This window comes from Pseudopodoces humilis, chromosome 4 (genome assembly GCF_049639895.1).
Source record: "Pseudopodoces humilis isolate 2021_Gansu_Grassland_sample_001 chromosome 4, ASM4963989v1, whole genome shotgun sequence".
Taxonomy (NCBI): domain Eukaryota; kingdom Metazoa; phylum Chordata; class Aves; order Passeriformes; family Paridae; genus Pseudopodoces; species Pseudopodoces humilis.
Genome location: NC_142203.1, coordinates 55214769 through 55285344, shown reverse-complemented (window position 1 = coordinate 55285344; position 70576 = coordinate 55214769). Strand labels below are relative to the sequence as shown.

The 70576-nt window shown below is 40.8% G+C and overlaps 4 protein-coding genes across 4 annotated transcripts; all 4 read left to right on the top strand.

The window, feature by feature from the left end:
• The first annotated feature begins 287 nt into the window (after window positions 1–287).
• Window positions 288–20457, top strand: SLC30A5 (solute carrier family 30 member 5). The gene is made up of 16 exons (XM_005530079.3): window positions 288–495; window positions 691–813; window positions 3213–3279; window positions 4517–4602; window positions 5993–6080; window positions 7817–7904; window positions 9498–9574; window positions 10720–10890; window positions 11525–11813; window positions 12187–12395; window positions 13443–13600; window positions 14239–14368; window positions 14746–14971; window positions 16317–16543; window positions 18438–18566; window positions 19140–20457. Exons 1-16 carry the CDS (start codon window positions 422–424, stop codon window positions 19308–19310), a joined length of 2313 nt encoding a protein of 770 aa, XP_005530136.1. The 5' UTR covers window positions 288–421; the 3' UTR covers window positions 19311–20457.
• A 9295-nt stretch (window positions 20458–29752) lies between these two features.
• Window positions 29753–37289, top strand: CENPH (centromere protein H). Its single transcript, XM_014258842.2, has 9 exons — window positions 29753–30021; window positions 30113–30168; window positions 31357–31405; window positions 31778–31852; window positions 32555–32611; window positions 33485–33548; window positions 33831–33882; window positions 35024–35184; window positions 36421–37289. Exons 1-9 carry the CDS (start codon window positions 29774–29776, stop codon window positions 36511–36513), a joined length of 855 nt encoding a protein of 284 aa, XP_014114317.2. The 5' UTR covers window positions 29753–29773; the 3' UTR covers window positions 36514–37289.
• Window positions 37290–37448: 159 nt separating this feature from the next.
• Window positions 37449–44591, top strand: KGD4 (alpha-ketoglutarate dehydrogenase subunit 4). The gene is made up of 4 exons (XM_005530078.3): window positions 37449–37509; window positions 38539–38602; window positions 42886–43088; window positions 44316–44591. The coding sequence occupies exons 1-4, from the start codon at window positions 37471–37473 to the stop codon at window positions 44331–44333; spliced, it is 324 nt and encodes a 107-aa protein (XP_005530135.1). The 5' UTR covers window positions 37449–37470; the 3' UTR covers window positions 44334–44591.
• Window positions 44592–45728: 1137 nt separating this feature from the next.
• Window positions 45729–68449, top strand: CDK7 (cyclin dependent kinase 7). The gene is made up of 13 exons (XM_005530077.3): window positions 45729–45775; window positions 46533–46656; window positions 46861–46920; window positions 49898–49931; window positions 51751–51818; window positions 53569–53637; window positions 54968–55078; window positions 55345–55463; window positions 56486–56585; window positions 62620–62706; window positions 64412–64561; window positions 66187–66334; window positions 68279–68449. Exons 1-13 carry the CDS (start codon window positions 45729–45731, stop codon window positions 68302–68304), a joined length of 1143 nt encoding a protein of 380 aa, XP_005530134.2. The 3' UTR covers window positions 68305–68449.
• Window positions 68450–70576: the final 2127 nt, after the last annotated feature.

Genomic DNA, 70576 nt, shown 5'->3' with positions numbered 1-70576 from the left:
TGATACATGGCTGGAAGAGAGCAGCTAGCTCACAATATGGACATATCGTATCTTCCGCCTCAATTTTCCCATCAGTTTCAACTGGAAATTTGAAGCCTTCGGCAGACAAGGTTTACTACCGCAGAGCTTTCTGCCATAATAACACAAACTAATTTGCATAAAGAAAAGAAAAAAAAAAATTCACTATCCCCGCCCTGAGGGGAGGGAGCCGCGCCCCTCGCAGTCCCGGCTCCGCCCAGCGGCGCCTGCGCACTGCTGCCGCGCACGCGCGGTGGGGGGAGCTCTGTCTCACGTACTTCCCGTTCCCTCGGTTCCCGCCCCGCCGCACTGCCCGCGGGCGATGCGGTGCTCCCGGCGCAGGACAGGCGGGCCGCGCCTGAGCTCCTGAGCACTCGCAGCCGTTCCCTGCATCCGTCCCGCCATGGAGCAGCCGTACGGCGGGCAGGCCCTAGCCGGCGGCGGCGCGCTGGGGCCTGTGGATGTGCCCAGCGCCCGGTAACGGCGGCGGGGGGGAGCGGCCGCCCTGCTGGCTCCGGCAGGCGGCCTGTCGCCGTCTCTTCTTCAGGAGGGGCAGCGGGCATCGCCTCGCGGCCTCCCGGGGGCGGGGGGGCCGGCGGCCTTCGCTGAGGCGTTGGGGCCGGGCCCGGGCGGCGGCGTGGCAGGTGCGAACCGGCCTCTCTCCTTCTACAGGCTGACGCGGTACATCGTGCTGCTGTGCTTCGCCAAGGTCTTGAAAGCCGTGGGGCTTTTTGAATCCTATGATCTCCTGAAAGTGGTCCACCTCGTGCAGTTTATCTTCATAGTGCAGCTGGGGTGAGTGTGCAGGGGGTGGAGCCTTGTCCCCCACGCGTAATACTTCGCGAGTTCTTTGACAGCGTCAAGCTTATAACCCTGCATTATGTTGTTATAGTTTGTTCCGAGGGGAGAAAGAATAATAGTGAATCGAGGAAGTGCTCTGTTCATAGCAGTGTTTTTGCTTCACATCTCTGTTCACTGTGATGTCATTATCTTGGAACGTGACAAGCTGGAAGTGACCCGTAAGGTCCATTGAGTCCAGTTCTCTCCTCCTCACACAACTACCTGAAACTGAAACATATGATCAAGAGTGTTGTTCAGATACTCTCTGAGCTTTGACAGGCTTGGAGCTGTGACAGTCCTGGGGAGCCAGTTACAGTGGCTGGCCACCCTCTTAGTGACGAACCTTTCCATAATGCACAGTGTGAGTTTACCCTGATGCAGTGTCATTCCATCTTATGCCCTGTCACTGGTCACCAGAGGTCAACATCTGATCCTCCCCTGCCTCTCCACTGAAGAAGGTGCCATGAGGTACCCCTCAGCCTTCCGTAAGCTGAGCAAATCAAGCAACCTCAGATGCTCCTCTTGCCCTTGAGACCTTACACCATCTTGGCTGCCTTGCCCAGACACAGTCTAACAGTTTGATGTTCTTCTGATGCAGAGGCACCCAAAACTGCACACAGGACCTGAGCTGAGGCCGCATCAGTGCATTGCAAAGCAGGACAGTCACCTTCCTTGAGCAGCTGGTGATGCTGTGCTTGAATGCAGATGCACTCCAGGACACAGCTGACCCTTTTCGTTGACCCATATTCAACTGTCTAGGAACCCAGACTTTCAGATTTCTTTCTGTGGGGCTTTCATTCTGTTTGGTCTTTCATTCTCTGCTTTGTGCATACAAGCAGGGTTACCCCACCACAGATGGAGAATCCAGCACTTGTTCTTTTCGTAACATTGGCAGCTGTCCAACTCTCTAGCCTTTCCACATGTCTCTGTAAGTCCTCTCTACCCTTGAGAAACTTCAGTGTTTTTCCAACTTCAAAGCTGGGCCTGTTCCTGGCAGTGCTGTTGGTAATGGTGTGACTGTTGAGCCAGCTGGCAATCCTGGGAGAAGAATCGGGAGGAAAACAAAATAAAAAACTCATGGGTTGAGATAAGAAGAGTTTAATAATTAAAATTAATAAGCTAATAAATTATTAAGTTAATAAGCAAAATATAGTAATAAAAGGAAGGTAGAGAGAGAACCCAGTAAAAACAAGTGATGCACAATGCAATTGCTCCAAACACATTAACGATACCCAGCTCATCCCCAAACTGCAATCAGCCCCCATCTGGGTAGGTCCCCCAGTTTGGATATATACCATAAGTATATGGTATTTATGGTATGGGGCATCCCTTTGTCCTGTTCAGGCCAGGTTCCCTGGCCATACTGCCTCCCAGCTTTTTGTGCACCTGCTTGCTGCCAGAGCATGGGAAGCTGAAAAGTCCTTAATTTCAGATAAGTTGCACTAAGGAACAGCCAGAAGTATTATCAACATTGTTCTTGCACTGAATCCAAAACAGCACTGCACTAGCAGTAGTACTGGAGTAGTGGCTACTGAGAAAAATTTATCTCAGTCCAAGCTGAAACCAGGATACCCAGGCATATCCAAATTTTGCTAACAAGGGTGTAGAAGACAAACTTTCTTCTTCATAGTTTGTATTCCTGAAGTTCTTGTGGGATTCAGATGCTATTTTTCCCAGATTGAGGGCTGAGGTATGAAAACTGATAACAAATACACAGAAACAATCTTTGCAGGCAAGATCCTGCTTCACGTTTACCTGATGTGATGTGGAAGAGCATTTATCTAATAAACCTGACAGAGCTGGAACATTTGGAATTTCATTTTTTCCTTTTATTTCATATTCATGTACATTTATAGACTTCTCTTTTGCATGTTCCCAAGCACCATAGTTTCTTTTTTGCCCATCACTTTTGATCCCACTTGAAGAAGTTGTGTTCTGTGTCTTCTATTCCTACAGGACTGTGAAGTCAGCATTCTATATATGAGTAAGCCTTTCTGTATACCTATCTTGCTAATAAAAATCAGAGTATTATTTAACTTCAAAACTTCTGAGATCAGTTATTTTGATTTTTATAAATCACAAGTCAACTTACCATTAGTCATTCTCTCAATAACTGGCATTTGAAGTTGACCAGAACTGAAGTTCATTTGTCATCACTTTAGTGCTGGTATCTGACACTGGTAATGCAGCAGGGAAAATAAAACCAGTGACTGTTGTCACTGTGGCCCGTTAATGGATGAAATGTAGAGGAATCAATTTTGTAAACTGAGCCAGATACGAGAAACCTATTTGTTTAGATCTGGTTTGAATAAAAAGCTGACTAATAAATTGAGAAAACTTTCCCCTTTTGACAGGTCTGCTTTTTTTATGGTTTTGTTTCAAAAACCATTTTCTTCTGGAAAAGTGGTAACCAAGCATCAGGTGAGTTGACATATGTAAGAGTGACTTGCATCCTTGTAAATATTCTTGGCTGTATGGCTCTTGCCAAAATTGAAAGGCAAACAAAGATTACTTCACTTAGAAGATATGGTTACATGTTCTAGAGGTATGCAACTAACTCAGTGTCTTGTGGGCTAAAACATTCAGTGTGTTTAGCTTTTGTCAGCTTCTTTTGAGAAGAGAAAAGGCCGGTCCTTATCACCAAGCAAGCATCTACTGTAAGGAGTGGATTTTCAAATAGAGCTTAGTCTACTTAGCTGACTTGGACAGTTAGACAGGCAGTTTCTGGACTGCCAGAATGTCAGAATGCTCCAGTCTTGTCCTTCAGAAGAGTCCCTTCTGCATGGGCCTAATCTAACTGTTCATCAGACCTTCGTGAGTTTCCAGTATCCCAAGGAGTTTAGAGTAGGGCCAGGTTGGAACCTGCTGATTTTTAAAAAATAAATTCTTTTCACCTGCTTAATACTCATCTTGGGTTTATGTAGTTGTGTGCACAAAAGCTTGATCCAGTGCATGCGCTAAGTAGACAGAATCTGAAGGATAGCCTTGAAGTGTTCTTGTGTCAACTGGTTTCATGATTAGATGTGTGTGTCAGAATTTAAAAAATGTGAACAGGAATAAATGGCGTCTTAGATTTGAGTTCAGAAAAATCTGTCCATATATGGTTTTACTTTTGCTAAAAAATTTCAAATTCTGGATTTTGAAGATTTTGTTTGTTACTTCATCTTGTTTAGCATATTTCTAGAATTAATTTATTCTAAAACTTGCATCTGAAGTTAATGTGTTGAATATCTGAATTACAGCCTGCTTCCTGAACAATATAACACACACATAAATATTTGTAGGCATAAGGTCTTAGCCTTAATTTCTGTGTTTTATCTAGTTCTTTTTATGTTTATCTGATAGAGACAACAGATTACAAAATAGGTAAATGTACTTAATTTTTTTTTTCAGCCATTTTTGTGGAAGAGAACTCAGACAATGTTACAGAATCTAGTACTGTAGTAGAAAAAAATTCTGGTTCATAGTATATCCAAAAAAATCTTAGTTGCCTGGCAAAGTATCTGAGATAATCATACTTTAAATTACAATTATAGAACTTGCAAAGCACATGATTTCCTCTCAATTTCTACAGCTTTTGGACTAAAACAATGCTAGTAATAGAGTGTTTATTTTGAAACTCTGGAGAAAATGATAATGAAATACCTTTCTTTTGTAGTGGATCAAAATTTTTAAGCATGCTGTTGTTGGATGTATCATTTCACTCTTGTGGTTTTTTGGCCTTACTCTTTGTGGACCACTGAGGTAAATACATATCTTCTTTTGTGATCCTTCCCTGTCTTGCTCCTTTGTTTTTTGTTTTCTGTCTGTCAGGTAATGCTGCTAGCCACTTGATGTATATCAAAAAACTTACTGAAACCTTATGAATTTTCTTGTGAAAACTTTAGTGTTTGTTTGGAAAAGTATATGTAATTTCTGTTGAACTGGTTATTTTCTTCTACCAGAAGAACCACTACTTTTATGAGATGCTAGTGAAATTCTTGATAGTGCTTGGACATTTGATGTGAATGATACATCAAGGTAACTTAGTGCAGTTTTTGTCACTTCCCTGCTCTCATTAATGTAATGCCTACTGTTTATTTACCTGTTTTGAGTCCTTGGCTTGATGGGTAATGGTAGCAGCTGATATTTCTTTGACAGAAATCAATTTGACTAGAATCAATTTCTGCACTTGTTGCAGAGTCCTTCTTTATCTGGTTGGCTATATGCTCTGTGTTGAAATTGGGTAACATTAGTGCATATACAGGTAATTCCATTTGTGCTGTGTGTTAGTACTAATGACTGAGTAACTATTAAAGAGGAGGTAGACTAATGAAGATTATTATATTGGAAAGCATTTTTCATTGGAGAAAGGAATGTAAAGCCTTAAATTATATATTTTATGAAAGTGAATTTTTATCATCTACACAGGAGAAGGCTTACCTCAGAGTAAATATACTGTGATTAATTATATTAATGTAGTTAATACTCTCATGTCTTTATGGATGCTGGCAGTCTTCCCAAACAGAACCTGTTATACAGGTCCTAGCATGTTGTGTTGCTTTGCAGAGGATCGCAAAAGCATTTGGTAATCATTGTACTTCCATGTTCTGGTCAGGAAAGCTGGCAATATAGCTATGTTTGTTAGCCTTTGCTGTCTGAAGGAGGTAGCATGTAAGCCAGAATTTTTTATTTTCAGCAATTAAGAGGTTTTGAGGTGGCAGAAACTACTAATCATCAGCACCTTAATGAACAGGATGCAGTAGTGCAGAACTGGACATCTTTTTTTCTCTGGGAGCACAAGCTGGTTTAGAGGAGGTATTGTAGTGGGAATAATAACTCCATCTTGAGCAAGTTGGTATCCTGTCGTGTTGCTAGAAGAAAATACAGTTTAAAGTTATCTATAAATGAATAATTTTAATCTGTTCCTTGAATTAGGAGCCTACTGTTTTGCAGCATGTATAGTTGTCTGCAGCTAGATCTATTGCTGGTGAAGGCAAATTGATTTGTGTTTTTCCTTTTGAATTATTTAAACCTGTTGTTGTAATCACAGGATAAATCATTGTTGTGTCATTAATTTTAGCTGAAATAGTGTACATCATGGTTGTGAGGTAAACGCATTGTAAATGGAGTATTTATTTAAATTTTTTTATAGGACATTGTTACTGTTTGAGCACAGTGATGTGGTTGTGCTGTCACTCCTTAGTGTCTTGTTCACAAGCTCAGGCGGAGGACCAGCAAAGGTATTTAAAAACCTATTTTACTTCAGGTAAAATACTGAATCCTATAAGTTCAAGTACTCCTTTCCCTGGAACAAACTGTGTTTTGGATCCACATTCACAGAAAATGTGTTTTTTTACTTTAATTAGTGGTGAAATTGTAAGATGTATGACTTGAAACAGTAAAAATGGCATTGAGAGAGAAACAGTAGGTGAAGGTGTTGGATATCCATGGCAGATACCTGAGAAGTTTTTCTGTTTATAGGAAGGAAAGAACCTTGAGAATTATTTTTGCACTTTATCATTCTTTAAAAGTCTATTAAAGTCTGTTCCTGACGTTAGACATTGAAGTCCGGCAGTACAGTCTCCAGCTCCTGGCCTAGAATCTTCGAGGTGTTTAGCTTTTCACATACATTGTTTCCTTCTGCCAGAAAGTTCTCTAAGTACTTTTATGTCTGCATGGTCCTGTGTGTGCTGAATACTTAGGCCCTTTCATTTAATTGAAGACCTATACTTGAGGCATGTTCCATCTCAGGTCTCATTGCACATACTTTTCCAAGGTGTTCTCTAAATGTGCCAATCAGCCCTAAATGGAATGAACTTACCCAATACCTAGCAGTCTTGAGCACTTTCACTCAAAAACAGTGACAGGTGAAGGAAAACGTCTCCTGTTATAATGCCTCCTCAGGCTAGAAGGGAAGTCTCACTTTGGTGCTATCTGAGGCTGGGAGTTCTGAAATCTGTGTCTCATAACTGCACAGAGTCCCCTAAGCACTTTCAGGCAGCCATAAAGTCACTGTCATCTGTACTGATGGTCTATGCTCATTGCCTGCAAATTGAGAAGCTTAGGGCATCCAGCATGAAGATCACGCTGAAGAAGACAAATTACTTTCTGCAGCCGATTACCAAAAGGATAGATAAAGAGCTTCAGAGAGATTCTTTGTCAGTCTGTATCTTAGTGGACCTTTGGCAGTTAATCTGAATATTTTAAGGCAGCAGAAACAAGGGGGCATCAATGCTGTCTGCTGAATGTTTCAGCTTTATTAAATGAACTGGTCAGGTGACTTTCTGCAGAAAAATGTGTGCAGAAAAAGACCTATCAAGAAAAGACCTATCAAGAATGTGATAGGTCTATTTGGCTTTAAAAGATAAATTGTAATAGTATTTTTCAGACATAGAGCTCAGTATCTATCTAATATGATGAATACCAAAAATTTCAGTGGTTTAAGTCTGGGTGGTGAAAACTGTGGGAGCTGGGATTTCATATCTACCTCTGTCCTTTCCCCACAAAAGCACTTCAGAGCTGTTCTTTCTCATAGTCTTTTCATAGTTCTTTAGCCTTTAGCTCCCCTAAGACAAAATTCAACAGTTTGTACAGATTTTGTTTGTAGCTCATGGATTCTACATAATATTAAATCATCAGGCTGAAGTAGCAGTGCATTTTGGCAGGCAGAAGAAGAAAGTACTCACGCTTAGTTCGTTAGATACCAGCATCTCACTTGCTACAGTGATGATATGTCATGAGTTATCTGGTAAGTGTGAAAACCAGAAAAAATGTGAAACTATATTGTCAAGGTCGCTTTCTTAGAAATAATAGAGGTTGCTTTCATGATTTTCTTACTGAAGTATGCTTACATTTATCTGGAAGCAGGGAAGGAAGGGGCCAATGTCCTGGATTTTTTTACAGTAATCTGTTGTAGCAGTTTAGAAATATTTTGGGTTTGTTGTTGTTTATTGTTTGTTTGGGTTTTTTCTTACAGACAAGAGGTGCTGCATTTTTCATCATAGCTATCATTTGCTTACTACTTTTTGATAATGACGACCTCATGGCTAAAATAGCAGAACATCGTATCCTTTCTTGTTATGTGAAAGAGGAAGTAACTCTTAGTACTGGAGAAGAGAAAATGTGAAATTGAATGTACTGAATTAAATTAGAGGTGATTTTGAAGTAAGTTTTTAATTGATCATCTCATCATAGTGTACTGACAAATGTAAGATGGGCAGTAAAAACAAACAAGCTGAAAGTAAACTTTGCAAAGGAAGAATAAAAATATGGAATTGCAGATGCAAATGGTGTCTTCTGGAACTTTATTGATTAATTTACTTAGCTTTCAGTGAGTAGAATTGTTAAACAGAATCATAGAATGGCCTGGGTTGGAAGGCACCTTAAGATGATCGAATCCAACTGTTTACCCAGCACTGCCAAGTCCACCACTAAGTCATGTCCCTACATCTGTATGTCTTTTAAGAACCACCAGGTATGTTCTTTGGGCAGCCTGTTTCAATGCTTGCTAATCCTTTCTGAATAAATTCTTCCTAATACTCAGGTGACTCAATACCTGATGCAACTTAAGGCCATTTCTTCTAGTCCTGTCAGAAAAAAATCTGACCCCCACTTGGGTTCAGCATCCTGTGAGATAGTTGTAGAGTGTGATAAGGTCTGCCCTGAGCTTTCTTTTCTCCAGACTAAACACCCCCACCTCCATCAAATGCTCCTTGTAAGTGCTTCCCAGTTCTGTTGCCCTTCTGTGAACACACCTCAGTACCGCAGTGTCTTCTTGTACTTAGGGGCCCAAAACTGAGCACAGCATTCGAAGTGTGGCCTCACCAGTGCCCAGGACAGGGGGACAATCCCTGCCCTGCTCCTGCTGGCCACACTATTGCTGAGCCAGGCCAGGATGCCATTGGCCTTCTTGGCCACCTGGGCACAGCCTGGCTCACGTTCAGCTGCTGTCACCAGCACCCCCAGGTCCTTTCCAGCCACTCTGCCCCAGCCTGTGGTGCTGCCTGGGGTTGTTGTGACCCAAGGGCAGGACCCAGCTCTGGCCCTTGCTGAACCTCCCACCATTGGCCTCAGCCCATAATCCAGCCTGTCCAGATCCCTCTGCAGAGCCTTCCTACCCTCCAGCAGATCTGCACTCCCACCCAGCTTGGTGTCATCTCTGAACTGACTGAGGGTGCACCTGATCCCCTCATTCAGATCACTGATAAAGATATTAAACAGAATTAAACCCCAGTACTGAGTTGTGGGGAACAGCACGGGTGACTGAACACTATCTGGATGGAACTTCACTCTGGGCCCAGACATCCAGGCAGTTTCTTACCCAGTGAACAATGTATCTGCTCAAGCCAGGAGCAGCTGGTTTCCCTGGGAAGGTCATGTGGGAAATGGTGTCCAGGGCATCCATGCAGCCCTGGAGTCCATGCATCCACAGTTTTTCCTTCATTGACAAGGCAGATCACTCTGTCATGTTGAAGATCAGGTCTGTCAGGATGTGCTTTTCATAAGCCCATGCTGAGGGCTGGGCCTGATCCCCTGGTTGTCCTGCACAGGGTGTCCAACACTTGCTTACCTCTGCTTCCTGTGTTCTGCTACCTTTGCCTGTTCTTGGTTAAAAAAAAAAAAATCTAATGAAACTCTTCCTTAATTTTTTTATTTAGCTGAAGGGCATCATGACAGTGCTCTTACTCATGTTCTGTATACAATCATTGCTTTCCTGGGTGTTGCAGATCACAAGGTAAATAACATGTATTTTAGAATCTTTGTCTAAATTTTGTAGGTAAGAATTTAACCAGTTCAGAGCTAATCCAAGCCTGAATCAAAATCATGAGGTTGAACATCCCCACCCCATATTGGAACTGAACTAACACTGTAATTTTTGCACACTGATGGGAGTATGAGGAGCTTCAATACAACAAGCCAAACCATACAATATTCAACCTCTATAGCTGATAAGGACTTCGCTGTAATGCACAGCCTAACAAGTCTCATTAAAATTACCATGAAATATTCTGTCATCAGTATTTTGGGTGTTTATAACACTTTGCCTACAAATCACTTCTTAATCACTTTTGGGGCCTGTGTTTTGTTTCTGCATCTTTAGCTTTCCCCAGTCTTTCCTTTGCATCAGACTTGTATTTGAAGACACAGATTCTGATACTTCTCACTAAGAGAGTCCCATTGTAATTGGTGGTATGAATCACTAAATATCATGACCTGACTGTACAGGGTTGACCTGGCTGATTGAGTTGTGTTAGCTTAGTCTTGCTAAAGTGGCTTCATTGAGGCATAAAACAGGAAAAACTATGGAGCAACTGAAAAAGTATTAATATAAAAATAAATCAAATATTAGAAAGACTGTTTAATGGTGCAAGAAAGCAAGTGTGATCTAAGGGAGATGAGATGCTGTGTATCTTGTAATTTGTTTAAAGAACAATTTTGAAAAAGTATATTGTGAAGAAATAGGGTGCGTTCAAAGGTAAGTGGATGAAAAAGTTACGAAAGGTGTAGAGGACAAGATGATATGAATCTTTGGGGTTTTACGTATGCTTTCAACACAATAATGGAAGATGGAAAAACTTTGGGTGATTTTTCTTCCTCAAATGCTGTTTGCTACCATTTTGCTCCTGGTGTATGCCAATTAACACTATTGAGAGTTTTAGAGTTCAACTTACATTAGGCTGTTGTGAATAGTGCTAAGGCACAGCCATGTATGCTATGTTACTGTTTTTAGCTACAGTAAAAATTACAGGAAATATCCTGGTTTGGGCTTTTGTTTCCAGGTTAAGGAAAGCACATTAATATTTTCTCCTTGTGTCACTGTGTTTGGAGTGAGGTTTTTGATACTTAAGAAAAGCTAATGGAATCCCTTTATGTCTCGAGGGTGGAGTACTGCTTCTGGTATTGGCATTGTGCTGCAAGGTTGGTTTTCATATGGCATCCCGAAAACTATCTGTAGATGTAGGTGGAGCCAAGCGTCTTCAAGCTTTGTCTCATCTTGTTTCCGTCCTTCTCTTGTGCCCGTGGGTTATTGTTCTCTCTCTGACAACAGAGGTAAGATAGTAAGTACAAAGATAAATCTTTTTTTGTAATGCTTGTGAATTCCAGTTTAAATCTTTCCTTTAAAATATCTTTAAAATTACCAATATTGCTGTCTTTATTTTTGTAGTAAGCTTTGTTTGAAATTTTCCCATTATGCTTTTCTTCTATATTTGTTTTTTATCTGTGTGATACTTTAATTTCCTCTTTTGTGTGAAAACTGTATTTCATTCTTCTAGCTCAGATATTATATCTTGGGTTCATCTGCTAATATTGCACAAGCGTTAATGGCTATATAAATACAGTGCTTTTTCATCCCTAAGAAGTAGATAATTTATTTTCATTTTAAAAAATGTTCTTTATGCTTGTGTGCATAGGGAGAGTAGGCCATTGCAACCATGGCATTGTTTATGGAATTCCTTTTACAAACATGAAACTATTTAAAATAAAGTACCTTAGTGCATTTTAGATACATGTCACAGTTTATATCTCAAATGATGTGTTTATATGGTAAATTGAATGTATAAAAGTATTTATGTTTTATGGATTAATGAAAATGCTTGTAATTCTACAAGTGAACAATTTAATGCTATAAATACAATCACTCTCCTGGTGAGCAGCCCTGTTTGAAATATATTTTTTGTTGCAGAGTAAAGTAGAGTCTTGGTCTTCTCTCATCATGCCTTTCATAACAGTCATCTTTTTTGTTGTGATCCTGGATTTCTACGTGGAGTCCATATGCTCTGTGAAGATGGAAGCTTCCACATGTGCTCGATACGGATCCTTTCTTATTTTCATTAGCGCACTGCTTTTTGGAAACTTTTGGACGCATCCAATAACAGACCAGCTTCGAGCTATGAACAAACCACCACACCATGAAAGCACAGAGCATGTTCTTTCTGGAGGGGTGGTAGTGAGTGCTGTCTTCTTTGTTTTGTGTACGTATTGTTGTCTCAACTGTGGTAAATCTGTGGTCTGTGTGATTGGGAAGCCAATCAGAAAACTGAGGTGTTTTGGATGCTTTCTGAGCTCTTTTGGATGAGCTTTTATGGATTTCTTTGAATAAGGCAGCCTGTAGCTTTTTGCTCTTTTACTGACTGTATATAGGAAAAAAAAATGGAGTTTGATCTGTTGTGGAAGTGATGATCTAATTTTACATAGCAATGAAATCCAATAATAAACCTCAAGATTAAGTTGACATCAGTTTGCTGCCTGAAAATTCCATGTAAACTTTGATTGCTGATTGAACACATTATAAAATAGCTGTGAAGCTTAGAAACGGCAACAAAAACTTCAATACTTTCCTTGCAGCTGCCAATATCCTGTCCTCCCCCTCCAGGAAAGGGCAGAAGGGTACCCTTATTGGCTATTCCCCTGAAGGCACTCCTCTCTATAACTTCATGGGTGATGCATTACAGCAAAGCTCCCAGTCATTGCCCCGGTTTATTAAGGAGTCACTGAAACAAATCCTTGAGGAGTATGATTCTCGGCAGATCTTCTATTTCTTGTGCCTAAATCTGGTAAGTGTATGTATTTTTTACATCAAACCCGATCACAACAGTGCATATACAATACAGAAAGAATAGTTACTCTTTAAAAGATTCCCATAATTGATTGGTTTGAAAGTGACCTTTGACAGAGCAATTTAAGTAGTCGTCACTGGTTTGTTGTCACAGTGCAGCATTAGTTCTGTGTGTGAGGGTTGCACCAGCAACTGAACACTTTTATGATAGTATGTTTAACACTGAGATACCTCAATGTTGCCAGCAAATAAGGTGAAACTGATAAGGCCTCAGAGAAACTGATAAGGATGGGGACAACAAAATAGAAGGTGCGGGGTTGATTAGTATTGGAGCAGGCTAGTTTTATTTTTAGCTTCTCTCTTTCTTTAATAAGAAAATATGATGCAGTTAGCAAAATTTATAGAATCTCATTTGCAAAGATCTCTGGGAAAATAGGGGGAGAAACTTGAAGTATCTGTGTTAATTGTAAGGAATTCCATTATGAAATATGAATATATGAAATAGGAAAAAAGATTTTAGGTAAATGGATTAATAATAATAAAATGTACAGGGTAAATGTATGTATTAAAAATGTTTCCTTGTGTACCTTTCTCAGAGCCAATTCCTAAGATTTAAACAGTCATTCATTACTTCATTTCTTCATTTGCTGGTGAAGAAAATGTTGATATAACAGATTTATAGATAGTATTACATTATTTACACCAATAACGTATCAGATCAGAGCTCTTAGATATTTAATGACAAAATGCTTAGAATTTTGTCTGCAGAATGTCAGTTTAAAATTCAAAACCAAAAAATTACTCCTTTAAAGAGTTGGTTTTTTATGTGTGAGACTTCAAGGAGAGTAGGTTCAAAAATGTCTCTTTCTAGACTTGGAATACATCATGTATTTCATTGGAGGAGAGAAAAAATGGTCTAGAAATACTTAGAACAATACCTTTGAAAAATGTTGAGTGTTTTATGAAAAGAATACCCTTCTATCTACCAAAACATTAATACACAAGTTAATATTTAAGGAAAAATTCAAACTCTATTTTGTTTTAGGCTTTCACTTTTGTGGAGCTTTTTTATGGAGTATGGACCAATAGCCTTGGTCTTATTTCTGATGGATTTCACATGCTTTTTGATTGTTCTGCATTAGTGATGGGGCTTTTCGCAGCTCTGATGACAAGGTGGAAAGCAACTCGCATATTTTCGTATGGGTATGTATCTTGGGTTTTTTAAGGATTATTTGAAACTTAACTCTTCTTGCTCAACGAAGTGTCAAAAGAAGTGCTTTTCGAAGTGTCCTGGTATGTATAGAATATTTTACTAATGCATGCTTCTGTGGGTTTTTTGCTATGTCTCTATGTATGTGCCTACACTATTCTCTTCTTACCTATGCAAAAAATGTGTCTGAAATACAATTTTCATTTACCCCTAAAAGTAAAACTTTTATCACTGTGAATATTCTTTAGAAATTACCTCATGCTAGACATTTATGTCAAACAAAAATCTATGTTAAAAAGTCAGTGTTCATATGAAGATTTAGATACAGCTGATATAATGAAACTTTATATGTTTGCATAGCAGTTCAGCAGTTTGAAGCCCTGAATGAGCAGTATAAGAGACTACTTCTGTAGCGTTTTATTATAATGGAGTTTGGACAGTTGGAAACTGGGAACCTCTTGATCAGAAAAAAATAACTCAGAAATTGAGGCATGATTATGTGATATTAAGGAAAAAAATCACAGCAATCTTAATGCTGTATTGAAAGAATTGTAACTTTATTTATTACAACTTTGACATTTGTTCAGAGTACCCACTCTTCACTCTCAAAAGTAAATATATTTACTTTCAGGTATGGACGCGTAGAAATTCTCTCTGGATTTATTAATGGCCTCTTTCTGATGGTGATTGCTTTCTTTGTCTTCATGGAATCAGTGGCGAGACTGGTAGATCCTCCAGACATAGATACAAACATGCTAACCGTAAGTTTTGTCCTTCTGTTTCAGTGTAGTTTTGCAGTTAATCATTAATTTATGTTTATCTCCGGGGTGATAGTCCTTCCAGTACCTGAAGGGAGCCTTAAGGAGAGCTGGAGAGGAATTTTTTGCCAGGGCATTTAGTGGGGAAATGGCTTCAAACTGAAGGGTAGGTATAGATTAGATATTAGGAAGGAATTCTTTATTGCAGTGGTGGTACTGTAAAGGTGGTAAGGCACTGGAACAGGTTGCCCAGGGAAATTGTGGGCTTCCAGAATTTTCCTTAATTCAGTGCATGGCATCTTTGGTTACCATGTTCAGGAAAATAAGTTTGAATACCTGTGAGGATGCAGTGAAGTTAAAGACTTTTCTCCCTCTCACAGCCAGTCTCTGTTGGAGGGCTGATTGTAAACCTTGTTGGTATCTGTGCCTTCAGCCATGCGCATTCCCACGGGGCTTCTCGGGGAGGCTGTCCCACACATGATCACAGCCATTCTCACCATGGCCACAGCCACAGTCATGGGCACGGGCATTCTCACAGTGACCATGGGCACAGCCATGGACATTCCCATGGATCTTCTGGAGGAGGCATGAACACCAATATGAGAGGCAAGTACAGACTGTTGACTCATAAGCGATGTATGCAATTTCTAGGATCTTCAGAATCAGACCTATGCATTATTATGCCTCAATCTAAAAATGCTTTTAAGGAGTCATCTGACAGGTATTAAATGTGCTATACAGGAATTGCTCAAACCATTTATGAATTTAACTTGGAAGAAAGAAACGCGAAATGTTTCTGTGCTGAGGTGTGTAACACATAAGGAACAATAAAAAGCAGTAATCTGTAGTACTGACTAACAATAAAGGTCACTGTAAACCATACTTAAAAAGCTTTAAGTGCTTGTTTCTAAATTCAAACTGGAAATGAAAGTACAAGGTCTCTATCTATAAAGATGGTACCATGCTTCTAGGAATTGTGTGACAACTGGTTGTAAAACACTGGGAAGGGGAAAAGAAGCAGGAGAACAAACACAGACCAAGAACAGAATATGCTTTTATTTGTGATTCAGAAGATAAAGTGGTAAAGAAAAACTTTCAAATCTGAAATCGTAAGCTAACTAAGAAGGGCATTGTGTATGAAAGTTCAGCATAGAATTTTTTTCCTAATAATTAGAAAGTAGTTAATTACCAACTGTCTGGCTTTTAAAAAAAAACCAACCCTTTAGAAGAAGTGTTTTCTGTGTAAGCTTGTCAGAATATGGTGAATAGTCTCATGTTTCACAGGTTACTTTATGTCTTAACTCATTTGGTTTTCCTGGTTATTCATTATGTCTGTAATTTTTTTAAGTCTGCCTATACTCAGGTTTCAATATTCTTTAAAATCATGACACTTAACTAGCACTAATCTTACTGATGGTTGGAGGGTATTTTTTATGCCTATTTAGTGTACATTGAGAATGAGCCCACAATTAAAGCAGTAGAAAATATCAAATTCATAGCAGTAGCACCAAGACAATTCTCTTGTAAAACTGGAGTAGAACTGGCATACAAAAAAACAACCAGTGCATTTATGTGTGTCCACATTAGCAAGCCAGTGCATGTACGCTGATCTTCCAACTCTGTTAGGGATCAATGAGTCCTTATATACAGAGTTAAATGATTATGCTATATTGTACAAATCCCACTAACAATTTAAAGATTATTCACATGTACTTTAGTCTGTGGATGTCTACCTAGATCATTGCCTCCTACATGAAAAATTGTTTTTTACATTAATTTGCAATTCAACATTAGAAGAGCTAAATATTTAGTGTATTTTGTCCCAGCTTAGGTAGACAGTCGTCTCTGTTTAGCTTGAGGATATTTAGTAAGCCTTACTAAGTTTCTGCTATTGAATATATATACACATTTTAGACAGAACTGTTAATCACTCTGTTTGTTTTGATTTTAGGTGTGTTTCTGCATGTATTAGCAGACACTTTGGGCAGTGTTGGTGTTATCGTATCCACAATATTTATTCAGCAATTTGGATGGCTCATAGCTGATCCGCTCTGCTCTCTCTTTATTGCTACATTGATTTTTCTTAGTGTTATCCCACTATTGAAAGATGCCTGTCAAGTGCTTTTGTTGAGAATACCTCCAGAACAAGAGAAAGATCTGCATGGTGCTTTAGAAAAGGTACAATTATAAATGGTTTTATGTTCAAAAATACAAAGCTGTAATCGTTTTTTATGATTAGTGAATTCGAGCAGTTCAGTCAGACAGCTTCTGTTGTCTTAGACAACTTCATGTCTCAAGTTGTTTAAAACCTGTTTTGCAGAGAAGTGACAAGATAACTAGTTCTAACTATAAAAGTTGGTTTGCAGCTAAAAAGACTTCCACTGTTTTTTGCTTTTATGAGTATCCCATAATTTCAGATAAGTATGGTAACACTTTGATGAACGTAGTACTCTGTGGTACATTACTCTGAGAAAGTAATATGGCAGTTGCCCACACCTGCAGCCTTTATAGACTTGGTATGAACATTCAGGCTACAGCATTGTGTCATAAGTTTGTAATTTCAAGTTTTCTGATTTATCCATATTATGAAGGTATACTGGTTCACAGTGGGTGGGATAGCAAAAATTAAGCTGTTTTTTCTAATTACTTTCTCATTCTAGATTGTTGTCTTCCTGTCTGGTGCAGTATGGCATCTGCCTTAAAACTGTACCTAGTCTTTGTTGTTGCCTCATTTTAAGTTCCTGCCCAGAATCATAATGTGGACCTCAGTGCAGAGAACTCCTCCCTGTAAAAGAATGAGTTAAAAGTTTTTTGAGGAAGGCATCACCTAGAGGCTTCAAGGAAGACTATCCTTACAGTGTCCTGTCAGTTATTAGATGGGAAAATGTGTTCTTGTCTGCATGAAAAAAAAAAAAAAGAACAAATGGGAATTGTCTGAGAGATGAATGTAGTGAAAGTGACATGCAGACTGTGGTTTCACTTTTTGATGAGGGAAGACAGTAATTCTGAGAGAGTGGGGAAAAAAAAGTACTTTCTGAGAACAATCAAAGACCAATTGATGAAAAGATAATAGGAAAAACATTTTTTAAATTACATCACAATAAAAAAATATGCTTGCTGTAGGTTGACTGCGTCCAGCAGCCACTTGCTCGCTCCCCTCCTTTGCCACCACCACTGCCAGTGGGATGGGAGCATAAGCAATAAAACTATGGGAGCAATATAACAGGTGAAGGAAGAGTGGTGGAAATATTTTTTAAAAAGCAGTGTACCACGTCCCACAAGCAGACTGATACCCAGGCAGTCCCCAGACAACAGCCACCTTGGAAGCCAAAATCCACCCCTTCATCCTCTACCCCAGTTTTTACTGCTGAGCAAGGTGTTACATGGCATGCAGGATTCCTTGGACAGCTTTGGTCAGCTGCCCTGGCTGTGTCACCTCCCTGCTTCTTGCCCATCCCCAGCCTACCTACCAGGGCAGGGGCAAAATGGGAAAAATAGAAAGCCTTGAAACTGCCTGATAGAAAAGAGAAAGCCTGAACAGTTCAGCAATAGCCAAATCATTGGCGCATTATCAAAATGGTTTTAGGCAGAAATCCAAACCACAGTGCCTTTTCAGATGCTCTGAGAAACCATCACAGCCAACCTAGAGCAAAGACCAGAAAAAAAATATATCTTATGGAAAAGAAGTTATGTCTCTGAATAAAGTTCAGCTATGATAACTAAGTATAGCTGCTAAACGGTGAGGTAACAAATTCCCTGGTAGGTGCCAGAGCAGTATTCTGATTACTCTATCCATTTATATTCCAGTGATCTGTTCATTAAATCTGGGGATTTTTTTCCTCATCCTGTTTAGCATTGTTCTTCTAGGGTTTTCATTTAGTTTGACTTTTACCTTCTAGAATTTTACAGTAGTAGCAAGGTAACCTTTCAATACAAGATATTTCTGAATATAGCTTAGTTGGAAAGCTGCTGTGCTACAGTTTTGTTTCCTTGTGAAATACTATCCACCAATAGCCACGTACATGCACAAGTTTAAAATTACTTTATTTTTGCTAATGAAATTTCTTCACAGATTCAGAAAATAGAGGGAGTTATATCCTACAGAGATCCTCATTTTTGGTGTCACTCTGCAACTGTTGTGGCAGGCACAATACACGTGCAAGTAGTATCAGATGTCATGGAACAGAGAATTGTACAGCAGGTAAAGTGCAAGGTTTTTTGACTCTTAATTTCCTACTCCCTTTTGGTCACAGACTGAAGTTTCAAGCTGACATGTATGATTTTTTTGTAGCTGTTTGTTACTGTCTCAGAGCTGGTCTCTAATGTTGTACTGCCCCTTTTGCCTGCTAGTCATGTAATTAATCATGTAGAGTTGTTTGCTAGAACATCTGCCAGAACACTGACTGAAAGTGGCACTACATCAGATCTGAGAAAAAAAAGGGAGGTGTAAAAACCTTATTCCCTGCAAAACAGGGAATAAGTAGTAGGGATATCTGGATGCTAATCACATGTCTATAACTGGATAACCACTACCTATCTGCTATGGGTTTCTCTTTTCCTTAAAAAGACACATTTCCTTATGCAAGACAATGAGAATCATCCAGCGTGCAAAGGTTGTAAAGCCATACCCTCTTAAGCTACTCTTTGCTCTCCAGATAATTCTTCACAATGATATGTGGAGGTTTCTTACAGCATTGCAGAGCCAGCATACTTCAAGTTACTGTGAGGTACATGTGAAGTGCAATACTAATGTTAACTGTACCATTCTGTTCAGGTCACAGCAATTCTGAAAGATGCTGGTGTAAACAACTTAACTGTCCAAGTGGAGAAGGAAGCTTATTTTCAACACATGTCTGGACTCAGTACAGGATTTCAGGATGTCCTTGCAATGACTCAGCAGCTAGAATCCATGAAATACTACAAAGATGGTACTTACATCATGTGATACAAAGTTGAATTTGCCAAAGGAGATGTAAATGGTCAAGCTGTTGGATTCCACATTTGTATTTTTGCCAGGAGATCTTGCACATACATGTACAGAAACAAATGTACTATATATTTGAATTTTTGTAAGTGTACTATCTTTGTTAATCGGATTGAGATGCTTTTATAAAGGAAATAAGGACTTGAGTATTTGCTGTAAATGTGAAAATAATCCAAATCTTATATACTGTACTTGGTGTTTATTAAACAGAAATCTTGAAACTTGTAGATGAGCACAGATGTATTCCATACTTTCTCTAAAGTGTGGAACACCAATACTGTAATTTCTTGTTAGCGGTGGGAAATAGAAGTAGTTTATATTGGAATGCAAACATAATCAAATGGGCAGAGTTTGATTTTTCTTTCTTTCAAGGATAGCTTGAAGGCTCTTAGAATGAAAAAACCACTTTATTATGGGGAGTGAAAAAACGTCAAGTCCTGTGTTTTGCATACTTTGTTAGATAATAGAAATATACAGTTTTTATATTATATCTCAGCATACAAACCTGATTTCTACACTTAATGCACCAGAGCAAATATATGTTACCATTTTACATTTGTATTGAACTATTTTTTTTAAGAAGCAAAATCTACAGTTTAACAGTGAGAGATAGGGAAGGCAAGAAAAATGAAAACAATTTTTCCTGGGAAAACTCAGAATCGTAGCTCAAACCACTGTAAAATAAAACTTTTTGTACTTTTTGTATGAAAAATTGCAAATGCAATATTTGAAGTCTAGAAGTAATAAATCAGTGAGTATCCTAGCACTCAGCTAAGCTTCATCTCTTCAAGGTATGTTACCCTGTACTTCACTCAGTTTTTTTAGTAATACCATGACAGCTGCAAGTGTACTGTAGCCAACTGTACCTCCATGTGTTACCTGGGGAAGTTCAGGTTTAGAATGCTAAACTGTGACAGTAGTTTTGGACTTGACAAGTTGCTGAAATGAACAGTAAATTGAGACTTCTTGACTGCAAAGTGAAAGAGTGCCTTTAAGAAAGAATTGTGGATGCTGAGGACTTAATACTGCAAAGAAAACAAATCTGTGTGTTTAGTGAAAAACCTGTCAGGAGGGTAATAAAATACATCTTCAGAGGTAGTTGTGCTTACATCTGTTTACAGGCTTCTTATGTCCCCTCTTCTTGTCTGTAGCTCATTAATATTTTCCTTGAAATACAAAAAATTAATTCAGTGGTTAACAAGAATGAATACATCTTTCATCATCCCATGTATCATGGCAGTATTGTTTTGTCATACTGTTTTCTTGTTTCTGGTATTCAGTGGTTCTTAAATACCATAATAATAATCATAATAAATTTGATGTTAGTGAAATTGAAGACTAGAATGATAAAAAAATTATGTAATTGGAGGAGATTTGTCAGGAATGCAGTTAGGTATGTCCTTGAGCCATTCTGTTTTGTCTTGTGATCAGATTGTTTCTACAGCTTCTGTGGTTTGTTTTGTTACTCTTGAAGGAGTTCCTCCTGTACTATGTTAAAACACTGTCTGCAGTACAAGACTGACTTGGAAAATTGTAGTCATAAAACTTCTAGAAGTTGCATTGCATTTGTATAGAGTGATGAAGATTAAGTGCATAAATCGCAGTCCCTTATGTCTTGGGACAGCGCTGGAGAGTCAGCCACCTCCTCAAAGCTGGATCCTGTTTTCTCCCCATTTACACATTTGGCAGTGGTTTTCTTATTTTGCCTCCTCCAGAAGACTCATGACTTGACGAGCTACAGTTACACTCAGTCTAGAACTAGAGTGATATTTTGGTTTTGAAAGCAATCTCAAACAAAAAGCTTCAGTTAATGTTTATATGTGCCACTCCTGTTTTGAGGTGGCTGTAATAGACTTGGCAGTATTTCAGCAAACCCCATTGGGACATGAAAATGATAAAATGGGGGTGATTTTGTCTTTTAGATCATCTTAACATAATTGTAAAGGTTTTGTATTTACCACAGCTTCCTCTGAGCAAATGGCAGTTTCCTACTAAAGCTGGTAGTGGCAGAACCCAAATCAAGTCAAGGTGGCTGGCACTGTGATCATGGCAGTGAAGATGAGCCCATACCTGGATACTTCACAGGCAAGTGCAGACCTACATCTTAGTTTGCATTTGGCAGGTTTTTGCATGGTACTCAGGACATACACACAACGTTCTTCCTGGCTCTCCTGGCAGGAAGACAATGGCAGTAAGCATTGTGTCTTAAAACATCCATCTTGAATTTGTTTAGTCTGACAAGAATCCACCAAAGAAGGGTTCAGGATTCCCCACAAGATCTGTTGGAAGTGCTGTGTGGGCAGGTTTTCAAACCACAGGCGCAGGCCAGTGGATTCGTATCTTTGTACTGAGAGGGCATGGGGAGGTTCAATCAAGTCACCTGACGTGTATACAGAGTTGCAACAAAACACTTTGAAAGATTAAAGAGGTTTTAAAAGCACTCCAAGCGAGCATTACATGTGTGCATAAGGAGGACAATGTTAGTGTTTTCCAGTAATGTTTTATGTCCTGGTGCAGAAGCCATGGGGCCGTAGGCAGGGCCCGAGTTGCGGGGGCTCGGCAGCGGCCGGCCCTTCAAATGCGCGGCGCCTGCGGCATGCTCGGTCCCGCTGCTCTCTCCTGCCCGGCGGGCTCACCTCGGTACGGGCGCCATGGGGGCGGCCGGGGGTATTGCCGTGGCTCGCAGGGAGGCACCTGCGCGGCCCTTCGTGTCCTGCTCGCTCCTTCCCTTTCCTTCCATTCCACTTGGCGGGCAGTGCGCGATACAGCCCGGTCTCGGCTTCGCAAGGAGTCCTCGCTTAGGGTCTTCGCTCGGTGGGTGTCCGTTTCGCTTACTCCTGGGACAACCCGTTGGTTCCCTCTGTCTCCTCGCCTTCAGCCCTCTAATGCGAAGGGGAGCAGCCGTGAAGCACCTCAGCTCTGCATCTACAGCCCTGTGGTTCCGGAGCCGCGCGGTCTTGCCCCGGCTCCGCTCCTCCAGCCCGCCGGCGCTGCCTGCAGCGCTGCCCCGGTTCCCCCGGTTCCTGCGGCCCGGGGACGCGGCGGTGCAGCGCACACCCACATGCGCCGTCCTGCTCGCTGCCCTTCTCTCGCCCTCCCCTGCAGTCCCGCTCCGCAGCCGATCCCTCCTACGAGAGGAATGTGTCGCGCTCACGAAGGGAGAACATCGGCCGCCTCATGGCTGAGCCGCCAGTGCGCCCAGCCGCCAAATAGTCGCCAAGTTGAACGGGGACCACGGGCAGCCGAGTGTTAAGTAGGCCCCATCCTCGGGGAGGATGGTTACCAGGAGGCTGCTGAGGCTTTCGCCAAGGAAAATGTGTCCCTGCCAGACCCGGAGCCGCAGCCAGAGCCCTCCAAGGTACCGTCTGCGGCCTCCTTGTGCTGTGTGCCCCTTCCCAGCCCAGTGCTTGGCTGCCGCTGCGGTAGAACCGTGCCTTACTTGACCCCCTGAAATAGGGGCCATGAGCCCCTGCAGTGTTCCACACTGGTCTATGGAGGGAAGTGTTGTCTGCAGTGATTTTCTGTATTCCCTTGTAGTAAGAGCATCAGCCTCCAAAACCCATGGAAATATGTGAATGTGATCTAGCAGAAGACACAAACAGTGTCAGGCTTTTTCTGATGTCTTGCTTGAGTCTGAAGACCCAGACATGGAAGATTGTAATGACCCAAATCTGTACAGCAACTATGTGAAGGACATCTACAACTATCTGATACCTGGAGGTTGGTAGGCATATAATGAAATTAGCAGTAAACCTGTCCTTGTAGGCTTTCCTTGGAGTTGATATTCACTTTCACTGGTGATTTCTCCAGAGGCATTAGTAAGCTTCCCTCAACTTTAAAATACAGGATTGAACTCAGTTGATAATATGAAGAGATGCTAGTTGTTAGACCAATCAAGTACTAATACTAGTACTATGCTCTTTCTAGCCCAAGTCTAGTGAGCAAGGGAACCTTGCTCCCTGTGGTCTACACCCATGGTACATGTCTGTACCAAACTCCCAGATGAGGCCAGGAGAAGAGGAAATGGCCACAAGCTGTGCTGGGTGAGGTTTAGGTTGGAGATCAGGAAGAATTTCTTTACTTAAAGAGTGGTCAGACACTGGAATGGTCTGCCCAGGGAAGTGGTAAAGTCACTCTCCAGAAGTTCAAGAAGTGACTGGATGTGTCAGTTGACAAGGGGCTTTTACCCTAGGCTAAAGCATGGATGCTGGACATTCCCTTAACAATACAGATATACAGATAACCAACAAAGGACATTTGATTCTCATTTGTATGTACCACACAAAGCTCTTGGCTATGAACAGAATTGATGTATCAAAACTCCTTATTCCTCTCTCTGGTTTGAACTCAAGGCCTATTTATTACACCCCTGCAGGTGCCAGTGGAGGACAGAGGATGTGTAGCTATTCTGTGTAAGTGGGTATGAACATCCTGCCATATAACAAACCTTACAATGACTACCTTGAAAACCTGTGTTCTGAATCAAGTCATTTAGATAAATCTCTACTGCTGCTTTCTGTAGGACAATGCTGTTCCCAAGGTAAAGTTGCAGCTGGTTGGTGTCATAGCTATGTACATTGCCAGCAAATATGAAGACATTCTTCACCCATATATTGGAGACTAGCTGTGTATCTACACTTGCTCAAAGGTCCATATTCACCAGATGGAGATCCTGAAAGCCCTAGACTTCTCTCTGGGTTGCCTTCTCCCTCTGCACTGCCTAAGAGCTTCAAAGATTGTAAAAGTGTTGAGAATAGGTGTTACTGCAAATTGAATCTGGAAAAGGCAGTATTTAACTATGGCAACTTGTTAAAATGTCTCAAAATCTTTGAGTACTGCAATTGAGCCTGGCTGAGGTCTCCCATGTAGGAATTACTTTTATCTGTTCCTGTGACATGAGCCTAACTTGCCAAAATTCAGTGTTAAAATGCATGCCTGATTGTGAGGAGCCAATTTAGTTTTGATTTGCCTCAACAAATTTTGAGGTTGTCAAAGGCATGTGGAAGAGGGGTGCACATGTGCCATGTGTAGAAGGCAACTAGAAGAAGCCTTGTCTCTGGGAGGATTTTGCCTGAACGCCTCACATGGGAGAGTCAATTGGAGACTCTAAACTCCCCAGAGGGGCTTCTCCAAGCAGATGGTGAAAGATTGGACTGGGCCAATGGTCTCCTGGTCAGCAGGCAGGCTCTGGGAGGAGCCAAGGGCATAAAAAGTAACTGCCTCACAAGCACTGAGGGCTTTTTGAAACTTGCTCTTTGGGTGTGGGTTTTTAGCTTGGGACTTTTTTGAGGCTATGCTTTTGCTTTTGAGGCTTAGTGATTTGAGAGACTTTCTGAATCTTATGTTTTTGCTTTGGTTCCAGGCTGCTGAGGTCTTCTTCTTGTACTGGCCCTAGCCTGTTTTTGTCCTTTTTTTTTTTTTTTTAACAGAATGAGCTAGGTTGTAAAAGACCTTTGAGATTAACAAGTCCAACCTGTGACCTAACCTAACACCTCATCAATCAAACCATGGCACTGAGTGCCATGTCCAGTGTTTTTTTAAACACACCCAGGGATGTTGACTCCACCACCTCCCTGGGCAGACAATTCCAGTGCCCAATCACTCTTTCAGTGAAGAATTATTTTCTGACATCCAATCTAAACTTCCCCTGGTGTATGGATGCTAACTATGAAGCAGGCAGCACGGTGCCTGTGGAATAGCAGGCCGCATAACTTTCTCAGTCTCACCTGAGAAAGTGGCCTGGGAAATCATAAGGAGGAATTAAAACAATCCTCAGAGATAGAAATCAGCCTTGCAGGTGCTGTTTGTCAGTTTCTTGTTTTCTTGCAAGAGAAGGTCGAGGGGTGGTGTACCCCACTGACCAATGATGGTGATGTGCTAGTTTACTAACCAGTAAGAGTTTTACCTTTCTGTACTTTCATGTAACAGTCTATAAAAAAAGATCTGAGGTAATAAACCTACAGGAAGAACTCTCCTGTTCAACTCACAAAAGAGTCTGTGTCGTTCTTCTCGCCGTTCCCAATAGAGCGACACTGGTGCAGCTTAAGGCTGTGTCCTCTTGTTCTGTCAGTGGTTGCCTGGGAGAAGAAACTGACTCCCACCTCACTACAGCCAAGTTGTAGAGAGTGATAAGGTCTCCCCTGAGCTTCCTTTTTTCCAGGCTAGACAACCCCAGCTCCCTCAGCTGTTCTTCACAGGGCTTGTGTTCCAAGCCCTTCATCAGCCTTGTTGCCCTTCTCCGGACGTGTTCAAGCATCTCAACATCCTTTGTAAATTGAGGGGCCCGGAACTGGACACAGTACTCAATGTGCACATGTTCAGTTGGCTGTCAAGCAGTATCCCCAGGCCACTTTCTACCTGGCCACTGTCCAGCCACACTGTCCCCAGCCTGTAGCACTGCAGGGGATTGCTGTGGCCAAAGTGTAAGACTTGTCACTTGGTCTTGTTAAACTTCATGCTGTTGGACTTGGTGCATTGATCCAGCCTGTCCAAGTGCCTTTGTAGTGCCCTCCTACCTTCCAACAGATTGACACATGCTCCCAGCTTGGTGTCATCTGCAAATTTACTGATGGTGGACTCAATCCCCTCATCCAGATCATCGGTGAAGATACTGAACAGGACTGACCTCAGCTTCCTGGGGGACACTGCTAGTGACTGGAAACCCACTGGGTGCAGCAGCGTTCACCACCACTCCCTGGGCCATCCAGCCAGTTCCTAACCCAGCACAGAGTGCTCCTGTCTGAGCTGTGGGCTGCCAGCTGCTCCAGGAGTGTGCTGTGGGAGACAGTGGCAAAGGCAGACAACATCCACAGCCTTTCCTGCATCTACCAGGTGGGTCACATCATCATAAAACTATGGTATTAATCAGGTTGGTCAAACACAACCTGCCCCTCCTAAACCCATGCTGGCTGGGTCTGATACCTTGGCCATCCTCTAGGTGCTGTGTGGTGGCACTGAGAATGATCTGTTCCATAATCTTGCCAGGCACTGAGCTCAGGCTGACTAGCCTGTAATTACCAGGATCCTCCTTCCCACTCTTTTTGTGAGTGAGCATCACATTGGCCAGCTTCCAGTCATCTAGAATCTCTCTGGTGAGCCAGGACTGTTGGTGAATGATGGAGAAAGGCTTCACAAGCACATGTGCCAGCTCCCTCATCACCCTGGGATGGATCTCATAGATTTGTGAGGACCTCAGTGGCTCAGCAGGTCTCTGCTTCCTTCTGGATTATTAGGGGGCTGTGTTGCTTCCTGACACCATCTACCAGTGCAGGAGAACAGTTGTCCTGAGGTCAGCCTGTCTTTCTGTTGAAAACTGAGGCAAAGAAGGTGTTAAGCATCTCTGCCTTTTCCTCATCTTTAGTTACTAAATTCCCTTCTGCATCTAATAGAGAATGGAGGTTATCCTTGCTCTCCTTTTGCCATTAATGCATTTATAGAAATATTTTTTATTGTCCTTTACAGAAGTGGTCAGATTGAGTTTTAACTGGACTTTTGCCTCTAGTTTTTTTCTTACATGACCTAGCAACTCCCTTAAGCATTTACTGAGATACCTGACCCATCTTTCAAGGGTGATATACCCTGTTTTTTTCTCAGCTCCTTCATAACCTCCTTGCCCACCCAGGCCAGTCATTTTCCTCATCATTTTCCTTTTGGCCCCTTGGGACAGTTTGTTCCTATGCCTTCAAGATTTCTGTTTTGAAGCACACCCATCCTTCCTGGACTCCTTTGTTTTTAAGGGCTTCCAAGGTACTCTCTGCATAAGGCTCTCGAATGGGCCAAAGGCTGCCCTCCAGAAGTCCAGTATGGAAGTTTTATTGATGCCCCTCCTTGTTTCACCAAATATTGAAAACTATAATTTCATGATCACTGTGCCCCAGATGGCCTCCAACCACCACATCTCCCACCAGCCCATGTCTGTTTGCAAACAACAGGTATAGCATAGTCCCTCCCCTGGTAGGCTCACTCACCAGCTGTAACAAGAAGTTGTCCTCCATACACTCTTAAATACCTCCTAGACTGCCTCTTCTCTACTGTGTTGAGTTCCCAGGAGATAGCTGGCAGGTTAGTCACCTACAAGAACAAGGACTGGTGATCTGAAAACATTGTCCAGCTGCTTGTAGAATAAGTTATCTACCTCTTCATCCTGGTTGGGTGACCTATAACAGACTGCCAGTAGGATGTCAGCTGTGTTGGCCTTCCCCTGATTCTTTGCCCTGGCCCCAGACTGCCTTTTGGCTCTCCTGTCCTCAATGGCTCTTGCTTACCCTCGCATCTGTCCTGCCTCCCTGTGTCCCTGTCTGAGCCACCTGCATCCAACCCTGCCTACCTCTGAGCCAGCCCACTGCTGTGATCCTCACTGGGACCCTGTCCAGGCTCCTGGACCCCCTGCCCAACCACCTCTCACCTCATGTCCAGTCACCTGTCAAGCAGCATGCATGCTCTCCCACCTCCTGGGAGGTCAACGGCACTCCCCAACCTCCAGTGGAATCTTTTTCTCTGTCTCCTCTCTCTCACTCTCTCTCACTCTCTGTCTTCCCCCCACCCCATTCCTTTCCCTTTTTTCTTCCTCTTGCTCTATCTTTTCTAGCCCTCTTTAGTAGAGTAACTCCCTTTTGTTTTTCCTTATGAATAAATGGTTCTTAGATACAGTGTTTGTCTTGGTAGACTTAATTTTGTTCCTGATCACCTAATTTGAAAAGAACTCCTTGCAGTTTCCCGCAGTGGAACGTGGCACTGATATTGCAGGTAACTGCTAGACCGCCATTGAAAGGGGCAGTCCTAGACTATGAGCACCCTAGCACAATGCAGAAGTGTTTTGTGATTAAGCTACTTGAATTTCAATTCTGTACTCTGAAGCTGTACCAAGTATCTGATGGAGCTGTGCACTGTGAGTTATGACATGGTTCACTTCATCCATGATTGCAGCAGCTGCCTTCTGTTTGTCTCTGAAACTCTTCAATGGATGCAAGTTGGTAAGTTGTGCTTGTCAGGCCTACTCTGTGACACAGTGTACCTTAAAATGCTGCTCACGAGGTGCATGCCTCCTCCATTCCTCAAGGTATTTCACTGTGTTCTTGTTGTTAAGAATAATTAGAAGATTGTTACCATGTTACTGTTTGTAAACCCCTTACTTACCTTGTACCCCTGTCCCAGGTTTACTTACCTTGTACCCCTGTCCCAAATTGCTGTACCCCGTGTTTCTTGTTCCTTGTTCCTTGTTCAGCCAGGCCCTGCCCCCACTGCCAAGTTGCTGTACCCTGTGCTTCTTGTTCGTGTTCAGCCAGGCCCTACCCCCACTGCTCCTAGACTCCCACATGGCAACACTGTACCCCTGCCCCATGTGGGGTGAGCATTTTCCCATATCTGCCCCCAAAGGCCTCAAATAAAGACCAACCCTTATATTATCTCTTATACTAATATTGCCTCAAAAGTGTGTTGTTTCATTTCTAAGTCTCACCACAACTGCCAACACCAAGATAAGCACCACTGAACAGTTGTGCTCTCCTATTATATGGGATCTGGCTATACATTTTTAACTCTTATATGAACTTAAGAAGAATACTCCTCACTCTATAAGCAAAGTGCCTTATTTGTATTAAACTTAGTAAAGCTGTTATTTTTTGTTTGGTTGGGTTTTCTGGTGGGGAAGGCAGCACAGTTACCTTCTTCCTACAGCTAAGGCATCTCCCTGGAGCCTGTGACCAATGCTGAGAGCTTGGGTGAGCTCTGGGGCCACTCAGGTGCTGTGGCTGGTCATGCAGGGCGGTGTATGGACAGGAGCACTGGCATGAGCTCTGCCAGTTTGGTGGTGGAATGTCTGCCAGATTCGATTTGGGGGCAGCAGGGAAAACAGCTGTGTGAGGTAGATGATCTCTTAGCCTGGTGGCAGAGCTCAAAGAGGAAGAAGAAAGTGTTGAGGACTCTAGGAGATAGGAGCTGAACTCTACCCTCCCTTACACAATTACAGGGGCTGCTAAAGGTAGTCAGATATTGGAACAAGCTGATCAGAGTTGTGCAGGAGTCGCCATCCCTGGGCATATTAAAAAAAAAAGTGTGACTATGACACTTGAGGTCACAGTTTAATGATGAACAGGATCAGTGTGCTGTGTTGACAGCTGCACTTGGTCTTAAACCCAGGTAAGTCTCTGGTTCTATGCAGCAGCTTTCTTCACTTAGTGTTTTTTCTTTTTGCAGTTTATTTTTCACTTCCGTTAGTAGCTTTCACCTATTCTATTTCCACGCGAACACTAGGTCAGACAGAAGGATTATTGCGCTTCACTTAGCCCCCTCCCAATGTTTCTTTTCTCCCTCTCCAGTACTGGCCCAGAGCCGCTGAGGGCTGTGCCCGCCCGCCCCGTCGCTGTCCTGCGCAGGCGCGCGGTGCGCACGGGCCGCCGGGAGCCGCGCGGTTTGAATGTGAGGCGATGGCGGCGCTGACCCAGCACCCGGCTCCGGCCCTGACCCAGCACCCGGCTCCGGCCCTGACCCTGGCCCCGTCCCCGTCCCTGACCCCGACCCAGGACCCGACCCCGACCCAGGACCCGACCCCGACCCAGGACCCGGCCTCGACCCAGGACCCGGCCCCGGTGAGGGCCCCGACCCCGGCTCTGGAGCGGGCTCCGGCCCCGGCGAGGGCCCAGGGCGGCGACGTGCGTGTCCCCAGTCTGTTCTGGTTAGTGCCGGCGGGACGGGACGGGTACAGCCCGGGGGTGCAGTGAAGGGATGCGCAGCCCCTGACTGTTGCCGCTTTATTCCCGCCGCAGCCTGAGGGACCGAATGAAGGAGCAGCTCATGGAGTACAACACGGCTGTTCTTGCCGGTAAATATATCCCTCCTCGCAGTGGAATGTTGCACTAACAAAGAATGCCGTGTGTCATATATATATATATATAAATCTTTAATTATTTATCAAAAGTCCTTCTTACGATAATGATTTTTTTTTCCCCCCTGGCTGTACGTTTTAACTCATTTTCCAATCAGCTTTTGAGGCATATTAGAATGATTACATGAGCAGTTGCCCACTGCTCTTTCACTTCTTTTCTGGGTTTGAACTTTAGACTCCTCTGACATGTAGTGATGGTTCTCAGAACTCTGGTCACTTGCCAAAAGTGTTTGGAAGCAATACTGATTTAAGATGTTTCCATTACCTGTAGAGTCACAAGGTGATTTGGGTTGGAAGGACGTTAAGCACATCTGGTTTCAAACCTCCACTATGTACAGCCACACCTTCAACTAGACCATCTTGCTCAAAGCCCTATCCAACCTGACAACCTGAACACATCCAGGGGTGAGGCATCCACAGCTTCTCTGTACCAGTGCCTCACCACCCCACAGTATATCTAATCTAAACCTACCCTCTTTCAAGTACAAGCCATTCCCCCTTGTCCTGTCACTACATACCCTAAAAGTAAAACGTTCTTATCCAGCTCTTTCATAAGCTCCATTCAGGGACTGTAAGGACTCAGCAAGGTCACTATGCAACCTTCTCCAAGCTGAACAACCACTCTCTCAGCCTTTTCCTCATAGGAGAGGTGCTCCAGCCCTCTGATCATCTTCATTCCTCTCCTCTGGACCTGCTCTGACATATCCATGTCCTTCTTATGTTGGGAATCCCAGGCCTGGATGCAGCACAGCAGGTGGGGTCTGCCAAGAGCAGAGTAGAGGGGCAGAATCACCTCCCTTGACATGCTGGCCACATTTCTAATACAGCCCAGGATGCAGTTTGGTATATGCTCTTCCACTGAACCATCCAGTGGCATATATAGAGCAATGTCTTGAACCAGCTCTAACTCATCTAAAAAGTGCTAAATTAAAATATTTTAAAGCCTAATTATTTCTCTGATACAGCTGATTGATAGCATAGTCTCATTAACAGTAAAGGATAATAAAGCTTGGAGGTAGAAGTATGCAATAACTTGTTCACACAAAAACTACTAATACTTTATGCTCTACAGAGTGTATTTAAAAGTCTCTGTTGTACTTGTTTTAGCAACGTTCTCTTTTGCAGGTCAGGAAAATTTCCATGATCATTTAATTGAAGAAAAATTTATCCTGAGGTAAGTCACTGGATAACTTCAAAACTCTCTGTTAATTCCTTCTTAGTGAATTGCTGGATTAACAATCAGTACTTTGGAGAAGATTGGTGAAAATAATGGAAATTTAGAGGAAATGTGGGGAAGAAATGCTTTATTCATTCTCCCAATATACTTCTGTATCTAAAGTGGCTTTTAAATTTTCAGTCCTTTATGTGATGGCTAGAATTCACTAATATAGTTCCACATGCTAAATTACTCCCAGCCCTAATAATTTCTGGCTCACATGAAAAATTCTTACATTAGATATGTAGAAAGCAAGTTAAAATGTGACACTACTTTTAAACTCTGTTTTCTTCACATTCAGGTTGTCTGTCATTGCTTTTTGTCTTTCAGTTCCACACAAGAATTGGAAAGAGATATAGAGGAAGTAAAAGTCTCTTTCCAAAACAAGACATTGGCCTTGCAAAGGTAGAATTTTCTTCACCCTTTATTTGGAGGTTTCCTCTCTCTGTGTGCATACATAGATGCATATATACATACGTTTGATTAAAACAGGATTTTAAAGTGATATGGGAGATTGGGAAGATTTTACCATTGCACGACAGGAATGCAGATGGATATGCTATAAAACAAAAAAAAAATTTGTAAAACAAGAACAAAACAAAGCCCACCAAAACTAAAAACTTACCAGTTAAAATGTGTAAACCTGAAAGTTCCTTTATAGTTGGGAAAGAGTAACTGTACAGATCAGTAAGCATATTTATTGGCAGTATTTTCTAAATGCCTATGAAAAGATGTAAGATGATAATGTTAGACATCCCATGTGTTTCATGGCTGTTTATTTGAATTCACACCTTTGCTCAGCTTCCTTTCTGCAGCATCTGGGATTAATAGTGTCCAGATATGTTGGTCAAGAGAAAAAGGAGTTGTCACAAATAATCATTGATACTTCTTTCCTGTTCTGAGAGTTAAGTCCCATTATTTAAGAAGTGTGATATTTAAGAGGTATGGAGTATTTTGTTTATATAATTCCAATGTGAAAGTGGACAAAGGTGGAATTCTGGAAATTATCTTTTTCTATTGATTAAATATCTGCTTCTCTCTGTTTCCTGCTTCTCACAGTTTCTTATGAGTTCACATCAGTCATATGCTATTTCTTACAATATGCAGGGTCCAAATTATGGATGCCCTGAGAAACAAACTGAAACAAGATGATGTGAGCTCACGGTAAGGTGTTCTTGGAGTTCAAATGTCTAGAAAGGAATAGACTTTGCACAGTTTCTTTCTAGATTATTTAATTTTACCTCCTGTGAAAGCAAGCTTCCTTTTCCTAGATTTGACAAAATTATATACTATCTACCTTCTGGCTAGAATCAGCATGATCAGAACTCATACGCCCATGGTAGATTTGCAGCTGAGCTCTGAATTTACCCACCTTTCATTACAGAGATCATAACTCTTGATCCACTAGAGAGAACTGCTTTGTAGCCAAGAGAGCTTTTTGTCTTTGGTACCTGAATTACCTGCATTTATAATAGCTGAACACATATTACTGGCTTGTAATAGGGCCTTTCCTCTGCTTTGCTGCCTTTGTTAATTAACTATTTAGAAGCAAAATGTCTTTGAAAAAGAACTGAAAGCATAAAGCATTTAAAAGTAGCTTTAATTTCCTACCCATTATTAATGGGTGGATGAATATGAAGTAACATGAGAAATTTAATTTCTGTCAGAAATACAACTAAGAGATTGCATCTCCATGATTTAGGAACTTTAATTCGTAGCCATTTCTAGATAGCTGGGCTTTCTTGATACCTTTCAAACTCTGTGAAATAAAATGTTGACAGTCTTAAATGAAATCTTAGGGAAACTGAGAGGGAAATAAGGGAGCTCTTTAGCCTCTACAACGGTACTGAGTATATTAACTGTAAAAAGAAGTGATATTGTAAGTGTAAGTGTAAAAAGAAGTGACACGTAATATTATTTTGCTGTTAGGAGAAGTGAGAAATTCTTTATTTAATTGAATTAAATAAGTTGATTAAAAAATTTATTATATTGAATTATACTAGCAGTGTTAAAGTATGCAACTGTTTCCTTCCCTAGTCTGATCCTGGAAACAATGAAACGCATAGTATTGCTCAGCCAGACAATAACTGAATATCAGCAGGTAAGTGGCAGTTGTAGCTTCTGTTATTGTTGTGCTGGTCAGTCAACCTCGGCAGGAGCTCACTTGCAAAGCAACAGGACTGCACAAATTACTCCTGGGTGTGAGTGACTTGGTGATGTGGGTGCAGTTCCTACTGCTGTCAAAATTATTGAGAGGATTACCTAAAGTGAGCAGGTAAGTAAATCTGTTTTAGAGTTGCCCATAGCTGTTTTTGTGTATTGAATTAGCATCTTTCATATTTTTGAAGACAAAGAGTTTAGAAAATACTTTTTTTCCTTTCAGCAAGCACGTCAGAAGGAAGAGCAGTTGATTGACATTAAAAGGAAAAGACTCTGTAAGTGTGTTATCTGTATTGACTTTGGTTTGTATTTTAATATAGAGTTCATATTTTGAAATTGTTCTTGTAGCAATATTAATTTACATGGGAAGTAACAAAACACAGTTATAAGACTTGTTAAAAGAATAGAAAGTACTGTAGAGATGAGATAGTATGTTCTCTACTTGAACATGAGACTGACATGTTGAAGTGAGAGATGCAAGACAGCACTCAAAAACAATGTGGCAGCATTTTATTATTTCATGTAACAACCTCAGAAAGTTACACATTGTTTAGTAATTTAAATCAGCCTTACAGCACCTGAAAGACACATTTTTTGTCATGCTGCACATTTGTGAGGTGTTTGCAGAATACAGAGGGGATTTAGTTATAAAGAAGTGTATGTATATTGGTATTCAGTAGTCTCATTAGAGTGGGTCAAATTTAGATGTGACATCAATATTCAGAACTTTATATGGTAAATGTGTTCTTTAATGCTCTTTCATGACCAGGTTTGCCACGAATTTTAACAGCTATTGTTTGATTCATGTGTAGGGAGTTGAGTATATGTTGACAGTAATGAACAAACAAAATGAAATAACTGTTCACATGGGGAAAAATGAACATACTCGATATCTTGGCAAATAAAGGGAGGAATGCTCTGCCAGCATTCTTTCCACATATGAACTGCCCCTAAACACTATTAATCAGTCTAGTTTTTAGCCAGGTTTCCTATAAAAATAGTAATATTCACTGGTCATGTCCCTATGCTCCTTGTATGACTTTGGAATTTGGTTTCAATGAAATCTGGAAAAGGAGTAAGGGTCTTTAAGAGGTATAAAAAACAACTATAAATGTTGTAGCACTCAAAGACAGGGTATGGGACAGAGGTGCAAATTAGTCCCTGTGTGAGGGAAATGCAGGCAGCATACGACTTACTTTCTGTTTTGCTGTTGGCTAGGGAGCCAACTGATGTAGTTTGATACAAGGTAGTCACAGCATATAAAAGAAATATCTTGAGGTATATTGGAGGGAAGAACTGGAGTGTAAAATTAGGATTATTGCAGTGGAAGTGCTTTAGGTGGCTGTGAAGAAAAAGATCTTCGGTTCTACTGTGCACCTAACTACTTAATGCTTAATTTTCCTAATAATGCAACAGCACTAAAAAAAGATGGAGGACAGAAACTACAGCAAATTCAGACCATGATGAAAAGGCAAAAGGAGAAACAAGCGAGTATGAATGTCACTGAAACAGAGAAGATGCTTCATAAATTAAAAAAAGAAAGAGAGATTACTGCAATAATTCAAAACGTGTTCCAGGTAATGTTGTATGGCTTTTAGAACCAAGTTCACAATTTTTCATTACACTCAAGATAACATACTGTATGGCAAATATAACTTAACAACACGTAACTGTGTTTCCTAAAACGTTTAACAGTGGTAATGGAAGAATTGTGTGTAAAAGGAAGACTTCTATTGCTTTAAAGGCTAAGACCATGCAATTGTCACAAGCATCTTTGCATTAATTTTTTGCAGGGTTTAGAGACACTCTGTCAATCTGTCTGTTTCCTTAAAGGTACAAAAATAATGCATCTTTCTTGAAGAATGTCACAGTAATGGGTGTATTTCCTTTTACTCTGAATCACCTCTGTACCCTGCCAACTCAGTTTCCCCATCTAATGGTTAGAAGAAATAAATAGGTGTTAATCCCATGTTACCAGTGAGCCTCCATCTGCCCCTTCTGACCACGTGCCTTCTGTTTGTGTCACCCCCTACAGCTCTGTGAAGCCTTGGCTTGGAGCCACAGCCAGCCTCCAAATTCTTTCAGCAGCCTTTGCCCTTTTGGTTATCCATGTGTCACGGGCTGATAACTAGTCTGTATACATGTAGGTCACCTGGAGTGTGGAGCCATGCAAAGTGAGGAAGAAAACCTCACAGTTTGGGTTAGGGTGGAAGGGTCTCAGGCTGCATAGAAGTGTCAAGGACAAAAAGAGTGTTCTGGCTTTTTGCTCTGCGTGCTATGGCTGCTACAATTTTGCATTGATAATGTTGTTACATTTCAAATTGAGAATGAGAAATTTCATATTTTACTGGGATTTAGATTAGAGTCTAAAACTATCTCCTGGTTTTGTATTCTGAAAATTTTCTGAGCCCTAACTAGAGCAAATCCTCTGGTTAAATTTATATTCCTATTTTCAATCCAGAATGGCAGGGTGAGAATGTTAACTGTGCTATTTTGTGTTTGAGGCAAACTTTTTTTCATATCATTAAAAACATTCTCTAGGTTTCTGTGTTTAAAATAGAGGTAGTATGCAAAGCCCCTCTAGGAAATAAAAAAGCATGGATTTGGGGTTGGTTTTGTCTATGTATCAACAATAGGATCTGAATCAATACTTCCCTTTCTCCTTTTTCACCCCATCCTGCCTACCTCAAAGGCTTGTGAATTTCAAGGGCTTTCAAATAAAAAATTAAAAAGCAGACTTTCTTTGAGATATTTTGCTAGGAATTGTCCTTTGCAAGGGCTTGTTTTAACCTGTGAATCTTTCTCATTTATAGAGTATCATCATTGGAAGCAGAGTTAACTGGGCAGAAGATCCATCTTTAAAGGCAATTGTTCTACAGCTTGAAAATAATGTCTATCTTCAGTGAGTCAGGAGGTGGATACACTGATGTTTATTTTATACACAGTGCACATTTTAACTAAATTTGAGAGATTATATGTATCTCAAAAACAATTTTATTTTAAAATGAATTTTAAAATTTGATCTTTCTGAAAGGTGTTCTTTCTAGAGAATTAGAATGTGTCCAAGCAATTCTTTGAAATTAAATTTATCTTCTGGTGGACAGCAAACATTTGAAGAGGCAGTAGAGCTGAAATGAAAATAACTGAAGACTCACTTCTCAAGATGTTCTGTCTCAAGCACTTGTTTTCCTCTGAAAAGCAACAATAATGCAAGAAAAGTTCAAGGTTTCATGTAGAAGTGGACTTTGCTGTACCCCTTTCCTGGGGACCAGCAGGCTGTGGAGCTCAAGCAGGATGCTTGACCCTGCTCTGTTCCAGTCAAAAGCTCAATCTGGAATATTTATTCGCAAATCTGGATTTGGGATTATTTTTGTTATTAAGGCATTTATGCATTATTTTAAACACCAGAAATTTTATGCTTTTTTTAGCAGTGATTCTTGTCTGTAGAGGTGACTGCATACTATCAGCTGTGCAGCTAAGCAGTGTTTTAATTGCGTCTTCACTAGCATTTGGTCTTTATTTTGTTGGTGGTGTTTGATGTTTGAAAGAAATTTACTCCTGGAGTGTACATTTTGGGTGCTGAGTGTTCCTTGTTACGTTGGTGTGTAACATCACTTTAAACTTAGTGAGTGTTCCCTAGCTATTTTTTTTAATGTGGTCGCTTTTAACTAATATAAAAATAAAACGCTGATTTTCCTGAAAGTACTTTATTTGGTTTGGAGGTTTTTTTAACTCCTGATACAGCGGTTCGTTTGGCAGGTCATGCCACTGCTCCGGGCCCCGCCCACAGGCGGGGCGGGCCCCCCCCCCGCTGCGCTCGTGGTTGTGGGCGGGGCCCGGGGCTGCCCCTCAGGCTCGTCACCATGGGCAGCAAGATGGCGGCCGCCACCAGGGCGGTGCAGGTAAGAGTGGCCCCGGGACGGCGGTGTCTGAAACAGCCAGAGCCCTGGCTGGCGAGCGGGGCTCGCTTCTGCCGCCGCCGCCGAGCAGCAGGTCTGAGGCGGCCGTGGCTTGAGAACACGCCGCCGGGGGGCCGGTGTCCTTGGGGAGAGCCGTGCAATGGTGCGCACACGGTGTCGCAGGTGCTTGGTGCTGTGATAGCAGCGGGCGCGGAGCTAGCTGGCAGCACCTTCCTAAGATTTGCCTCTCCAAGGTGCAAGTGCTTTGTACAGGCAGAGCAGAGCTCGCGATTCCATGTGCTAATGCGCTGTGGAACCACGGCGTTGTTTGGATTTGAAGGGACCTTAAAGGTCACCTAGTTACAGCACCCCCCGCCGTGGGCAGGGACACCTTCATCAGTACAGGTTGCTCAAAGCCCCGTCCAACTTGGCCTTAGACAATTCCAGGAATGGGACAGCCACAGATGGTCTGGGCAACTTGTGCCAGTGCTTCACCACCCTCAAATAATTTCTTCCTAATCTTTCTGATCCAAACCTCCCTTCTTTGGGTTGTAAGGTCTCCTCAGAGCCTTCTTCAGGCTGAGCAACCCCAGCTCTCTCAGCCTGTCCTCACAGGAGAGGTGCTTCAGCCCTCTGATCATCCTAATGGCCTGCTCTGGACTCAGTCCAGCACGTCCAAGTTTTATTTGCTTTGGGGACCCCAGAGCTGGCCAAAGCACTCTGGATGGGTTCTCACCAGAGAGGATTGCATTGTGGCTGTATTCACTCAATGGCAGTGGCTGTTTCTGCACACACACACAGATGAGAATAGGAAGACAAAGCCTGTACCTGCTCCGGACATCAGGGTGCAGGACTACTTTTTAAAGTAAAATTCTTCGTGGGGTAAACTTAGAACTTCAAGAAGGAGTAAGTGTATCAGAGTACTGGTGCAGAGGGGAGCTGTTGAGAGTGGTTCTTGGATACATTGTACATTCCACTTTATTATTAATGGTAATCTGTGTCTGTTTCTCTCACTACCTGATCTCCTCCTAGGTAGTCAAGCCACATACCCCATTGATAAAGTTCCCAGACAGAAAAAGTGGTCCCAGACCTAAAAGTAAGTATTTTGGGTATGGATACAGCTTGTGCAACATTTCTTTACATGAACTGTTTATTTAAGAACCAGGACCAAATTTCTCACTTTCAGCTATACAACTGGACTGAGTTGGAGTGGGGTTTTTGAAACATGCTTGATTTAGTTTAAAGGCAATTCTTGAACTTTGTTCACAACTTCTTTTCTGTACAACTGTGTGTAGACACATAATGCATGTACGTCTGTATTTTTTTCTCAAGAAAGACTCTCAAAGATTTCAAAGCAAAGTGTTTGCTTTCTACTTTATATAAAGTCACATTTTCCCAAATACTGATATTTACTGAAATGACAGTGCCCAAGTCAGTTTGAAGCAGCTTCTGCTATTCAGTGATATTTGCATAAATGATGTTGCATTTTCCTAATTTTTTTCTTGGTTGAAGCATGTGATGTATTTTCTGCTGTATTTTCAAAACATGATTATAGCTGGGAGATCTAGCCCTCTGTACATTTTAAGAAGTATTTTCTTGTGTTATTAATTAATGCTGAGAAAAAAAAAATATTTCATTGCAATCTTTGATATTAGCTTTTAAAACTATGTTGATATTTATGGTATTCCCAATACTATTATATTTAAACAACAGATTTATATCAGCAATATGTTGGTTTAGTAGTCCATTTGGGTCAAAAAGCATCTGAAGGAAAGATAGTAGTTGTCTTTAAAATCTCTGTTGTGTTATTCTCACTTCTTTTGAAATTATACTGTGCCTAGTTATTTGCCACAGGATTATCAAGCCTGCAGGTTAGCTTTAAGTTTAGTTTAACATTTGAAAGCCTCCACAGTGCATATAAATGCCTCTTCTGACTTACCTGTGAACTCTTCATGAACTATTTTCTGCAATAACTTCCTGTCAAAATTCTGTACATTTTGCACAGTTCAGCCAAATCCACCACCTCTCGTGCCAGTGAACTACTTTATCAAAAAGCTTTTTCTCAAAAGCTTGAAAATGTGTTTCTGACCTCTTGTTTATCTCTATATCAGAAGATTCTTGTGACTATATCTTTTAAATACATTAGACTTCTACCTTCATCAGGATCAGTCATCTTGTTAGTAAACTGCACCCCACTTTGTCTTGGTTGAATGCTGTAGCAAAAACTGCATAACTGTACCAGACTGTTGCTCCTACATAGCTAAATGGCTACTTAGAGCAACTAAGGATGTGAAAGGCCAGTCATATTCTATTGGGCCTATTACTACTACAACATTATGGTCTCAAATATGGAAGGGAAAGATGTAGAGGAGACTGTAATAGAACTAAAGCAGCAGCAGTAAAATTTCTGATTACTGCACTTCTTATGTTTTTAATTGGCTAACAATTCTACTCCAACTACACTTCTGACTGAAACATACAGTAGAAGAAAATCCTTGACAAATTTCTAGACTTTTTTATGGTGGATGAAACAAACTTGGAGAAACTGGTGGTTTTTTTGGGGTTGTTTTTTGGTTTTGGTTTTGTTGTTTTTGTTGTTTTGTTTGGGTTTTTTTTTTGTATGTAAGATGTATTATTTCTTGAAACAAAAATAGTTTGCCCCCTGTTCACAATATGTTGCTTCTGATGGGCTCACTTCTGCCTTGCTCTGTTTCGGATCTTCTGTTTTTTCTGAAACACCTTGGGATTTTCAGACCCAGTCTTATGACTGACAGCTTCTGAATACGTCTTTCAATGGTGACTTGGTCACAGTGCTGCAGGTGTTTGATTGTTTGTCCTAATCCTGCAACTACATCAAACTCATTAAGGGAAAAACTGGCTTCCTCTCCTTTGTGGTCCTTGTGTGTCCAGGAAGGACAAAAGCAGGCAAAACTGTGGTGTTGTAGCTGCTTAGCTGCTTTCATGCAGTTTTCATGCTGCTTTTATAGTTATATAGAGCCTCTGTCCAGCTGTTGGATGTTGCACTTGTCTTGCTCATTTTTCTGGAGCACTGGGAAGGACTTCTGTGGAAGCATTCTGCTTTGTCAGGTGTTTTACCCTTATATAACACAGAATCACTAGGTTGAAGAGACCTTCAAGATCACTGAGTCAAACCCATGCCCTAACACCTTAACTAAACCGTGGCAATGAGAGCCACATCCAATCTTTTTTTAAACACATCTAGGGATGGTGACTCCACCACCCCCCAGGCAGACAATTCCAGTACTTCACCACTCCTTCCATATAAAACTTATTCCTAGTATCTGACCTGTATTTCCCTTGGTGCAGCTTAAGACTGTCCTCTCATTCTGTCAGTTGCTGCCTGGTGAAAGAGACAGCCCCACCTGACTACAACCACCTTTCAGGAAGTTGTAGAGAGTGATAATAGATAGACCCCTCCTCCAAGTCTACTTTTCTCCAGGCTAAACAGCCCCAGCTCCCTCAGCCATTCCTCACAGGGTTTGTGCTCCAAGCCCCTCACCAGCCTCGTTGCCTCCTCTGAATGCGCTCAAGCGTCTCAATCTCCTTCCTGAACTGAGGGACCAGAACTGGACACAGAACTCCAGGTGTGGCCTCACCAGTGCCGAGTACAGGGATAGAATGACCCCCCTGCTCCTGCTGGCCACACTATTCCAGGGGCCACCTGGGCACACTGCTGGCTCATGTTCAGCCACTGTCACCAGTACTCCTAGGTCCCTTTCTGCCTGGGCACTGTCCAGCCACACTGTCCCCAGCTTATAACATTGAAGGGGGTTTTTGTGGCCAAAACGCAGGACTCAGTACTTGGACCTATTAAAATCCCACTGGACTCTGCCCATCCTTCCAACCATTCCAGGTCTCTCTGCAGAGCCCTCCTACCTTCCAACAGATTGACACACACTCCCAGCTTAGTGTCATCTGCAAATTTAGTAATGAAGGACTCAAAACCCTCATACATGTCATCTATAAAAATATTGAACAGGACTGGCCCCAGCACAGACCCCTGAGGGACACCACAGGTGACTGGCCACCATCTGGGTGCAGCACCGTTCACCACCACTCCCTGGGCCATCCAGCCAGTTCCTAACCCAGCACAGAGTGTTCCTGTCCAAGCTGTGGGCTGCCAGCTGTTCCAGGAGTGTGCTGTGGGAGACAGTGTCAAAGGCCTTGCTGAAGTCCAAATAGACACATCCACAGCCTTTCCTGCATCCACCAGGTGGGTCACCTGGTCATAGAAGGAGACCAGGTTAGTCAAACACAACCTGCCCCTCCTAAACCCATGCTGGCTGGGTCTGATCCCCTGGCCATCCTGTAAGTGCTGCACAATGACACTCAATATAAACTGTTCCACCACCTTACTGGGTACTGAGGTCAGGCTGAGTAGCCTGTAATTAGCAGGATCCTCATTCCCACTCTTTTTGTGAATGAGCATCACATTGGCCAGCTTCCAGTCACCTGGAACCTCACCAGTGAGCCAGGACTGTTGGTAAATGATGGAGAGCAGGTTTTCAAGCTGATCTGCCAGGTCTCTCATCACCCTGGGATGGATCCCATCCCATATATAGGACTGAGTGCTGAAATTAACATACTGCTGTTATCTCTGTCCTGCCCAGCGGACAATTGCATATTTCCATTGTAAAATTAGCCATGGTGGGACAGACCTAAGGTTCAAAATGCTGACTGTGACGACATTGCCCTATTGTCATCTCTTCTTTCTGCACAATCAAGGCAACTTCTCTAATGTGAATTCCTGAAGCTTAGCTCCTGATCCTCACCTGTGAAGAACTCCATGCACTCATCAGTCTTTGCATTTCATTAACATTGATTGCTGATGCCTGATACTTAGTGGTCCTTCTGCACATCATTAACAAAATGGGATAGGATGCCATTTTGTAATATTAAAAATGGGTACAGCACTGCATTGCATGTTGCAGCCTATTGTGAGCTTTATCTTTCTATAAGCCTCTAGATCTTTTTCACTTGTCTCTTTTCAGTTGCAGCAAACAAAAAGCATCACCTCAGTTATCTTTCTACATAATAGCCCACACACAAACTTTTACATAACTTTGTGCTTTTTCTCCAAGTACAGTTTCCCAGTGAAAAAGCCATTGTTAAGAGTATATGCTGACACATCTTATTTCCACATGAGTGTTTCTGCCATTTAAACTACTGTCAGAATTTTTAGATTCTGCACTTGATACATTTAACAACAAAAGCAGGTTCTGAGAAGTGGAGTGACTTAATTCTTTTACGTATTTGGTTAACAAATAAAGTTTTAAGCAATGGTAGATTTTATTAGCTGCTTATTGATTTTATAGTCTAGTAATATTTCTGTAAATGGTGTTGACATCTGGGTTTCAGTACAGGAATCTCTACAAGCAAGTATGCCATCTCTCCTTGCTTCAAAAGCACAAGAATCTGTAGGAGGCATATCACCAGCCTTTCAAAATATTTCACCTGTTAGTAGAGTACAAGGTGCACCAGATACTTCTGAATTAACAAGAGCCTTACCTCAGAAATACAGAAGGAAACAAATGTCAGATGAAGAGATTGAATATATTCAAGTAAGTTCTCTTCTTTAGCTTATTTCTACATCTTCTGGTATGGTATTATATAGCAATTCTTTATAAGAGTGTGCCCTGGGCTTTCATTGTTTTCATACGCAATACCCAATGTATTCTCAATGGAGAGGGTACCCACCTCTCATTGTATAGTAGCTTGAGTAGAGAGATTTGGACTTAGAACAGATGTTCAGGTAAGCTTGTAATAGTCACAACCTGCATTAATTACCACCACTACCTGTTTTATAACAGTTGTTTAATAGGTACTTTGACTGTGCTGGGCAGGAATGCAGAAGTCTGTTCTTAGACCAGGAAAGGCTATTACCAGCTGATCAAGGTCCAAAATATTTCTCAAACTTGTTTTGTAAGTTATTTATTAGCAAATTAACTCTTGTATTTCTAGTAGAAACATTTTATTGATATAAATATTTTCTGCAATAATATATAAATATGACATTGTACATGAAAGGCAAGAAAAACCTGCTTCTGTTCTGTAATAATTCTCAGTTGTAAAAAGTAATGATTCAAAAGGGAGAATGCACAAAACGCAAGGAACTGGTGAGGTGATTGTGAGTTTGAAATGAAAAGATGCTTGCAAAGCTTTGTTAAATGGTAAAGACATGTATAGCGTAACTATATTAGTAGAGGAAATCAGTTTTCCTTCATGTGTGCCAGTAGGCTGCATCTATGTAGTAGAAATAAAATCAGTTATTTCCTATAGTAATACACTTCCTGACTTTTTGCTTAAGTTTGTTTAACAGTGAGCTAAGTTGTAAAATAATTTCATTGGAAAAATAATGAACTGAATAACTTTATCATTTCTCATTAAGATTGTAATGACTCCTCTTGGCTTTGTTTTTACTTTGCACTTTGGAATGTAGGCAGTGAAAGTTATTTTAAAACTTGTGTCCGTTAGCATTGTGTTTGTCAGATATTTTTAAGGTTAAGAGTCAGGTTTCTTCAGAGAAAGAGACATGGAAGCAGCTGTAACTGTAGGTAGCACGTGTTAATTTTTTTGTATTTTCCCTTGAAAAAAATGTAGCCATGACCGGTAGATGCTGATATTTGACACTCTGTGCCTGTTCTTATATGGTAGAAAAGTCAACATTTAAATCAGAAATTAAAGCTGTAACTATGTCTCGTAGTCTATAACAGTGCAGAAGATAATTTGATCTCAGTTTTACGTTCTATTAGTGAAGTATATTTAACTGTATGCTTTTTTTTTTGCAGCGTGGAGGTCCAGAATAAATGTAGAAGATAGTTTCTTGACCACTATTGGAAGAATGAGGTATTATATTCACAATAAAGGCATTTCCTTAATATTAAAAATTATTGTATACTAATAGCTTTAATAAAATCCCATGTGATGGGTGAGAAGATCAACACAACACACAAGATACTGTTTTGTGACCGAGAAGGATTTTATGTTGATGGCTAATAGCTATTGAATATATATGATGTCTGCACTATTAAAGTATTTTTCTAATTAGCCATTTGAAAAATCAACAGTCTAACAGAGTCTTTCTTTTTCCACTGGTTGAGGTCACAAAATCACAGCATTGTTGATTTTTAAGGGTCAGGTTGGAAGGAGCCATAATGAGTCATGTGGTCCAACCTTCCTGCTCCAGCAGGACTGTCCCAGAGCACACAGCACAGGATTGTGTCCAGATGGTGCTTGCGTATCTTCAGTGAGGGAGACTCCACAGCCTCTCTGGACAATCTGTTTCAGTGCACGGTCACCTGCATGGTAAAGAAGTTCCTCTTCATGGTCAGGTGGAACTTCCTGGGCATCAGTGTCTGCCCATTGCCTCTTGTTCTATCGCTTAGCACCACCAAGAAGAGCCTGGTCCATCTTCTTGGCAATTTCCCTTCAAGTACTGATACATGTTAATGAGGTCCCCTCTCAGATCTATCTCCTTGAGGCTGAACAGCCCCAGTTGCCCCTGCCTTTTCTCATAAGAGGGATGCTCCAGACCCCTCATAAAATTTGTTGCCCTCTGCTGGACCCACTCCAGGAGCTCCACATCTTGATTGTCCTGAGAAGCCCAGAACTGGACAAAGCACTCCAGGTGAGGCCTGGATGCTCCTATATACTCCAGGATGGTGTAGAGGGGAAGGATCACCTCCCTCCACCTGCTGGCAATGCTCTTCATAATGCCTCCTAGAATACTATTTGCCTTTTTGGCCACCAGGACACACTGCTGGCTCATGGACACCAGGAACCCCAGGTCCTTCTCTTCCAAACTACTCCCCAGCAGGTCAGCTCAAGGCTATGTTGGTGCATGGGATTGTTCCTTCCCAGGAGCATGACCCTGCTTTTGCCTTTGCTGAATATCAGATGGTTCTCTGCTCATCTCTCCAGCCTGCTGAGGTCCTTCTGAAGGGCTGCACAGCACTCTGGGGTATCAGCTCCTCTTCACAGCTTTGTGTCCTCTGAATTTGCTGAGCAGGCATTTGCCCCATCATCCAAGTCATGGATGAACAAGTTAAACATTACAGTGTTGAACCTTGAGGGACATCACTAGGGACAGGCTTCCAACTAGACCCTGTGCCACTGTTTTTGACCCTCTGGGATCTGTTGTTAAGCCAGTTCTCAATCCACCTCACTGTCCACTCATCCAGCCCACATCCCTGAGTTCGTCTATGAGGATGTTGTTAAGAGACAGTGTTGAAATCCCTACTGGCATCAAGTAGACAATATCCACTGCTTTCCCCTTACCTATCCAGGTAGTTGTTTCCTTGTAGAAGGCAATCGGGTTGCTCAGGCGAGACTTAGATTTAGTGAAGCCATGCTACTATTCCTGATCACCTCCATGTCACCCACATAGATAGAGACGGCCTCCAGTGTGAGGCACACCACCACTTTTCCAGGGATTGAGGTAACTGACTCACTTAGGTGTCTCACTGGGAATGATTTTACAGGCAGGAGAGAGACACTGAAATGCTCTCAGAGATGATGACTGTTCTTCACAGCCATTATGCAGCTTCACTGATTTTACAGATTAATTTATTAAATAACAGCAAAGCTTGGGAATGTAGGGAAAATAATGTTCAAGTGAGAATTTCTCCAGTATTTACTTGTAGGTCATTGTTCATAATGAAGAAAGTATAGAAGTATAATTAAGAATTTCCAGTAGAACCTAACTAAGTGCTTGAGAGCACCCTTTCTAGAGAATATTATTTTTTTTTATTAAAAAACAATCTCTCTAAGCAGAGCGTATACAGAAATTTCCCCGACTGTCAGACGTGGTCATTCGGGTCAAAACAGAAGCAGCTTCTGAGATAACTGTTGACAGTTGCGGCAGACAGGCGCGGTGAGAACCCCGCCACACACCTGAACCGAGGGCCGATCCTATGGCAATGGCGCGTGCGCCTCGCCGAGGGCAGCTGCGCGCGCATGGGCCGGGCCGGGCCGGCGCCGGAAGCGGCGGGGGTGGGAGATTAAAGCGCCGAGCAGGGCTGCTGCTGCTCCCGGCTGTCTCCGCCGCTGCTGCCCCACGTCCCGCCCGCTTTGGATGCGCGGGCCCGTGCCAAGCGCTACGAGAAGTTGGACTTCCTTGGGGAGGGGCAGGTGAGCGACGGCGGCGGGGGCCGCCCGCGGCCCTGGGGCTGCAGTAGCCCGGCTGGCCCGACCCGTGTCGCCGCCCGCCCCCGGCAGGAGGGGGGCGCGGGGGAGGCCGGGCAGTGCCCACCCCGGGCCTGAGCGGGGCTTGGCGGCTTCTTCCTCGCGCAGTCTGTCAGGCCCCGCTCACGACAGCATCTCTCTCTGTCCTAGTTTGCTACCGTCTATAAAGCCAGGGACAAGACGAACAACCGCATCGTGGCTATTAAGAAGGTAAGTGTCAGAATGTCTTCTCAGTGTGTCACCAAGTGTCTGGTTGCTCTTGACCTACCCAACGACTTTTTTTTTTTTTCACCGACTTGATGGTAAATGGCATAATAAGCGTTTCTGTTTCTAGAGAAATTTGTTTAGATGATCTGGTTAACCTGTTTGTAATGCCCACCCACCGCTGAAGAGGGAGTGGCTTTGCTACCTTTCTGAGTTTCTAAAGGGTTGTATGGTCTGTGACTTGAATTTCTGGTTATTTGTTGAGTTTATTCAACAAACAAACCAACACACACGTATTTCCAAACTGCAGACTTTACTGTACCTTGATAGTGTTTTGGTATTTTTTTTTTTATTTTATTTTAAATCTTTCCTGCTTCTATGCCCAATTTTCTTCAGTCCAGAATGTTATCCTCTATTAAGTTCCTTTAAATTTATGGAAGCATAGAATATGCTGAGTTGGAAGGGATGCATCAATGTCATCAAGTCCAACTCTCATTCCTGTGCAGGACAATGCAAGAATCATGCTATATGTCTGAGATAATAGTCCAAACACCTCACAGCTTGTTGCCATGGCCACTACCCTGGTAAGCCTGTCCCAGTGCCCAGCCCCTCTGGATGAAGAATCTTTTCCTAATATCCAACCTAAACCTCCCCTGAATCAGTGCTGTTAGCTCAAGTCCTGTAATTTTTAGACAGATGGTTACCTGAACAATTGAATTAGCAAAACCTTGTTTCCTGTAGCTTTGTCTATTGAGTGTGGCATCTCATGTTGATCATAAATAATTATCAATTTCTAATAAATACCAAAGTGGCAAGCAGCATCTCTGTATTCTTCCTGTGTCACCTGACCCTGCTTCCGTTGGTCATATACCTTCATTTTTTACCTTATATTCAAGAGGACATCCGTCCTTAGACAAGTTGGCCTTCTGCCTCATCTGCTTCACTTGTGACATGGGAATTGCCTGCTCTTATGCCCTTAGGAGGTGATGCATCAGGGCAGCACTGATGGATCCCAGCACCTGCAAAAATGTTTTCCCAGGGGACTTCACTTAATAATTCCCTGAGCAGCCTGAAGTCTGCTCTCGTCACATCCAAGGTTGAAGTTTTACTGGTACTTTTCTACTGTCAACAGTGATTTTAAACTCAATGGCTTTGTGATTACTGTGGCCAAGATGGCCCAAATTTCCACTTCACTCATGAGATTCTCTCTGCTGACAAGCAGCAGATCAAAGGTGACATGTTTTTGAGTTGGCTCCCTTAGGACCTTTTCCACAAAGTTGTCGAGGTTTTTAGGAATCTTCTGGCCCAGACTGTAGTGTTATGTGATACTTCCAGTTGATTTTTGCCAAGTTGAAGTCCACCATAAGGACAGGGCAGTTGATTTAGAAGCATCCCTTATTTTCTTAGAGAAGAATTCACTGGTATCATTGTCCTCACTGGGAGGTCTCTAGCAGACTCCCACAATGATATTCACATTATTTGTCTCTTATCCCTATTCAGAGGCTCTCAACTGCACCATTGCCAGCTGTGAATTTGTACATTCCAGCCATTCCATTACATATGATGCCACCCCCCCTGCCTCTTCTGTCCTGTGCACATCGCCTGAGGAGCCTGTGGCTGCCCAGCAGGGCACTCCAGTCACCAGGTTTCATTTAAGTCAATGATATCAAATCTCTGGGACTGAGTCAAAGCTTTGAGCTCCTCTTGTTTGTTCCTCATGCTGTATATATTGATAGAGGAACATCTCATACTTCGTAGCCAACACCTCATGAAGCAGGTTGAGGTGGCCCATCAGTGTTCCTTTGCTCAAGTTTTGACACACCATCCCACTGATCATCACTGGCAAGCCAGGTATTTTCCTTTTCTCCCTTCCAAGCCAGTTTAAGGGTCTGTCAATGAACCCTGCTAGCTCCTGTGCTGGAGCTCTTTTTCCACTCTGAGAAAAGTGCAACCCATCAGGTGTCAGTAGAATGGGTGTTAAATCATTCCATGGTCAAAGAACCCAAAGTTTTTCTGATGACAGCAACCTCAGAGTCACATGTCAATCTGATGAATCTGCCTATTCCTATCAATATTATTTCTTGATACCAGGAGGATTGAGGAAATCACTACATGTGCGCCGTATCCTTCTATCAATTGTCCTGGGGCCCTGAAGTTGCTTTTGAGTGCCCTCAATCTTTTATTTGTTACTGCGTTGCTACCAGCTTGAACAACCAATCATGAATTGTTTGTTTGCTTACAAAATGATGAAAATGTTTACGTTGTCATAAAGTGTTTGACTTGTTATTATATGAAGGGATTGCAGGAAGTTTTTGTATTAGAAATGGGTCTTGAACTGTTCTTTGTAAGGGATGAAAAATCATGTTACAGTGGTTTCTTCAAGACTCAACAGGTTGAATTGTGTCAATAGTAAGTAATATTGTTTAATGCACTGATCCCTTTTAGCATTGCAGTACTTCTCTTGTATGGTTGCTACGGGTAGAGGCTATGGTGATTCTTTGGCATTCTTTGTCGTATCAGAATATTTTCTTAACTTTTATCATCTGGAAATATCCATGATAGGATTCTGGATTTGAAATTTCAGGGCATTAGATGATTGAGACAAAAGGACCTAGAGTCAGCCCAAGTTTACAGCCTATGCTAATTTTACTAGAATCATTCTAAGATAACTGTCAATTACATAGCTCTCATTTCTCCCTGAGGAGAAGCTCATTAGTGATATAATAAAACTTCATGACTACAAAGCATTTTATGCTGTTGGTTTGCATTATGTCTGTTTTTAGTGCATCATGGCTATTCTTTAAAAACTAATGCTGTAGAGACAGTTATTTTTTTAAGGGGGAAATAAATCCCAATTAAAGCCATCCCAGCTGGTAAAGAGCTTCATTATACTAAAACTCTATACTAAAGTATACTAAAGCAATACTAAAAAATGTATTCTCCACCATCTTAATCTTACTTAACATGAAATATTTATTTTCAGATTAAACTGGGGCATAGATCAGAAGCTAAAGATGGTGAGTTTTAAAACGAATGCTATATAAGCGGTACTTTGTTTGCTTTGTTTTTGTGAATTGATACATTAACTTCTCATGCCATTGGCTGAGAAAATTGAGCTCAATGCCTGCTGTAAGGTTTAGTAGAGTTTTGCTTCACAAACTGCAGGGACAACCAAAAGCAACATAGATATGTGCATGTATGGTATATGTCCAAATATGAGTATATAACTTCTCAATATTTATGGAATTCAAACATGAATAAAGCATAGAATTATAGTAATATTAACAAGCTTAGAATATCTTTTTGCATCAATACATCTCTATGCCTTAAATATTTGAGATGAGAGTATTTGTATCTGTTTTCAGATGTTTCCTTTGTTCTATTTTTGTGATGTGTTCAGAGGCAAAAGTGGATAAAAACAAGATCAAAACTCTTGATTTTTTTTGTCCTTTTTTTGATGTTCAGCCCTGTAGAGGATGTGCTCTGACTAACCCTCTGCCTCTAGGTGTGGATATGGCAAATTGCAACCAAGTAATCTTGGTCTTCTCTTATTCCGTGTGTGGTGCAACAGAATTTTTTTTGTGTGCAGGCTGCTGTCCTTCAGGACTTCTTCATCAGGTTACCAGCTTTCCAGTGAAGAGTCTTGGCTATCAACTCTCCAGTTCCTTTCTTTTGATGACAAACTGATCACGCATCCCAAAATCTCGCAATTGAACTGGTTGCCTGACAGTCGTGATCCACTTGGCCTTCAGTGGCCTAATGGCCCTTAGGACAGTCATTACTTTTGGCTTCTACAGAGCCTAGCTGTAGGTGAAAGATGTTATTAAGAATAATGATCATATCTGTTTTCCCTGTGTTATCTGATAACATGGCATGCTCTTTGTTTTCATCTAAGACTATGCCCACCCAAAAGCAGCCTTTGTTAATTTGATTCCAAAACAGGCAAAGCAGGAATGTAAAGTAAACCATGTAGCTTAGCCCAGAAATTTGATAATCTTAGCATTGAATCATATCCCAGGTTTTAGGAGAACACTTTTTCAGCGCATGTGCAGCTGCAACTGCCTGCATGATACACCACAGGAGCATTTACTTGCCAGTTTTCATACAAGCCAGACATACTAGCATTTTTGAAGGAGGAATTGGTACCCTGAAGGAATTGTGGTTTGATGCAGTGCCATGAGTGTGACTGCTGAAGGGCACAATTTGCTCCCTGTTGGCCCCTGATTTTTCCTCTATAAAATCTGGTTATGAAAAGATTCAAGTAGGAGTAAGCAGATTTTGGTCACTCTATACCTTATATATGCTTATATATGCTATCCCTTATATATGCTACACCACGAGTGTAGAAAAACATGTGCCTTGCATTATTAGATAATGCTGTGTCAAAAAGAAAAGAGATTTATTCATGATGTTTGACAGTATGCCTCCGGAAGTGAGACATGTTGAGGGACTGATGTTTGCAAGATCAAGCTTTAAAATTAAAGCAAGTCTTCCAATACCCTGAAAAAGGTGATTTTTTTTTTTTATTTTTAAATTCCCCACCCCCTCGGGACTTTCCCTTTTTGCTAAAATAAAGACATGTTTCTACATAATCTAAGCTATATTACAATGGTGTAAATGGACTTGCTGTGGAAGAAAGTGTTAGCCTGCTTTTATTTTACAGCAATTTATTTAGTTATGGCAATGTCCTTGTTATTTAGCAAATTGTCAAGTGTTAAGAATGTAATTTGTAGTAGCAAATAGTCCATGAGTAGCAGAATGACAGGTTTATTTGGAGTTTAATCTGAAGGTTTTGTTTTGTTCTTTCATCTTCTTTTCTTGTTTCCATCAATACAGGAATTAACAGGACTGCCCTCAGGGAGATAAAACTGTTACAGGAGCTAAGCCATCCAAATATTATTGGTGTAAGTAAAATAAATGCTAGTTATAGCATCAATCTTTAAATACTTTCAGTAGTTCAGTAATTATTATGGCAATGTGCCTGTTTCAATAACCAAGGCAAAGTATTTTTTTTTTAATCCTTTTAGTTTTAAGCCTGGGTCTACATAGATACTAATGGTGGAAGAATTGTAAAAATATAGATCACTTGATTTTGCATCTCTGATAGAACTGCTAATGAACACAGTGCTGAATTTACGTGATTGCTTCATATGGAACTGGTGACAGTCAAAAAGCAGGAATTTTAAAGCAATGGAAAAGGTGAAGTCATGTGGCTTATTAGTCATGTGCTTATTTTAGCACACAGATACAATGTTTAAAATCGGTTTTGGAAGGAGTGAAACTGGTATCTTTTCAGTTTCAGTTACATTTTAGTAGACATACACCTACACATACCCAGCTGGAGCTAAAGACGTTTTAAAGTTAGCTCATAGTGATAATTAGAAAGTGCCAAGTAGGAATAAGTACATGAAATACAAATTTTCCATATACTTTTCAAAGTGGAAATATGGTTCTCTTCTAGATTGTTAACCTATTTGCAAAGTGATTGCTTTAGCTGTTGAGGTTAGAGAATATGCAGAGGTTGACAACTAAAATGACAAAGGGATGGAGCATATTCTTTATGAAAAAATAAGGAATTCATTATTTTGGAGGTGGAAAGGCTGGGAATAGGGAGCTAAAACCAAGGTGATAGGTGGTGTCCGTACAGAACTGGTATTTGCAAATCCCATTGTCCAAGAAATAAGAGATGTAGCAGGAGTGGAAATTGTTACTGTGTGTAATGAATTTACAGGATGTTTTGCTGTGGGCCATGTAGAAGCAAGTGGCATCAACAGTTCAAAAAAAGGTTAGATAAAGTTATGATCATGAGTTCCATAAGCAGGTTCTAAAAACAAGAGACAGTGTTGTGCCCCTCTTCATAGTCCTTACAAAACTTTCATGGGTTTTGGGAGTATAAAAGGGCACAGTCACTGCTGTTATGAACTATTCAAACAAATATCTTGCTATTTGAGAATTCATGTCATGTCATCACGCTGAGACTAAGGAATGAGCTGCACCAGGGAGAGCATACCTTGGTCATCTTGAAGGAAGAATACCAGGCTAGATAATCTCTCGCTTTTGCTCAACATCATGCTTGGGTTATCTCAAATTAGAAATTGATTGTGTCGTTACACAGCTTTATCCTAAGAAAGGGCTGTTTGGATGTTCCCCAAAGAGTTTTATTTCTCTTGGAAAGCTAGCTACAAAAATGAATAGTCATCTAAAAATATCTGAAGCTAATAAGCCTAACACTTAAAATTTCTGAATACTGTATGCTTACAGGAAGCAGATATACAGAGCTGAATCCATGGGCAAGCTTAGTCTTGGCTCAACAAAGGGTAGGAGTTTCATAGAACAGCAAAGTTTTGAAGACAAGGTGTGCATTACATTATCTGTTGTAGTCAACATGATAAAATTAATTTTTTTGCTTTTTTCCTATCTCCGGGAAGGAAGGGCAATCGCGTAAAAGGTTATTTCCATGCTTAATGGGGATTTTTTTCTGATTTGGAAACTGGGTTAAGAAGTTAGACTGAGTAAGAATCTTTGTGTTATAAGTCAAAAAACTTAAACCGGTTCTCAACAAGCTGAAAATCCATGTGCAGGCTACAATAGTGTTGAATTTCAGAAAACTGGAAGAATCAGAGCATGCTTAATGATAATGTATTTTGTTCGCAGCTTATTGATGCATTTGGACACAAGTCAAATATTAGTTTGGTATTTGATTTTATGGAAACAGATCTAGAGGTAAGATTTTTAAAGACTTTTTTACTTTAGTATCTTAAGATGGTTTATGAAAGTGCTGTCTTGACAGGCTTTTGCTTATATTAGAAAGGTGACTTCTATTATACCATTTGATGAAGATCATGTCTTAGAAGTAGCTTGAATAATTTCAGGTTTTATGAGTTCTCATTTGATTAATTCCTTTACTTTTAAATATTTATCAGCATGATCTTAAAGAAACAAATTGTGTTTACTGTGTTAGTTTTCTGGAACTCCAGTCAGAGTGCAGAACCTCTGGCACAGATCATTGCTTCTGGAATGCAATTGGTAAGCATAATTGCAAACATGTTCACATAAGTGTGACACTAAAATACAGCAAGAGATGAGCTGGTAGTAAAATCAGATGCACTAAAAACATATTTTCAAATGTAGCAATGCTAGATAATTGCAAATCGGTATCTTATAGATACAGGCATGCTGAAATTTAGAGTAATTCAAGACTTGGAAAGATTAGGTCAAATTTTTGCTAATAGAAGTCAGCAGTGAGTAGACTTTCAGAGGATTCATTCTGTTTACATAGTAGCTATGCAAAATTTAGAGATACAGAAGATCAGTGTACAAATTAAAATTAAATACTCTTGTACTGATGACACTGAGGTGTGCAGTCTTTAAACTGTATTGTGGTATCACTCAAGCTGCCTCTGAGACTTCTGCCTGTTTTGATTAAGCATATGCTGCATACATGGAATTTGTGCAGTCTTAGATTTTCTGCAACTCAGCTTATGGAACACCATTACTAAACAGGACAGCAGTATTAACAAACTAGCTTTGGGGTGTTTGCATAGAATTTTAATGTTAAAAACCAAAGAATGTAGAAAACAAGTATATTTTTAAAAATACAGTAAAGTGACCATACCCTCTGGTCTTTTTGGGAAATAGAAGAGGGAACCATTGTGTTTACAAAGATTAGTTACTTAGGTTGCAGACAGAAAGAGGGAATAAGTGGAAACATAATTTCAAGTTTACCAACATATTTATCATTTGTATGTGTACGTCTTTATCCTGGAAGTTTGGGTATCAACATGGAACTGAGATTAAATACTAACTTATTGTTTCCCACACAGTTTTTCATTGTCAGCTTATGCAAAGTTCACTTAAGCTATCTGGACTCCCCATTTCAATTTCTGATCTCCAGAACCAACCTCTGTTTTTCTGGAAAAACGGTGAAATGGTAGAGAACATGTGACTGACAATTTGAAGCCTATCTTAAAGGCTGAAATAACTTTTGAGCTGAATGAAAGGAAGTAAGTTTGTCTTATGTGCTGAGCTTTACTGTGACTTTAACGCTTTGCAGGTTATTATAAAGGATACAAGTATTGTGTTGACGCAGTCTCACATCAAGGCATATATGTTGATGACACTTCAAGGATTAGAATATTTACATCAGCATTGGATTTTACACAGGGTAAGCATGTACTAAATTGACAGCCTTCATCCTGCAACAAAAATCACAATGGGTGGATTTGGAGTCTAAAGCCTAATGAGGGTCGTTTTGGAATTCAGACATTCCTGGGGTTTTTAAATTTTTTTGCTCACAGTGAAGGTTTCAGGACAGAATCATATCTTTCATTTTACAATACTTTTATGACATACCTGCCAGGAGATTTATTATATTATAGGTCTAATTTTATCAATACTGTCAAATCTCAAATTTGTTTTCTCTACTGACAGGATCTTAAACCAAATAACTTGTTGCTAGATGAAAATGGAGTTTTAAAATTGGCTGACTTTGGCTTGGCAAAATCTTTTGGAAGCCCAAATAGAGTTTATACACACCAGGTAGTAACAAGGTAACACATTCTATTTTGTTTCTTACAGAGATTGTTTAATTGTTGTATAGGTGTTTCTTGAAGTATGTCATGTCAAATCAATGTATTCAGGGTGACATCTGCTCATGTGATGTGGCAAGAGCCACATAAAAAAACGACAAGGAAGCACTGTTTAATGAAGTCTCCATAAGAACTGCTTGAGTATGCATCTGTGGGGGTGGTTCTCATATCTATCAAAATGATATACTTTTGAAATGTGTGGAAATAGTATGTATCTGCTTATAAGCCTGGATTTTGGAGCAAGACAGCTGCTACTTTCTGCTAATCACAAGACCTAGAACCATTTTTGGAGCTAGTTACATTACCTATTTTGAGACAAACCCTTGAACCAATTAAAATGTTTTTAAATTTTTTTATGGCAAGCTTATTTAAGGTATGCTATAAAAAATGGGGCTGCAAAATATGCAGTGTGTTGCTTTCTGACTGCTGTGATGCTAAAACTATTCAAGCAAAGCTGATATAATGCCTTTTGAATAAAGACAGAAGTTCTACAGTGTCAAATGCAGTGTCATTAAACTTCATTAAACTAGATTGTTCATAGGCAGTGTGAGTAGTTTCAAAACAACAGACTCATTTTGCATAAAAGTGGTCTCTATACTTGGTTCTGTTGATACAGAGATTCTTGGAAGATGAGAGGAATTCTGTCTTGCTGTGATTCATTCAACATAAAATTTTAAGAAAATTTCAGTTTACCTGCATGTTAAGAATTTTCTTTCTTACATGTCTGCAGTTCGATACTTGTAATCAAGTCAGCTGAAACTGCAGTTAATCTGTGGTTGTATGTGACCCTATTGTGAGGGTGCAAAAATTTGTTCATTCTTTCTTAAACAAAGCACTTTGCAGAATACAGCTTTTCGATGTCTGAAAAGTATATAGGCAAAAGAAAAGTAATATCTTTTTTTTTAGCTTTTGCATTGCTACAATATGTAGCAGTTGATAGGAGCAAAGCCAGGTAATTCTTCCAAAATGTGTTTTCTTTTCAGATGGTACCGAGCGCCAGAACTGTTGTTTGGGGCTAGAATGTATGGTGTTGGTGTTGATATGTGGGCTGTTGGTTGTATTTTAGCCGAATTGCTCCTCAGAGTAAGTATTGAAATGTTTACATTTTGTTGTATTTGCCCTTCCATTCACTACGGCTTTTTATGGGTCTCCTGGTTTAGGGCAAATTTTGGGAGGAAACCTCCAAAAGGGTTCCCTCTAGAAAGCAGGTTCAAGCGGCCCTTCCTGCTACTGGTTTGGGAAAATATTTCCTTCAAGAAAAATGGAAAAAATCCTGTTTATTAAACAAGCAAAGTTTAATTTTTTAATTTTTTAATTTTTAATTTTAATAAGCATGAAAAAACAAGTAATATTGAATAACTCGCATTGTTCTGAAGAGGTGGCAAATTCAGAAAGTCCTTTTTGTGGGGTGTAACTCTGCTCGCTCAGTCTTTTATCCATCCCTCCTGTGCTGGAAAATGCCATGTTCTGGGCCCTGGTGGGCCACAGGCATGAGTTCCTGGTGTTTTTCTGTGTTTTTCAGTCCACAGTAGGTTTGAACAGATCCAAGAAAAAGAATAAAAAACAGATACAAACATCATAAAGTCACCTCAGGACATTCCTCCCCTTATCCCCGTATCATCAGCTTATTACAAAAGTTAATATATATTCCAACTCTATACACACACATTCATATATAGTCACACATATATAGAGTATACAGCTATATACAGACAATGGCAATGACATTCAGCAAACAGTGATATTTATTCATGGTTCTCACCCAACAATCAGATCTCCCTGAGGTACGCATTGTGTTCTATCTTTCTGCATTATCCACCATGTGCAACCTGGTCCCTGAGCAAAGACAACCCCATGGATGGGTTTGTCGATACTTGAGGCAGAATTCAAACTGTCTTTTCTAACAAACCTCTGACATATACCACTGGGACTTTATCTCCATCTACTGTATGCAGGGGCTCAGACTGGGCAGGGCTTGCTTGGTTGGTGGAACCTTGGGTATTCACTAACCATGTGGCCTTTGCTAGATGCTGCTCCCAATTTTTGAAAGATCCCCCACTCAGTGCTTTCAAGGTGGTTTTTAACAGTCCATTGTATCTCTCCACTTTGCCTTTAGCTGGTGCATGGTAGGGGACATAGTACACCCACTCAATGTTGCATTTCTTAGCCCAGGTAAGAGCTTGATAAGGCTGTTCTTGAAATGAGTCCCATTGTCTGACTCAATCCTCTCAGGGGTACCATGCCTCCAAAGGACCTGCTTTTCAAGGCCCAGGACGGTGTTTCGGGCTGTAGCATGAGGCACAGGGTAGGTTTCCAACCATCCAGTGGTGGCTTCTACTATTGTGAGCACCTAGCGCTTGCCTTGGCGGGTTTGGGGCAGTGTGGTGTAGTCAATCTGCCAGGCCTCCACGTACTTATAGTAGGACCATTGCCCACCGTACCATAGCGGCTTCAACCGCTTGGCCTGCTTGATCGTGGCACACGTCTCACAGTCATGGATAACCTGGGAAATGCTGTCCATGGTTAAATCCACCCCTCAGTCTCGTGCCCACTTATAGGTGGCATCTCTTCCCTGATGACCTGAGGTGTCATGGGCCCATCGAGCTAGGAACAACTCTCCCTTGTGTTGCCAGTCTAAGTCTGTCTTTGACACCTCAATCTTTGCAGCCTGATCCACCTGCTCATTGTTTCGGTGCTCTTCATTAGCCCTGCTCTTGGGGACATGGGCATCTACATGACTGACTTTCACAGACAGTTTCTCTACTCTGTTAGTGATGTCTTTCCATTTATCAGCAGCCCAGATTGGTTTTCCCCTACGCTGCCAATTGGCCCTTTTTGGCCTTTCCAACCATCCCCACGGAGCATTGGCTACCAAACATGAATCAGTGTAGAGGTAAATCTTTAGCCAGTTCTCTCTTTCAGCAATGTCTAGGGCCAGCTGAACAGCTTTGAGTTCAGCAAGTTGGCTTGATCCACCTTCTCCTTCAGTGGCCTCTGCGACCTGTCGTGTGGGGCTCCATACGGCTGCTTTCCACTTCCGGTTCATCCCTACAGCGTGGCAGGAAGCATCAGGAAAAAGAGCGTAGCGTGTTTCTTCTGCTGGTAATTGGTTGTATAGTGGAGCTTCTTCATCACTTGTTCTTCCTCATCAGTGAGACCAAAATTTTCACCTTCATTTTCACCTGCAATTATTTCCAAAATCTCAGGGTGATTCAGTTTTCCAGCATGGGTGTGCTATGTGATGAGGGCAATCCACTTGCTCCATGTGGCACTGGTGGCATGGTGGGTGGAGGGAACCTTTGCTCTAAACATCTACCCCAGCACTGGTAGTCGGGGTGCCAGGAGGAGCTGTGCTTCTGTGCCAGCTTGGACTCCTTCATAGGCAGCTAAGATTTCCTTCTCTATGGGAGTGTAGTTGGTTTCAGACCCTCTGTAGCTTTGGCTCCAGAATCCCAGTGGTCAGCTCAAGTCTCCCCAGACACTTTCTGCCAAAGGCTGCAGGACAGACCGTGGCTCCTGGCTGCAGAGTAGAGCACATTCTTCACATCTGGTCCTGTTCTGACTGGGCCAAGGGCTGCCACATGAATGATCTCCTGCTTGATCTGGGCAAAGGCTTGTTGCTGTTCAGGGCCCCACTGGAAAGTGTTCTTCTTGCAGGTGACCAGGTAGAGAGGGCTTATGATCTGGCTGTACTCAGGAGTGTGCCTAAGAAAGCTTGCATTTCCTTCTTTTTGGTTGGTGGAGACATTGCTGTGATCTTGTTGATGACATCGGTGGGAATCTGATGCTCTCCATCTTGCTACTTTACTTCCAGGAACTGAATCTCTTGAGCAGGTCTCTGAACTTTGCTCTTCTTGATGACAAAACCAGCTTTCAGGAGAATCTGGATGATTTTCCCTCCTTTCCTCAAACACCTCTGCTGCTGTGTTCCCCTACACAATGTATTCATGAGGTCATTGAGTGTAATCCTTTCTTAGGCCATGAAGATCCTTCGGCCCCCTGCTCCTGCTCCTCCTCTGACAAACTGGGTGCAATTAGTAGTAAACCCCCAAACCATGCTACTGGAACTAAGATGCACGGTAGGACGAATATATACATATCTTCAACACACTCTAGTACCATTGTAAACTCCCTATCAATCATTATCACTGAGCTCAGCACAATAGGTATTCTAATCTGTGCCCCTCTGCTGTAAAAACTTCATGTTAGGCACAATACTGGTGCTATTTCTGGATAAGGAAATAAGCCTAGGGACCAGAAAGATATTAAAACCTCAAAAAAGCCTAGGGACCAGAAACAGATGAAGGCCTCAACCCAGAGAGACATTATGAGTTCAAGCAACATGGCTACCGCTTGCTTTACCCCAATACAGAGTTAAGTAAACCAAAATGCAATCAGTACAGGTTTTTTCACTTTCTTGAGCCATGTACTTGGTGCCAAAAAATGTATTTGTCCTGGTTTAGGGTAAATTTTGGGAGGAAACCTCCAAAAGACATCCCTCTAGAAAGCAGGTTCAAGTGGCCCCTCCTCCTACTGGTTAGGGAAGAGATTTTCTTTGACAAAAGTGGAAAAAAACTGTTCATCAACAAGCAAAGTGTTCACAAGCATGAAAAATGAGTAATATTAAACAGTAAAAACTCTTGCTGTTCTGAAGAGATGGCGAATCCAGAAAAGTCCTTTTCATGGGGTATAACTTGGCTCACTCAGTCTGTTATCAATTCCTCCAGTGCTGGAATGCCACATCCCAGGCCCTGGTGGGCCACAGGCATGAGCTCCTGGTATTCTTCTGGTCTTTCAGTCCAGAGTAGGTTTGACCAGTTCAAAGAAAAAGAAAAAAAACAGTCCAGGGCACTTCTCTGCAGCAGCTAGAAAAGGAACTAACTAAAAAGCAAAGGAGAGCTCTCTCCTGCTGTCTGCCCATGCTGCAGACAACACAGTCCAGGAGCAGAATGTGGAGGAGTGAGTGCAGTTTCTGAAAACAGATTCTGTGCTTCTTTATTCTCCCGCTTCACTCTCAGAACCAGTCTTAAAGGTGCAGAACTTAATATCCAGCATAAAGAGAACATGATTTTAGTCACCCTAGGACAATAGGTTTCTTCTTTCCTGCTAAAAGTAGAAGATGAACACAGGCTAGAAGAAACTTTCCAGAAGCTTGTTAACTGTAAAGAAACTGTTTTTTTGGAATAGACTGAGGCTTCCTAAACATCAAAAGCATTGGTAGTCTTTAAAAATAGCTGGGTAAAAATGTTGCAAGAAACTGTTACAGTCTTGCCTTGGGAGAGTCAAGTAGGTAACTCTTGCAGTTCACAAACACATATTTTAGCTCACTACCCTCCTAGAAATGTAACATCGCAGATATGTGCATGGGCTGTCCCTTGTACCCAGGGTTCCTCAATTACAATCGCCAGTACCGTAATTGTGGATTTATTCAAAATGAATGGAAGACTAATGTTTTTGTAAACTGGTTAGTTGACAATACTGGAATGGATCTGAAGGTTAACATCAGAATAATCTTATGGCACTCCTCAGTGTGGCACACAAATGTGATGGTCCTTGAGTATTTTCTACTGAAGTAGAATATTTATTATACAAGTCTTTGGAGAAGACATTAAAGTGTGAGGGGAGCAGTGGAGGGTGGGCATACAGACATGGCTGAAGGCATGAAATAGCCTCCAGTATAATTTATCTTCCATGACTAAGTGGCTTCTGCTTGGTTTCTGCACCTTTGATTGATTTTGTGGACATATCATAACCAGACTGGAGAACGTTCTGTGTGAGAACACCATGAAAGAAACCTTTGCCTTGATTGGTTGCACCAAATGGGTGTGCTGGTTTAATTTGATTGGCAGTTCAGATATGAAAATGTACAGTGGGTCTTTAAGCAGCACTGGTGATGGGAACATAAATATGCATTAGACCTGCTAAAGTTGAATACATTTAATCAAAGTTAGTAAGCCAGTAATTCCTGAATTCAGTTGATTCTTTGGTTTGTCACAAAACAGAAAGTATATTATGGTTCAGTTTTTATCACTGATATTTTGAAATGTTTGTGTCCTTTTTCAGGACAGTACAACTTCTGGGAGCTTTCTATGGAAGCAGTTTATATTCAAGGGGCTTTCATGATGCCACAATTTAGTATGCTGTCTACTAGGGATATCCATTATGGTTTCTCTTTCCTAATTAATTAAACACTGCCTCTAATTTTTCATAAATTTGCTTTGTTCAACAAGTTTCTTTTTACTTGCATTGTGTGTCTGATATGTGAGCTAGAAGTTGGACTTTATATCCAGATACATACTTTTCACTCTTCTGCTTTGTTTAAATTATGAGATGCTGATCAGACAGTTTTCTATCCTAGTGGGTCTCTACTTTCCCTCATGCTTTGATTTCATTTCATTTGATTTGATTTCATTTCGCTGACTTGTGTAATCCAGTTATGGTTCACTTTAAATATATATAAAAGCTAACTCCAGAGAACAGGTGATGAAAAGATCACCATGACCAACTGACTTTAGGATGGCAACTGAGATACAAAATCTTTTCTGATTTTGTTTTGGTTTTTTTTGTTTTTTCCCCAGACTGATCTGGACTCTGAATTAAAGGGCTATACATGCTATGCATTTCCAGGTCCAGAGCATGGAGAAATTCCCAGCACATGCTATGAGTTTTAGTGAATTACTTTCTTTCATTAAAACTGAAATGGGCAGTGCACAATGACTCATGCAATAAAGAAAATACTAAACTGTACTGCAGATTTCAGAATGAAAATCAGTAGATTGCTTAAAAGAGTCCCTGTACTTTAATTTAACATAGCTGCAGATATTTTTTCCAGTTTGTATGGGTTCAGTCTGGAAGGCTAGTAGTCAATTTACATTAATGTGGTTGTGGTGTAATCTTATGTTTGAGCTGTCTGCTATCAATGATACCAAGCCTGGGTTCAGGAAACCTTCAGAACCTATTTGAGCATAACTACAATGCCTCAAATATCCAGTGTACCTATGTGGGGAGATGTTATACAGAGGGGTTTTGCCTTGCAATTATGAGGTATCACTCAAAGCTTCTTTCTAAAATTGAAGTTTAGAAGTTAATTCAATAAAATACCATAACTTTTTTCTAGGTTCCTTTTTTGCCTGGAGACTCTGATCTTGACCAGCTGACAAGGATATTTGAAACTCTGGGCACTCCAACAGAAGAACAGTGGCCTGTGAGTCTTTTTGTTTAACAGACTGACATTGGGTTTACTTGATACTCTCTATTTTAGCTCTTGAAATTAAATGGTTATACCAGAATAATTTAGTAGATTTTTCAGAAGGCAGTTGCTTTATCTCATGAGGCAGTTGAGATTTGTTTTTCTCTTGACAAACCTCTGGTCAATAGCAATAGTATCAACACTTCTTGGTTTCCTTTCTGCATGCACAGTTTCCCCTGGCTATTGGTGTGAGATTATTGTTGCTGCTAATGTTTTTGAGGTGCTTGTTTCATTACCATGCTTTAACCTGGAAGGCTTTAATCACTTTCTGAAGTAGGAACCTAAGTTGGCCTTGGTAAATTGTAGTTCGGGGACAGAAAAAACACAGACCAACAGCTTTAGGGATAAACAATTTGCCTCAATAATGATCCTGAAAAAAATACAACTTAGTACTACAATATCCTCTGAGATGGCAGCAAATTAATTAACACTAGGCCAAACTGACTATCAGGTCACACAGTGAGGTCCCTAACTATGGTTACTAAACAGTGACAGGGAGTGAGACATAATGTCTGATGGGCAACTTGTATCAGCTGCCAGACACAGGGAGTCCTGAATTCCCTGATCAGGCTGTTGTCTTTTGATGTTGAGTTGTGGAAGCACTTGCTGGACTTGTTCACCTCTGCTCCATCTCCATGCAGCTTTTCCTTATTGTAAATGGTGCTGGAATGCTATGGTATGTGATTACAAAATGGAGCTGTAGCCAAAAGGAGAACTTCTGTGTGAAGCACTGCTAACCCCCACACTTTTGGTATTTCTCCAGAATTCTTAGTGGAACACTTGAAGGTTTTTTACAATGACAGTTCTGCTTCCTTTAGAGAGGAAGATTTAAGATACAAGTGTGGAAGAGAGATGATAGGAGATGGGCCAACACAACAAAAATATTACATTCCCAATCTCATTTCCAAACACATACATTTAATAATTGAAACCTTTACTATCAAGACTATAGCTGATTGAACATTTTTTTGACTTTGTGTTAATATTTTATTTTACTTGGATGAACTTGATGTGACAACTAAGTCTTTAAATACTTAAAATACTACAAAAGCATTATGTTTGTGTAATTGTCTGTTACAATTGTAAGTATAATTTTTCTACTAGAATGTGAACACAGTGGGATTGATTTCATACCTAGAGGACAACAAAAGTATGCAGTTAATTTTTTGTTTAACTGCTTGGTGCATATTTTCCTTCTCTCCTCCCATTACCCATATAAAGTTTCAGTTGTGCATTTAAAATCAAAATGCACATGATGTTCAGCTAACTGAACATGAAGAGAAAGTGAAGATTGACCCTTTTGTAAACATTTTCTCTCCCACCATGTCAGTTCACTAAAGAAAGTTTTATTTCATTTGTCTGACCCAGTCTAAAATTCTTTTATACTTCGTTTAGCAGTTTTTCCTTTTGGACTGATCAGAACTAAAGCAAGGGAAGAACAGATAATTTGGAAAGTTGTTTCCCTGTAACTGTAACAGTTATAAAAAAAAAGTTTTTATCACCTACTATTCCTACATTTATTTTATTTCAGTGACTAAGTGTTAGCAATGTGTTTTGCAACATGATTTACTTCTGGTGAAAGCCATATGAAATTCCCTTTCTGTAAAAAGCTGAACTCTTTCTAGGGGAAAAACATACATTCCATTTTTGGTCTTTGTAGGGAATGACAAGTCTTCCAGATTATGTCACGTTTAAGCCTTTCCCTGGAATGCCACTTCAACATATCTTCAGTGCAGCTGGTGATGATCTGCTCAATCTTCTTCAAGGCTTATTCACATTTAATCCTTGCACTAGAGTAACAGCTACTCAGGTATAGTACCCTTGGTTATCTGCTAATGTTCATTAAACACTGTTAATATCAGATAAATGTGTTTTGAAGCCAATAAACCAGGTTTGAAATGAAACATCACATGAATTATTAGAAACATAATCCCAGTGTTTTTTAGAGAGAACTGTGAAAGGCATGGAGAATATTAAGTGATAATCTTCATTCCCAGTGTAGAGTCAAGGTAGACAACTAAAATGTGTATGAGCCATGACCTTCCAACAGTCATATTTGACATACTAAATCCAGTCACCTAAAACTTGAAGGTTAAATCTTAACATATCTTATCTTATTCCCTGGGATTGAAAGATTTTTCTTCTTCATTGTCTTTTAAACTTTTATGGTACTTTTTAAACATAAAATTCTGTGTTGATTAAACCATCATTCTTATCAAATTATCCTTTTCCATAATACTTCCAATTTCACTACCCCCTGGTGGGGAAAAACAAAGAACTTCGGAAAAAAATCTTGCAGAATGTCCTAGTTTGCAATACTGATTTCTGTGATGAGGAAGATACATCAGTTGGTAGTTAGAAAACTGTACTTCTGTCACTTTACAGTGATAGGGAAGCATGCAAGAAACATCTGTCCTCTTAGGACCAGGACTCCCTCATTGCTGGTTAGATCTGAACTCAGGAGATTATGTGTGTGTGTTACGTGTGAGTGTATGTGTTACATATTTTTACTAGAATACTTTTTTCAGAGCACATTCAGGCTGTTTTGGCCACCATCTTTAAGAACATTTGGTATAAGTTTCCAGATAATTAGTTCTGCTATGCTTGAGGTATGCTAGAGATAGTTCTGCTATCTCTGTGGTAGTTCATATGAATGAAGTAATTTTTCAGGTCATATTGTAGGGTAGTGACTTGAATATATATTACTCTTCTAGTCTAAAGTTTTTTGCGACAATGCCACAGTTTAAGACAGGAGACAACTCATACTTACTACATTGGTTTGATTTATAGCACGTAATTTCCATGAGTAGTGATTACCTAAAAGACAACCACTTTTTGTTAATCACACTTCATGGTTCCTAAAATTTAAAGGTATGTAATTCCACTACACTAAACTAATCTTGCTGACTAGTGTTGCCTTCTCCCCTAATACAAATGATGTCTTTCTCACAGTTTACAGGGTAGAAACAGCATGGGTGTTTCACACACACAGTTAAAGAAGTATCGGGGAAACACCCATCTTAAAAGCTAACAAAACAGCTAATGTTCAGATCTTAAATCTGATCAAGACTTCAAAAATATTCCTTTAATTTTTCTTTATTCCTACTTTATTTTTATCCTCATCTCATCTGATCTGTCTATTCAGATCAGATTCTATTCTAGAAGCCACTTATTCAAGACTTCTTATAAAATAATCTAGTTTTGTCAGGATGTCTGAGCACTAGTTAAAAATAGGAGTACACAATTATCCCTCGCTTCACAGATCCATGTGGGGTGAACAGTAATTGTGAACTCAATCTTCATTTGCCCCAATGCCACCCTGCAGTATAAAAGTGTTAAGTAGCTTTTAAGTCCTAATTTAAAGTGCTTTGTTTCACTGTAACCTCTTTACAAATGACACTATTACTGGTTTCTTTTTCTTTAATTATCATTAAGGCATTGAAACAGAAATATTTCAGTAACCGACCAGGACCAACTCCAGGAAATCAACTGCCAAGACCCAACTGTCCTGCAGAAGCTGCAAAGGAGCAACAAAATTCTGTTTTAAATTTAAAAAGGAAAAGAACAGAAGGAATAGATCAAGGTAATTTCATAATGTCACCATTTTTAAATAGGAGCTACATGCTCAGAGAGAATGGGACACTTCCAGTGTTTTAGAAGAAAAACTCTAAATGAACTAATTCCCTGGGCACTGGGAGCCCTTTAATGATATATGGTTTGGGGTCAGAGTTCTATGTTCTAACAGAATTAGCACAAAAAAGGCTGTTCACTGATGGTTAGGAGTCTATTAGAAGAAATAACCCTATTCCATTGATTTCTGCAATGGACAGTGGTACTCCCCAGTAAATTATAGGGTATTATGATGAACCTTTTCTTTTTTCATGTTAACTAAAGGACAGGAAAAAGAGAGAAATGCTTCCTTGATTTTCGTGACTTAATGATTTGAATTCATGCATTTGACAATGAGAAGAGTTTCCCTAGCTGTATCAAGCTAGAACAATAATTGCTTTAACATCTTTCCAAAAGTCTCATCTTCAACAAGAGGAAATCGTGTTTCTCTGTAAATGATAGATGTTTGGAGATTGGCTATAAATGAGGCATTAAAGAATTCAGCATTACTTTTTGAGACCTTTCAATATTGGTATAAAAAGCAATATAATTTCTAGCAGCTGGAAATGGAGACATGATGTATTTTCTAATGTGGATTTTCCATAATGTTCTCTTACTGCTTTAGCTGGGCTGACAGAACCAGAAGGTTTCAAAGGTAGATCCTCTAGTGCCAACAAATTTTAAAGGAGACAGCCAATGATAGAGCTAGAAAATCTGCTGCCCTGGATTTCATTTGCTATTCTTACATGGTATTACCATCTAAATTTAAAATCTGAATAGTGATTTGGAAGACTAATGCTCTAGTCTTGGTTAAAATAGAAATTTGAAGGACAGCTTTGGTATAGGGGGTGGAAATATGCAAATGTAATTTCCAAGAAAAATAAGTTGCATTCCCTGAAATTCCTACAATGGCCTTTCATCCTGCAGAGCACATTTCTTTCCCCTAGCCCTGTAGACATAGCACTCCTGAACTTGGCAGTATAAACTGACTGCTCACTGATGGGTATTGTCTTCAAAAATATTGGCACCAGGAGCTGACTGCTGGGATAAAGATTCATGCCATCCCTGTATGTCCTGCTTTTCCACAAGAACAAATCCCTGTAGCCTGTGGGGTGTGTTCACCAAACTTAAATACTAATAAAACAGCCTCTATTCTCAGGGGAAAAGTCTTTCACTAGATGGATGACTGCCTGTGAAAAGTATTAAGCATACTACTACTTATTTCTGATCAGTGAGATTTTTGGAGACGCTGATTCTGTGATGACATAACTGCCCATCTCCTCTCTGTCACTTAACCAAAAGCAGCTCTGGTTCCCCAGAACACCTATTTCTGGTCCTATTAATATACATTCCTATAGCCTGTAGCTACACAACAGGGATTATAAAGGATGGTGCACCAAAGTTTTTCCTATGTTAATTCAGCATAAGGAATCTAATTTCAAAACTATTGGTTTGAAAAAAAAATAAAAAACATTCTATTCATATTTAAGATTAAGAATTATGTCCTGGATAGCACATAAGAAAAATCCTTAAGAGAGAGTGTGTGTGGTGGGACAGGTTTAAGCCTTAGAACAGCTTGCTTTTCTTAGGTTTCAAAGTAGAATTAGGTGGTTAGTTTTTCATATCAACAGTTGACTGGTTAGGTTTTTATATGAACAAAGAGAAATATTTACATGTATCCAAAATGCAATTAAAACTTAATTACAGAATTTGTGACTTTTGGAATATACATACTGAGTCAAGTGAACTTTGATTCTAGCACTCTCTCATAGATTTATTAGAAAATTTCATCATGTACTGCCACTGATGTAAACAGCATTTAGCAGTTAAGAGTAGATGTACCTTGAGAATGATATCAAACCTCGAAGAGGGGGCTGGACCTCTATACTTTGCTAACAATGTGATTTACACTTTACAGGATTACCAAAAAAACTGATTTTTTGATTGCTGTGGATGATGAATGAAAACGAGTGAAAATTCCCCGAGTCTCAGCCATTGATAAAATGCTGTAATAGGCCCTGGATCATTATTTTTCAATATTTTCATGTGTAAAATATGAATTTACTATTTCCTTACTGACACAAAAGTTTCATTAATCCTTCTTTTTACAATAAAAATGTTTGTAAGAAAAAAAGATTTTTTTAATCTGGTTTGCTGTCTTGTTGTTTGAGTCATGCTCTCAGACAATAGCTGTCAAAGCTGCTTGCAGGCTACAGGTGTACACAGACTAATTTTACAGAACCTCGGTGCTGAGTCACATGCTATTCTAATATGTATCCTAAGGGCGAAGACTACAAATAGCATTTTCTTCTCACATGTAGCTTAGATGAACATATGTCTGTCTTCCAGACCGATAATAAAAATGTAAAAATGTAAGGAAAGGGTAGGGGTTTTTTTGTTTCAGTTAGTAGGCTCAAGTATTAAGAAACTAGTTTGCATATACTCTCACAGCAGTCGTGGATTAAGACTTCTCCAAACACAGACCCACTGCCTTGAAAATCAGTATGAAGCGTAGATAGAATGTGAATTGTTTGGAGGGGTTTTTTTTCCTATTCCAGTCTTGCAGGAGAAGTTACCTGTAACATGGAAATACTGTTTCCTTCAAAACCTTGAAGATTGCAGTGAGAGACAGAGGAGGAAGATCCAGCTGGGGAAACTACAGTATACTAATCCTGTCAGCGTGTGTCTGTATAACAATCCATAGTGCAGACACTGGGCTCATCTTTGCCTGAATTCCAGTATGGAGAGGTAGCAAAGTTTCTGCTGGGTAACCAAACTTCTGCAGTGGAGGGAACCAAGCTTACGTATGCTGTTGCTGAGTCTTAACTGTGTGCCCACTGCTGTTGTGCAGTGGATCTCAGGGAAGCCTGCTGAGCCATTGTCATCTTCTGCCTTTGAACCATATTCAGTACTCTCTTTTCTAATTTTGCAGCAAGTGCAGTAGTGCAAGACTTGGAGGCTTGTAGAGGAGCAGCAATGCTCATGTGTTCCTTCATTTTGCTGCTACTTGAGCTAATGTAAAGTGCTAGGCCTTGTAAGGGAGAAGAGGTAGTATTTCCCAGTAGCCCACTGTGTTCTGTATTGGTTGTTGGCAGTTAAAAAGTAAGCAGATTTCCTAAGATCTAATTGATGGTGTAGAGAGAAGTTTTATCCATTAACATTAGTTGTATACATTTTTGTTTAATCAAACAACATCCTCCTTATTGCAGGCTAGAGGATTAAGATAACCACAGTCCTACTTCTCACTGGCACAGGTTCAAAAATATGTAAATCTGAATAGGGAAGATGGATTTAAGAGTACTGTAAACTTTTTGCATTTGCTAATGTAGCATATCTTTCTAACATGTCCTAAAAGCCTGGAAATCTTCATCCTCTAAAACAGAAAGTCACTGAAAATGCAGTATCCCTACTACTGGGTATAACAGATAAGGTTTGCATCACAGTGAGAATCTTAAGTAGTCAGTTCTGCTTTGGGAAAGAAACACTGTTTCTTGTAAAAAAGCTGTATCTGTCTAGACAATACCCGTACCTGAAGGAAACCTTATCCATTAGAAAAAAACCACAATCTTCTAAGCTCTTACTGGTAGAAGTTGTAGAGTAGGTACTGAATTAGATGTTAGTCAGTGTATTAATGTAGAGAGCATGGTTACTGTGCTCTGTAAGAGTGGGCTTGAGGTTTGATGTACTAAGGCCTGAGCAGCAGGCTTCAGCCAGAACTGACTTAAAAGGTGAGTCCTGGGCATTATGTGACTAACACCATCAGTACTGTTTAGCTAAAAACACATGACTGAGATGTTTGTACTAGCTTTTATCACCAAACTGGATGCTTTAGAAACTTTCACATGACCTTGTGCAACTATCTGCAAGAAATGTATCATTTTAAGGAACTTTCCTCAAGAGACAACAATAGAGGCTTGTTTGTAGGGTATTTTAGGGAAAACCCTCCCAGACAAGACCTGGCCTCTGGCCACACTATGGCCCCAGCTGGGAGGGAAGTATGCCATCAGACCCAGGTGCTTTGCACTAAAAAACATAATCAAGTCACTTTGACTTGCTGATTTGGGCCTATAAAAGCTGGACCCCCTTTCAGGATGAATTTGGAGACCTTATCTACAAGTGGACGCACTGCGTAGGATTTTCCCAATCGCTGAGAAGGGTTCTTCAGGTCCTCACTGCAAAATGGGGCTCCCCAGCAATTTTGTACTTTGGATGATGG

Excerpts from the sequence above, each read along its gene's own strand:
- SLC30A5 (XM_005530079.3), top strand. The coding sequence starts at position 422 with ATGGAGCAGCCGTACGGCGGGCAGGCCCTAGCCGGCGGCGGCGCGCTG. Across the intron at positions 4,603-5,992 it reads ACTCTTTGTGGACCACTGAG|GACATTGTTACTGTTTGAGC; the intron begins GTAAATACATAT and ends ATTTTTTTATAG. Across the intron at positions 6,081-7,816 it reads CAGGCGGAGGACCAGCAAAG|ACAAGAGGTGCTGCATTTTT; the intron begins GTATTTAAAAAC and ends TTTTTCTTACAG.
- CENPH (XM_014258842.2), top strand. The coding sequence starts at position 29,774 with ATGGCGGCGCTGACCCAGCACCCGGCTCCGGCCCTGACCCAGCACCCG. Across the intron at positions 32,612-33,484 it reads CAAGATGATGTGAGCTCACG|TCTGATCCTGGAAACAATGA; the intron begins GTAAGGTGTTCT and ends TTCCTTCCCTAG. Across the intron at positions 33,549-33,830 it reads CAATAACTGAATATCAGCAG|CAAGCACGTCAGAAGGAAGA; the intron begins GTAAGTGGCAGT and ends TTTTCCTTTCAG.
- KGD4 (XM_005530078.3), top strand. The coding sequence starts at position 37,471 with ATGGGCAGCAAGATGGCGGCCGCCACCAGGGCGGTGCAG. Across the intron at positions 37,510-38,538 it reads CCGCCACCAGGGCGGTGCAG|GTAGTCAAGCCACATACCCC; the intron begins GTAAGAGTGGCC and ends ATCTCCTCCTAG. Across the intron at positions 38,603-42,885 it reads AAGTGGTCCCAGACCTAAAA|TACAGGAATCTCTACAAGCA; the intron begins GTAAGTATTTTG and ends TCTGGGTTTCAG.
- CDK7 (XM_005530077.3), top strand. The coding sequence starts at position 45,729 with ATGAGGATGTTGTTAAGAGACAGTGTTGAAATCCCTACTGGCATCAA. Across the intron at positions 49,932-51,750 it reads TAGATCAGAAGCTAAAGATG|GAATTAACAGGACTGCCCTC; the intron begins GTGAGTTTTAAA and ends CCATCAATACAG. Across the intron at positions 55,079-55,344 it reads AGCATTGGATTTTACACAGG|GATCTTAAACCAAATAACTT; the intron begins GTAAGCATGTAC and ends CTCTACTGACAG.